A 72,089-nucleotide genomic window follows, 5' to 3' on the forward strand; every position below is an offset into this window, starting at 1 on the left:
ATTCCTGAAATCCTAGGCTAAAATCTGTGATCTTTGATCGTTGGTTTGACATGTTCACAGACAGCTGCTTACTGCTCGTTGTGATCAGATTTTTCCTCCAATTAAGTTCTGGCAGTGTCAGAAGATTTCAGACACATTCCTGCAGTGTGACAACAACTGCAATGAGCGCCGATCCAAGAACCAATAGGAGCACCAAATCTGATGCAATCCATGCGACAATTCAAATGACCATGGGGAAATGTCAAAACAGTTATTTTTTTTATCCTGATTTTATTATTGAGACACGCTATGTGCAAAATTGCCGCTACAGATTGTTTATGTTTGCTGTGAGGAATCATTTTAGAATGCAGCATAGTGAAAGTGTGAATTAACGACGTCAAACTCCGGGGGAGTTTTCATTCGTGTTTGGCGCGTCTTCATTGTCATTTAGTCTGACATTATGGCAGCTGAGATCTTACAGTGGACATGGGAGCTATGATCATGCAGTCTGACATGGTACAATTGTTCAGGATTAGGGCTGTGCGATTTGGGGAAAATATCTAATTGCCATTTAATTATTTTCTTTTACATATTGCAATTTCGATTTATTTATTTAATTTGTAGTCAAGCTTCAGCTCAATAATCAGTTTCATAGCTTCTTACTGCTAACTGTTAGTTAAAAACTGAAAAGAAATTACCTTAAACTTTTATTAAAATTTGTAAATATTCAGAAATTAATTTTCCCTAGAGCCAAAAATAAAATGACCGTACCTTTCTGTAAACAAGTTGAACTCAAATTAGGGTGATAGTTTAGCTCATTATAAAAACAAAAATAAACTTATAATAGTTATAAAAATACAGAACACTCAGCAAACTAACATGACTCTGTTGCTTGCTACCAGATTGAGTGTCACTGGCAATACTTTCAGTTGACTTTTTAGCAAGACACTCCTCTTACCATAGTGGTTCTTCTTACTGTGGTTGTTTGTATGCTGTGGCAACAATTCTTACAGATTACCTGTTTTTGTTGGTGTCTGTGATTTTGAAACCAAAATATTCCCATATTATTGATGTCTGCTTTTTCTTTGTTATTAATTAGTCGTTTAATGCTTCTGAAGCAGCAGACGCCATCATCCCACTTGTCCACGCTTTCTTGTTTGTTTGTTTTTTTTTACTGTGGGTGTTCCGCATAGTTCAGTTGCGCAATTCTGATTGGGCAGAACGAAAGTGTGCTCACTCAATTGACAAGTAAGAATATCACGCACAGACGCCAGTCACACATTTGCGAGCAGGGGAAATTAAATTATACAAATATATTTCATATCACAACCTCTTGCGATTAGCTAATCGCAACGCTTAAAATCACAATTCGATTTCGATTAATCGCCCAGCCCTATTCAGTATTATTAAAAAAGTCATACAGTGTGAGCTGGCCTTAACTGTTGCAGATCAAAGTGACTTAGATTCTGGAGTCTCTTACACTATTTTAAGAAGGACAGTTTGACCAAGATTAATTGTGCAATATGTATTTAAGTATTTGTTTGTTGCATTTTGTGATATATATATACTTATATCTATATATATATATATATCTATATATATATATATATCTATATATATATATATATATATATATATATATATATATATATATATATATATATATATATATATATATATATATATATATATATATATGTACTTATATATTTATTTATTTTTATATATATATATATATATATATATATATATATGTATATATATTTGTGTATAATATGTATTTAAGTATTTGTTGCATTTTGTGATATATATATATATATATATATATATATATATATATATATATATATATATATATATATATATATATATATATATATATATTTATTTATATATATATATATATATATATATATATATTTATTTATTTATATATATATATATATATATATATATATATATTTATATATATATATATATATATATATATATATATATATATATATTTATTTATATATATATATTTATTTATATATATATATATATATATATATATATATATATATATATATATATATATATATATATATACTGTGGCGGCAGGCCTTTTTTACACAGATCTACCAACTACCTGTGGCGTTATTTCAATGACAAATGTCGTGAGTGCAGAATTAGAAGTCGAGATCGCATTTATGTAATAGCCCATGAGCATGCAGATTTCTTTGCTTGCGCGCCGATTTTTTCTGCTCGTGCACAAAACTTCTTTCACGCCCCCCTCAAATACAAGCTGCTTTAAGAGCGCGCAGATCTTCTTGTGCGCTCTCTAATAAATGCTGCTGAGGTGCGATTTAGTGCATTTATGTAACGAGTATGTCTCCAGCGTTTATTAGATTTGCTAGGAATATTTATGATTGTCTCCGTTATTAATGCCTTCTGAAGTAAAGTGAAACAGCTTTACGTCGTGTTTGCTGGCCCCACGCATCCTGCACCTGTCACAGTCAGTCAGTCAGCACGTAGCCTTAAAGGGTTAAACAAATGACGCACAGCACTACTATGGTTACAGAAAAGTTCGCGCTGTTATAATTCACTTACCCTTTAATACGTTTTGGTGCGATTATCACCCGCAATTAAAAAAAATAGAATGTTTTGAATGAGAAGCTGTAATGTAGCCGTGGCGGGATAAATCTTGGCGTGGCGGCCCGCTATGGAAGAATGAATGTAGCGGAAACCATATGTAGATATATATTTATGAAAAGCTTATTTATTATGTTTTTATAGTGTTTTCTGAAGTTTTATTGTAACTTAATTTCGTTCTGCATTACATCTACTGACAAAATAAAGTACAATGGAACTGAACTATTTTTAATACGTTAATAAATGTTTTTATGATATCAGAATTACTGCTGTAACAGTTTCTCTGGTTGTATTAATCTGACCAATTGAGAGAAAGCAGCAGTAACGAGTTGTCTTGAGCGTTGATTTATTTTTATTTACTTATTATTTTTTAATAACACTGGAAATCTGCTTGTGTGTAGCGGAATCGGACAGCCGTGACCTGGCCAGCTGTTTTGCAGTCAAGCGATTAACATCGAATGTTTGGTTCGCCGAAACAGATGTGTGTCAGCGTTTTGGAAATCTGAAAGTAAATAACCTATGTGGTTGCATTAGAGATTCATGAACCCGAACATGGAGTCTGAGAGCAGCTTTTTAACCAGGAGCAAATGTGTGCGCTCACTGAAAATGAAGCCTTGTGTTACTTGAGCTGAAATGACTTGTGGTGATTTGTTGCAGCTGTGTCGAACAGCGGTGGTCGGGAGGAACGTGTGCTGGATTCTGAGTGACAAAAACGCGTCGACAAGCCAGTTGTCATGCGAATTCAGCTGTCCTCTCCTTGCCAGAGATACGTCCATAATCTCAAGATGTATTTTCTCTCTCTTCATTTTCAGAATATCGAAGGAATATTGTCTCAGGCCCCCTCCCCCATCTGCAGTATTAAGGTACTGGGATTATTTCTCTCTGATGAAAAATGCTCAAATAAATGCCCACTGTTAATAGATTAAATCAGTGGATAATGTATGTAGGTTTTACATAGTTATAAAGAATAATTGAGGTGTTTTAATTATTTGTAAAAACTTGTTTATAAAATACTGAAGGGCAATTCCATGCAAATGCCAACCTTGCCATGAAAAGAAATAAGTTTTCACCAAAATAGCGAAACTGTTTCAAAATGTTTTGTGTAAGCAAGTATTTTACAGTACAGTAAATATTCAAAAATGTCTCTGTCAATGTTTTCAAACAGTTATATTTGATTTACTAAAGTCACACAAGTGGCAATTTCACATCTGTCACATATATAACTGAGAGATGTCACATCCATAATAGGGCTGCACGATTCTGGCTAAAATGAGAATCACAATTTTTTTATTTCGTTTATTTCTTAAAATCAAGATCACGATTTTCTCACTATTCTGTAGAAGTAAAATAAAGGTTAACATGAGTAGGCTATTATTATTGTTAATTCTCAAACATAGTATAACAACAATAATAATATTAGGCCTATATGCAGTTTTTGGAAATTACATTTTTGGGTGAATTAAACCTTATAAATACAGTATATGACACTTTTAATACCATTTTGGGTTGTCCACTTTGCTGAGCAATGTATATAAAACAACGTAAAGACTTGTGCGACTGCCTTGATGCTTCTTTCGAACTTGAAACTATAATCGACTGAGTCATAGAGATGCTCAATTAAGATTGTGTGGGGGGTCAAATTGAGATCACAGTCTTTTTTTCGATTAATTGTGCCGCCCTATTCCATAAATATTTTTTTTCATAAATGCAAAAATGTCAAATAAAATGAAATCAATCACTTTTGTTCTATATTGAGCCAACTCTTATCCTTTTGATGAACATTATTTCTTTTGGTTTGTGCAGTTTAATTCAAAGAATTTCTACAAAGTATGTTGTATACTGTAAACTCGCTAACTTTTTGGTCATATCCGTAACGCATGTTTATTTTCCTCATTTAAAATCTAAAAAATGTTTACAGATTGATATTTTTTCTGGTCCCCTAACTCTGTGGTTAGTTGTTTATGAAAATATAAAGAGATGTTTCAATATAATGTCAACGTATACTTTCTCTGTGAATTTATGTTTTGAATTTTTACTGCAAATGTCACATAATGTCACATAATGCTAAAATTGCTCTGTACTATTCAAACATTTGTTTGCGGACAAAAGATTTGTTATTAAGATTTTGGATGAAGCATTTATAATGTTACAATTATTTTCTGTCTTTGCACTTTTTGCTATTTTTAAATTATTTTGATAATATGAAATGCTTAAACCCCAAAGCAACATGGTAAGATGATCTGAATTTTATACATGTAAAAGGAATGGCTGCTGGATTTCAGCTTCTTCATCATTCAAATTACTCGAATAAAATTTTTATTGCAATTGCACAGCATCTCAAATTAAATCAGAGCTGATAAAATGTAACTATTTCTTTGTTGTTGTTTTTTTATCATATGAATGCCATTGGCTAAGTGTAGGAAACTTGTTTTCCCCTCAATTATTAGAAACATCTTTCTATGTATTAAAGTAAAAATTAATTAAGGTTGAAAAAATTCTTTGTTCGCATTGCTTCTCATTTAATCAGTTTGGCAAGAACTAATTATTATATTTAGAAAATGAATGAATAATTATGGATGTGTTTCTGACCTTAAATGGCTTGTAAAAGCAAAACTATTGATGATTTTATGTCATGTTTTTTTTATTTTATTTTCAAGATTATTAAAAATATGAACATGCATTCTTTATTAAATCACAAATTTTCACTTGGTGTCTTGTCTCAAATCAAATCATTTTTATTGTCACATCACCAGCAACAAGTGCGCAATAATGTGTGTAAAAGCTTAGAAGCAAAATACAGTGACATACATTTAAGTACACAAAATACATTTAAGACACTACACAGGATACAAATATACACAATACAGTGCAAAATACATTGGCATTCCTTTAACACAATATACATTTATATACATTCTGTACAAAAATAAACAATAAATATGTAAAAATACACTCGTTACACGCAGATAAAGACACAATATTTCTGTCTATGACCAATTCATCTTTTTTGTTTAGTTTTATTTATGAATTATTTATAATTTATTTTAGTTTTAGTATTTTTTGTGTAGTTTTGTAGAGTTTGTTTTAAAGCACTAAATCGTAGTTCTTTTTGTGATTGAATAATTAAAAGTGGAAGAACATAATGGCCACACTTTACAGTAAGGTTCCATAAATGTTAGCCAATTTGTATTTCCTAACATGAACTAAAATTAAACAATACTTGTACAGCATTTATTTAATATAGTTTATTTATATTTACTAATGCATTATTAAAATCCCAAAGTGTGCTTGTTAATACCAGTTAATGCAAAGCTAGTTTATTCTTATTAATATTAACAAAGATGCACTCAAAAAATTACTTTTGCAGCTTATTTGTTCAAACTAATTTAAAATGACTTGAAAAGACACAATACTTAAGGTTTTTGGGACAATTTCAGTGTTTTATGTTCAATCCAACTAAATTTGTAAAAATTATTAACTTAATTGATTTTTGTTAAAACAACAAAGGAATTGTGTGGGACCCAGCATTTTCTACTGTGTGAATAAATACTGTGATGTATTGTTAATTGTTTGTTCATGTAAGTAAATACAATGGTAAAGTGTTACCAACATAATAGTCTAATATCTGTGTGTCCTATATATAAAGTGTTTCTTTTTGTCTTGCATTGGTGCAGGTTCTAAATGTGTCTGTTTTTCCTAGCAGAGTAACTCAAGGGGAGAAAAGAATGAGCTGATTTTAAGAGCTCAGATAATGACGCCCAGAATAAGTGCGGCCTGGTCACAGAGCAAAGTGGGGAACGCACATGCTGTGAGTAAACATTCTCATCTATAATCAGTAACCCGCCTGATCCTGATGGCCCCTAACCAGCATTGAATATCGCATCGCTCAATATACCTCAGGACACAATAGCATCGTGACACGCTTGTTGATTTCACTCACATTCTACTGATCTGATGTTACGTGGTCTGTCTCCGGCAGTGAGCATTAGAAGGCCATGATGCAATGAGATAAACACTGGATGACTGGAGGTCTCCTGCTTATCAGTCTCTAAGCATGGCTGGCCTACAGCTGGTGACCCCTGCCTCCTCACCCATGGGGCCCTTCTTTGGTCTCCCGTGGCAACAGGAAGCTATCCATGACAACATATACACACCAAGGAAATATCAGGCAAGTCATTTGAAATGGGTCGGGAGATTAACTATGCGTGCTTGAGAAAAATTGCATTACTATATGTTACTCTTGAATCTTTAACGGCAGTTTCTACATGAAAGTGATTCTAAAAGTGTTCTTTTTTTTTTAAGTAACAGAAATCGAATAGCTCACAAGAGATTAAAGGCTTTATAAAAAAATAACATATAATAATTATAGTGAGTACTAAATATTACTCAGTCTGATAAAAAATGTACAATAAAAGTGCTACCAGATGAGCTACAGAGCAAGTTTACAACATTAATATGGACATGATATATTGAGCAGAAAGTAAAATATAGAAGTTTACAGATCAGACAGAAACTTATTTTATTCAGTTCACTCTTTTAAAGATATTTTTTTAACACTGTTAATACTCTAATTGGCAGATGAGGCAGCAAAACAGGCTAATTTCCCCTCTCCTCACAATCTAAAACCTACAATTAATTTGTATATAAAGGAAACATGGCAAATGGAATAGGACAGCTGCTTAAATAATAAGCTACGTGAAATCAACCCGAAAATACATGAAAGACACAATTTTACATAAAATACATGAAAGCAGAAAACATTTGGAAATGTTTGTAGAACAGGCCTTTTGTACAATGCACTGATATCGTTAATAGGCATGCAATGATTAGTTGATTTCACTATTAACAGTGTTAAAAATTCATTAGGGTTAATTAATTGTAATGGCTTCTCAATCCTGTGTGTCTGTTGCACAGAACAAAACTGCTAAAACTAAACAAAGTTATGCTAACTGTGTGCTAGTTTAAAGTTCCGAGCTTATACCGAGGCTAATACGCATGCAAATTAACTAAAAAGCAGAAAAAAGTTACCATTAAGCTATGAAATAAGGAGAATGAGCACTTGCAAGCCACACAAAAAATAAGTACCTCAAGCTTCTTTCAAACTCTGAGGTAAATTATCCATTGTTGTTCTCATAGTGGCTATTAAAGTCCTGCAAAACAATATTCAAGCTAAAACTATTTTGATATTAATAAATAATAAACAGTAAAAGTGAAAAATGTGAATTTAGTCTTAGTGGGATCGCTTTTAATACCATGGTATATAATAATGGTATTGAAAGTGGTACATTGCATTTTACTGGGAATTTTCAACCAATTGTATTTTCCCAACAGGTTGAACTTCTTGAAGCAGCTCTTGAACATAATACTATAGTCTGCTTAAATACTGGCTCAGGGAAGACCTTTATTGCAGTGCTCCTAATCAAAGAACTCTCCCACCAAATTCGTGGAGAGAATGGGAAGAGGACCGTTTTCCTGGTGAATGCAGGTGAGGAAAAATCTAGTCTGCCATGTACACAGTTTAAGCATTATTAAACTCTTCTGAATACAGAAGTCATTTTCAAACCCTGTTTTTTTCTGTTTTTCTCAAGCATCTTCTGTGGCTCAGCAAGCATCTACTGTAAGAACACACTCTGATCTCCAAGTAGGCGACTATATGTCAGAGGACATGACATCATGGCCCGGGGAGATGTGGAACAGAGAGATGATGGAGAATCAGGTGTGATTTTTAACATGCCAGTGAATTCATATAATTGTCTTGATGAGGTGTCATCATGCAATATCTCTTTTGTGAAAAATTTCAGCCCTCTTCATACATCTCTTTTCCGTAATTTCAGGTGCTTGTGATGACGTGCCACATCTTCCTGCATGTTTTAAAGAATGGAGTCTTGCCACTATCAAAGATCAACCTGCTGGTTTTTGACGAATGCCACCTTGCAATCACCGGCCATCCTTATCGGGAAATAATGAAGGTGAAATTGCAGTGCATTGAACGTATGCTGTCAGTGTTAAGAGAGGGATGATAGAGGTCTCATCTAACTGTCACTCCACAGAAATGCTAAACTGATGGCAATTCATTATTATTAATGTGAATGTGTTTAGTCCTTCAGATTGAACATAGGCACTCTGATAAGCTTTCTTAACTGAATGTTGAGAGATAAGAGCCCGCCTCCCGAATTAAGAATTAAAATGATACTTCACACACAATTCATTATGAGATATGGGTCTTACTTTAGTCTTTTCGTGCAATGCAAAAAAGTGCAAGCTTCATTCAACTGGCATCAGAGTATTTATGTTAGAATAATCAGTTATAATGTTAGCTGTGATTAACTGTATTTAGTAACATTGAATACTGAAGTATTCGTTGACTCAAAAACGCTGTTCCAAACCTTTGAGAGCTTCGTTTATCTTTGGAACACATACAGAGTAAGTCAGAATTATTAGCCCCCCTCTTTATTCCCCTTCCCCAGTTTCTGTTTAATGGAGAATTTTTTTTCCAACACATTTCTAAACATAATAGTTTTAATAACTCATTTCTAATCAATCAAAGGGGGGCTAATAATTCTGACTTCAACTGTGTATTTGAGCTATTTTACGTGAAATCTGAGATCTCTCTCGTCCTCCCTAGACAGCATGGTTTTGGACTCGTTCAAAGTCCAGACAAATACCAAAAGCATCCTCAAAACAGACCATATGCCTTTAGCGATTTATTCAGAATATTATCAAACTACGCAAATACATTTTTGTGCACATGAAACAAAATGACGACTTTGTTTAACAGTATCTTCTATACAGACGTAATACCTCGGAGCCTGTGCTTTGTTTCAAACAAAAACAGTTGTATACGGGCATCTGAGATGGTACTACATACGTCACTGCGCAGTGTTCATGAATGCGTGCCCTAAACTGACACTGAGAGGAAGAAACTGTTGAATTCATTATTTTAGTTTTATGTGCGTACAAAAGTATTTTAGTAGCTTTATAATTTCCTGGTTGAATTACTGAATGCATATGTTTTGTTTTGAGGTTTTTTTGGTACCTTTCTGGACTTTTGTGTATAACCTTGCTTTCTATGGAGAATGAGGGAGCTCTCAGATTTCACCTGAAATATGTTTGAGTTCTTAAGATCTAGGGGTCTTGGAATGACACTAGGGTGAGTAATTATTAAAGAGCCCCTATAATGCATTTAAAAAAATGTAATATTTTGGTTTTGGGGTCTCCAACAACAGGCTGATATGTATGCAAGGTCAAAAAACACTTTCATTATCTTATAATATTCATTTATTTTTATCTAATTATCCCAACAACTCCCATATGATTCGTTCATCAATTAATTTGTTCCCAAACCCATCCTTAGCTCAATGCTAATCTGTGCTGATTGGTCCGATGACTCAGTCTGTTGTGATTGGTCGACTGGGTTCAGCGCGAGACAGAGAGAAATGCCCAGCGAGGCTTATCAACAAGTAGTCAGAGTGCAGAGTATATGTGTGAGCCCAATGCAGGAGTGCATTAAAGCAATGCAGTTTAACACCAGCATATTGCTCTATTCTTAATCATAAGTAAAAACAGTGACACACATTTAGTATTAATCCACACAGCGGCAAAAGCTGAACTATTTTGAAACTTCACCACCGCATGTGTGTAGGAACAGTTGACGGTGGCCATAGAAACGACAAACGGCAGTGGATCTCGAGTTCACAAACGCATTTAAATCCGTAAGCAAAGCGGCATGTGTTGCGTTTTCAACGTGGTTTAAGACATGATATGAGAATATAAAGAGTTAGCCAGATACAGTACAAGCGGTTACAAGTAACAAAACACAATTAAATACATTATTAGCAAGCTAAAGAAAACAAGGAGGCAACCCTTTAAATCATGCTTACTTACACTTGTGAAATGGAGGAAGAAACCGATCCATGAACTGTGTACTGGAAAGTTCCTGTATTTAACAAACAGCTGATGAATGCCCTGTTGTGTGTAGATTGCTAAAGCACTCGTCAGAAAAATGACGGGAACACAGCACAAGGCTGGGACAATAATGCTGAGGTCTTTTTGCAAAAATAAACTTCAACCACTGACTCTTCATAGCCTCTTCTTTGGGTAGAGAAAATAATACTAACTTTCCCTCACACTTCAGACCATAGCGTCTTCGCAACATGATTCAGCCAGGATCTGTTACAGTGTTTGTCGTCGTCGTCTTATTTTTCTACGGTGTTTGTGGGCAGGGGTTTAAATTTTCCTGGGTTTGGCCGTGCAACAAATGTGCGGGGCTTGAGTTCCACATCAATGTCATGCCTACACAGCTAAACACTCGTTACAGCGGTGATTCACAGAGTTGACTCTTTAATAGATGAATCAATAGTTTTAAACGGCGCACTTTCAGATTTAAGCCTTAGCTGGATATTTCACTTAAATTAGAGCTGTGTTACACACTGCATGGAAGGTCCTTTTCAAAAACCCATAATAGGGGCTCTTTAACAGAATAGTAGGGCGACCAGATTTTGCTAAGTAGAACTTGAGGTGGAGAACACCCACCACCCTGCTACCAACCACTGATTTAAGTTTTTAATTGTATGATTGTGTCTACTCCAATTCACACTTGAAATAGAACATTTGAAATGCTGGCTATAGCCAAAATATTTTTATCATTCACCTGTATTTTAAGGATTTTAAGGTGATCCTCTTTATAAGATTTTCCTCTATAATGCTGTTTTAAAGGGATGGTTCATCCATTTAAAAAAAACTCACAAAAAACAAGATATTGTGAAGAATGTACGCCATTGACATGCGTATTAAGAACAAAAAATACTATGAAAGTCAATGGCAATGTTTTTTCATCATTCTTTGTATTCAACAGAAGAAAGAAACTTAAACAGGTTTCAAAACAAGTAGAGGATGAGTAAAAATAAATACATTTTCATTTTTTTTTTCTGTGTGTGTGTGAACCCATGTTTTTTTGCTCAAAGGTGAAGACCCCACTCAATGTTTGTGTTGCAAAACTCACCTTATTGTAAAACACATTTTACTGGACTGTCCTGCTTTTAATGATTCTAGAAGACTTTTATGAAATGAACTCTCTTAAGGACATTTTTAACAAAGTGACACCAGAAAAGATTTTAGAATTCCTATCATATATTAACACTAAACATCTTATTTAACTTGTGTATTCATTTGTTTGTTGTTCTTAATTGTTTATTTAATATTGAAATATTCTTGCCATGAAAATAGCCTTGGTTGCTGTGTGTGTGTGTGTGAACTCTCCCTTTAAATGGTGTTAATCACCTGTGCAGATTTGTGAAGGTTGCCCTGGCTGTCCTCGCATTTTGGGTCTGACTGCTTCCATTTTAAATGGCAAATGTGACCCTTGTGATTTGGAGGAGAAGATTCAGAACCTGGAGAAGATTCTTCAGAGCAATGCAGAAACTGCCACTGATCTTGTGGTGCTGGATAGGTGCGCTGCTTCTGCTTTCCTTATTCATGAATAACTGCTTTTATTGCAGCTTGCAGAACTCAAATGTTTCCTTGTAATGTACACAATAGGATTGTGAAAAATGTTGATTGTCACCTGCTATAAATGCATATTATTGTATGTTTGTTGTCCAGGTATGCGTCACAGCCACGTGAGGAGGTGCTAGACTGTGGACTGTACCAGGATCAGAGTGGGCTCTCTGAGAGGCTTTTAAATGAGCTGGACGAAGCCCTTAGTTTTCTAAATGATTGCAACTTGTCTGTACATAGAGAAGATAGAGACCCCACGTTCATCTCCAAACAGGTTAGCTTTCATCTTTTTAAAGCAGCTACACTCTTGAGTCAAACTACAGTAGTTTTTGAATGTGTTTTTTTTCCCTAAGGTGCTGAATGACTGTCGTGCCGTGTTGACTGTGCTGGGCCCTTGGTGTGCGGATAAAGCTGCTGGAATCATGGTCCGGGAGCTGCAGAAATATATTAAACATGAACAGGAAGAGCTGAACCGCAAGTTCCTGTTGTTCACCGACACCATCCTGAGGAAAATCCATGCCTTATGTGAGGAGCATTTTTCCCCAGCTTCCCTGGACCTGAAGTTTGTCACTCCCAAGGTCATCAGACTCCTGGAGATTCTCCACGAGTACAAGCCTTTCGAACGGCAGCAGTTTGAGAGTGTGGAGTGGTACAACAATCGCAATCAGGACAATTACGTTTCTTGGAGCGATTCTGAAGATGATGATGAGGACGAAGAGGCGGAGGCAAAGGAAAAGCCCGAAGCTAATTTTCCCTCGCCGTTCACCAATATCCTCTGTGGAATCATCTTTGTGGAAAGGCGATATACAGCGGTTGTTTTAAACAGGTTAGTCTTTTTTCAGAAAACAGTACATAATTTAAAACGTGTTAAATTATACAATAAATACATATCTTTAAATATATGCAATTTGCATTGGAAACACCACTCAAATCTAGTTTTCTGAAAAGATTTTTAGTAAGGCTGCATTTATTTCATAAAAAGAAATACAGTAGAAATAGTCAATTTATTAAATATAATTTTAATAAAAAAACTTGGAATATTTTAAAATATAAGTCAAGCTTAATTTTCAGCAGCCATGATTGCAGTCTTCTCATAGTTCTTGCTTATTTTATCCTTCTACTAGGGTTGTTACGATACTGAAATTCGGTACCATCAGTACTGAAATTTTTTGAGTTTTTAAACGGCGCCGATTTGCCATGGTGTTTACATGCTCAACAGAAATGACTGTGATTGGACGTAAAGGTAAACAGTTCACCAAACTCACCTCTGTTTACTGTGTGTTACCACAGATAAAGGGACACTGGAGTGTTTTAATGTTGTGATTCATCAGCGGATCGCTTGATTGTCAGCTTATGGACGTTACCAGCTGATTGACGTGACTTTGAAACAATCCACTGTCCTATCATCTGTGTTTACACTCAGTAAACAGTGGTGGGTTCGGTGAACCGGTGACCTTTACGACCCATCACAGTCACTTCTGTTGAGCACATGAACACAATTGAAAATCAGTGCTGTTTAAGAGTTGTAGTTCATCAATAGTTATGTTATTTAAAATGTAAATATATATCTAAAATTCAGACTCCCTAGTTTTTGCGATTGCTGCAAACTCTTTTAATCATGCAATTCTTAATTGAAACGCAAAATTATCACAAAAAAATATAAATAATCTCGTAAAAAAATTCAATTCCAAACCATATAACCAAATTAGATTTATTTCAGTTTGCAATTAATTGTTTTACATGACTTATAGACGTTGCATACGCAGCGCACGTGATGTATTTGAGTGTCTCTCGAAAAATGACGTCTCACCTGCGACCCCACAATCCTTACATTACATGGAAATGCTAAGAAATTGTTTTTCAGCCTGTGCAGTAAGCAGACGCAGATGATGCAAGAGTAATTAACGTGAAGTCATAGCAGAGATGCGATTACATATCTTGTGGCGCAAATCGAGTTACTAGTACAGAACGAATTGGGCGTTTTGTGTGTTTGACGTGCTTCAAACTACAAAAGAAAGTGTGAGCAAACATCCAAACAGAGCAGTGGAACAGACAGAAAAGCAAGCAGCTCACAGTGGAGATTGGATAAAGGATGACCACCATTGGATGTAACCTAATTGAAGGACATTATTTGTGCTTTACATGTATGGCTGGTATTATGATTGTGAAATCGTTAAATGATTTTGCTTAACTCTTTCCCTGTCATTGACGAGAGAAACCACTTTCCTGCCATTGGTGAGTTTTACGGCAATCTGTGTTTTAGGTGCGTTACGGTAGGGGAAGCCAGAACGCATGTCCTGAGTGAGGTACATTGTGTCAGATGCTCCGGGGAGTGAAATCTGAGAAAGAGAAAATAAGATCGTGGAACCTCACACAACCTTCCATTGGCTTTAGCCCTACCGTTTTATATTTTGTCTTGACAAGAAACCAAAATAAAGAAGCTTTATTTTATGATTTGTGTCGTTGTCGTTGTGTCAGATTGTGCACCTAACATAGTAGGCTACCTAATAAGATATATAGAGATAAGATATATAGGCTACCTATATATATATATATATATATATATATATATATATATATATATATATATATATATATATACTTTTCTATATATATATATATATATATATATATATATATATATATATATATATATACACACTTTTCTATATATATATATATATATATATAATTTTTTATATTTATATATTTTTTATCGCAAAATTGTCTGCAGATTTTGGCATATACCACCTCTAAGTCATTTTTATCGGTCTGAAATATATATGAACAATTCCATGCAAACGTCAACCTTGCCATGAAAAAAAATTAAGTTTTCAACAAAATACCGAAACCATTTCTATGTTTTTTTGTGTAAGCAAGTATTTTACAGTTTTTTAGACATACTCAAAAATGTCTCTGTCAATGTTTTTAAACAGTTATATTTGATTTACTAAAGTCACACAAGTGGCAATTTCACATCAGTCACATCCATAACGCAGAGGTGTCACATCCATAACAAAGCTTTTTCCTCATAAATGCAAATATATAAAATAAAAATAAAATCAGTCATTTTTGATCTATAGAGAGCCAACTCGTATGCTTATGATTAGCATCATTTTGGGGGTTGGCAGTTTAATTCACAGAATTTCTACAAAGTATGTTGTAGAACACATACATACATACATACATACATACATACATACATACATACATACATACATACATAAATTTTTTATATTAGAAATATATCTTCTGTATTTTATAAATTTGTGTCCTTCCTGAAAAACTGTATTATTTTTCTTAACTATATTAAGTATTAAACAAAATCTTGCAGACCTGAAACTGTTTAAATGCAACATTTTTAATATGATTGTATTATTTGTGGTGTTTCAGGCTTATTAAGGAGGCTGGAAAGCAAGACCCAGAGCTGGCTTACATCAGTAGCAACTTCATCACAGGGCACAGCATCGGCAAGAACCAGCCTCGCAACAAGCAGATGGAGGTGGAGTTCAGAAAACAAGAGGAAGTGAGTGAAAAAAGGCAATCTTAGGCCTTATTTCTAACTGAAACCTCATAAGATGTCTTTTCATCAATCCATTCACAGGCAGAGGACACTAAATACTGGTGTAAAGGGGATCTAAAATGTTAGAGCTTCCACTTTCCCCACTTTCATAGGTTGACAGAAATGCATTTGATTGGATTTTCTTTTGTTGTGTAAATACTTGTGATCAGAAGCTTTCAAACAACCTCAAAAGACAACCTACTTTCTTTAAAAAAAAAATTAAATGTGTTGTCTGACACATCAGATCACTGAAAATGCGTTTTAAAACCAAAAAGGTCAATGTCCACTTTATTAGCTTGTGCTGATTCTAACTGTTTTCTCTTATTCACATTACTCACCAGGTCTTGAGGAAGTTCAGAGCCCATGAAACCAACTTGCTCATTGCAACCAGCATTGTGGAGGAAGGAGTTGATATCCCAAAGTGCAATTTGGTCGTTCGGTTTGACCTGCCGACAGAGTACCGGTCGTACGTGCAATCCAAAGGTCGAGCCCGTGCTCCAGTCTCCAACTACATCATGCTAGCAGACAGCGAACGGACTAAAACCTTCCAAGAAGACCTCAAGACCTACAAGGCCATAGAGAAGGTCAGTAGGCGCAATGAGAACTATTTTCAGAAAGAGGACGTACGTATATTAAAACGTGTCATTCTAAGAGTTGTACATCTTTCAGATCCTTCGAAATAAGTGCTCGAAGTCAGCTGAATGCAGTGAGCTGGAGCCTGAGACCGATGACGACAATGTTCTCCCACCGTACGTCCTGCGCTCTGAGGACGGCGGGCCTCGTGTCACCATTAACACAGCCATCGGCCACGTCAACCGGTCAGTGTGTTTTCCTTATTCAATGACAACAGTGTTGTCATATCATATGGTTAAATGTATTTGTGTGTTGTGCAGCTATTGTGCGCGCTTGCCCAGTGATCCGTTCACTCATCTTGCTCCGAAGTGTAAAACTGTAGAGATGAACACCGGAGGGTATCGATCCACACTCTTCCTACCCATCAACTCACCACTCAGAGTTCCTGTCACCGTAAGTTCTGGACAAAATATTGATTTATTTATTTATGTATTGGACTAGAGCCTGTGAACGATAATGAAAATGTTCTCCCACTGTGTGTTATGCTCTCAGAGGATGCAGCCCTCATGTCACCGTTAACACAGCCATTGGGCTATATTTATTAATTTATTTACTTAATATTACTTAATACGACATAGAAACTGGTTTGCAAGTAGTTAAAGGAATAGTTTAAAGGGGATTCAAAATTAATTGTTTCTTCGATTCACCATGATGCACAAGCAATTCGGTATGGGTTCAGTAATAATCATATCCAGTTATTACTGACATCATTTATCACATATGTGTTTTATGGCGGTAGCTTACTATGGCGAGGGAGGAGACCACAAGTAATTAACTCTGCAACTACATTAAAAACAGATAAATGTGCACATCCCACTGCTTGTGAGTTTGCTGGATAGTCTTTCACTGACAGAGAAGTACATCAGAACCCAGCTAGGAAAAAAGAAAGTAAACTCTCGCTCTTTTGCTCACTCTCTGTGGCCCCTTTGACCTGCTGGCATGTTCGTGAGCCAGTGCACCTCTCAAAAAAAGTGACTACACGTCGCAACGACACAGTGCAAGCTCTGTGATTGGTCGGCCTGGTAGCGCTGACGAGTGTGGGCGGGACTGAGAGCCGCGCAAACCCGTTGGAGCGAGTATTTACAAGTGTCGAGTTCCATGAAGAAGCTCCAGGTGGAAAGTTTTGTTTTGTGTTTAACTTATGATTTAAGTTGTTGCACATCTGCCGGCTCCTGCCTCTGAATGAGCGAGTTTGAGCCACTTGTACATTACGGTAGCGTTCGGAAAAAACAAAACACCAGCGAAGAAACTCTACACAAAGTCTAGCGTTTTCGAAAGTGTTGTTGCAGAGCAACACAAACATTACACCTTCTGCAAAATGCACAGCAGCGCTCAAGGCATGCACCGTGGGTCACGCCGATCACTCGATGCAGAAGTACAAACCAGGCTTTACTGTTACTTTACCAGCTCAAGACACGTTAACAAAAGTACCAATCTCATAGGTCAGCAAGTTTTAAATGTGGCGCGTCAAATAAAAAACGAGCCTGACATGCTTTTTTTGTTAAATGATGCTTTTATGCTTGGTGTTTTGTGCGTTGTTGCTCACATTGACACCCTTTGTTTATTCATGAGGCGTTAAACATCGGCGAAAAGCGTGAGTAAAAATCCCCCTATGTGCGCAAGCCTTTAGACTGATGTTCTTATATTGAACACAAAAACAGTAAAAAATGAATGGAGATCATGAGCTTTCAAAGCATAATAAAAATTGTCCATCTAACTGATGGAGCTGACATTTGTAACATGAATTTTGGGCATCCTTAGTTCAAGTCCTGGCTCAGGTATCTTTCTTCATCCCATTCTCTTCTGTCTCTCTCACTTCACTTACTGTCATTAATATTCTATCCTTTCCCAATGAAGTCAAAATGTCATTCACTTCCATTGTATGAAACAGAATAGCTTGAACATTTTAAAATATAAATTCTGTTAACTATCCCATTAAATGCAAAAGTGTGTCTTTTTATTGCAAGTTAAGAAGTGGCTTCTAATTGTTTCTTCATTTCTTTAGGGGCCAGTAATGATATGTGCAAGACTGGCTGAGAAAGCTGTCGCACTTCTCTGTTGTGAAAAACTCCACAAAATTGGTGAGCAAGAAGAAGTCTAATTATTCAAGATAATTTCTGAGACTGAGAGTGTCTGACTAGTGCATATTGTTCTTGTCTAGGTGAACTGGATGATCATCTGATGCCTGTGGGAAAGGAAACTGTGAAGTATGAGGAGGAGCTGGACTTGCATGATGAAGAGGAGACAAGCGTGCCAGGAAGGCCAGGCTCCACCAAACGGAGACAGTGTTACCCAAAAGCCGTGAGTGTCGTCACATTTTTAGTCATTTAGAGTGATTTTTCAGAAGTGTCATATTCTGATTTGGTGCTCAAGAAATGTTTTTTTCATCATGTTGATAATAGTTACTAATAGTTAGTACTGCTTAATGTTTTTGTGTTAACTTTAGTGTTAAAAATACAGATTAAGTCTTGTAATATTTTACTTTTGTTTTGCGGTCGTCTTCACCAACTAAAATTGCAATTTCTTCAAAAAGTGCATCTTGTTTGATGTTTTGTAGATACCAGAGTGTCTGCGAGGTTGTTACCCTGTGCCAGAGCAGCCTTGCTACCTTTACGTCATCGGGATGGTCCTCACCACCCCTCTACCTGACGAACTCAACTTCCGGCGGAGGAAGCTGTATCCACCAGAGGACACAACCCGATGTTTTGGCATTCTGACAGCTAAACCAATACCTCGGGTAATCACCTTTAACTTATCTTCACCTTTGGAGAAGACATTGTGAAGATTTGAAATTTGAATAAATCTAAATCTTTCATTATCCTGGGATCGTTCACACCCCAAAAATATTTGCTCACCATTTAATAACCCGCAAGTGGTTCCTAACCGTAATAATTATATTTCTGTTGAACACAAATTAATATATCATTGCTAAACAGTAACCATTGGCATAAATAGTAGGAAATAAATGAGTTGAGTTGTACTTTATTGTGCTTTTTCAGGAAATTTATGTTTGGCTCAAACAGCGCATTTGACTTAGACTCTGTACACATACAAAAAAAGATGACATGTAACATTAATCAACACCAATAAGATTTAAAAAGCAATCAAGTTGATTTGCCATTTAAAATGGTAATGGACACTGGTATAAATGACTTGTAATAATTACTTTTACACAAAGGAACTGTCTATCGCTTCCCCGATGCCAGTACTTCATACATTGGAAATAAAACATGAATTGGATCATATGCTATTACTTGTGCATTCCTAAAAACCAACAACTCCAGGGTTCAACGCCAAGGATTTTTTCTACAGGCCTGATCAGGCCAGTGGTTCAGATTTTTACTTGCCCTGCCAAAATTTTCACTGGCCCCACCAAACAAAAGTAGTTAATAGCTGTTTCTTAGCCATATATTTTAAATAATGTATTAAAAGCCAAACAAATTTTATACATACACTTTTTAATTATTCATTCATTTATTCTATTGAATTAATCTATTAAAAAAAACGTTGGCTAGAGTAATGCATTATAGGCTTAAATTAAGCAGAGAAATAACAGATGAACCGGTTTTGTGCCAAGAAACGCACCCTGCTGTAAATTACATCCCATCTGAAATGTGCATATATTAACTTAAAATGATTTTTGAAAATTAATAATAGAGTTATGACAACTAATGACAGAGACTGAGGTGAGTTCCTATATATATATATATCTATAGATAGATAGATTTAATTTAAATGCAATACTGATTAGATTAATTAAAGTGAATTGTTTAATGTGTAGTTTAGTTGAAAACTACAACAATTTTATGTTTTTCATTTGTTTAAAACCCACCAAAATGCCTAGTTTCAGGAACAGGCTCATTACATGCAGTCAATATTTTTATTTTTCATTTATTTGTAAACCTAGTTTTAAAATGCATTTCACTTCTTGTTTTTAGTTGATCCATCAAAATAATCATATTAGCCTCTGTTTTAATCTATTATGGCCTTTGTTTTTTTTATGTAGACTGAGAATGCTAATAAAAGTCTATGAAGGGGTGCATGCATTTTATTGCAGGGGTGCATTTCTCTGCACAACACTAGGACTGCAGTTAGATTTTGAAGCAGATCAATGAGGATCTTTCAAAATATTCAAGATTATCAAAATATTCAAAAATATTTTAAGATTAAAATATGGATTATCAGATGGTAATTTTGCTCATTTTCCTAACAGATAAACAGCTCTCGATAATATTTCAGCATGCCTTCATTTTCGTATTCCACATGGGACGCACATTTACCGCTAAGAATGATGACATCCCACCCTACTCATAATTCTCTCTTCATATGGCTATTATACAACCATAATACACTGTGATATAGCCTGGTTCGTCAGTTCGTTAGATCATTTTGTTTTTTCACCACAATCGATCCGCTTAAGTTCGCTTCAATCGAGGCAAGACCAGCTCATCCTGGTGATCTCGGACCGATTGATTTGGTGCGGATCCGAGCACGATTGCGGGATTTACAAATGCCAGGCGAACCGCGCTTACTGGGCAAACCAGACAGGTTTCGAAACAAACGTCTGGACGTGAAAGCGCCCTGTATTTGCACACAATTGACAGTTGCAGCCAAATTAAACATTTAAACAACCATACTGTTTACTGTACTGAGTGTCTTGCACGCTGGCCCCAGGCCATCAGGCAGGTCCTAATTGTCGAGCTCTGAACTCACATGTTGACTTTAGTGATGTATACTATACATATACCAACAAAGTCATTGGCTGTCAGTTTCCAGCTTTCTTCTGAAAATCAGATTTTGTGTTCAACTGAAGAAAATAAATTCAAATATGATGACAGTATTTTTTATTCCTGGGAAGTCTTTCATTTTAACTTTGAAGATGATAAATAAATAAAAGTTATGCTCTTCTTTTTCCCCCCCTCAGATCCCTCACTTCCCTGTGTACACTCGTTCTGGTGAGGTGACCATCTCCATTGAGCTGCAGAAGTCAGGCTTCAGTCTGAGCGCGGAGCAGCTGGAGCTGATCACGCGTCTGCATCAGTACATCTTCTCCCACATCCTCCGTCTGGAAAAGCCAGCACTAGAGTTTAAGCCTGTAGAGGCAGATTCTGCCTACTGTGTTCTACCTCTCAACATCGGTTAGTGTCGCAGTCCTGTTAGAGATTACAGTTAATCCTTAGTTTATCATATTTTTCTTTTTTTTTAGGATTAACTAGACCTGCAACAAATCTGTCAAATATTTGTTGTATTATTTGGACAAAAAGCCAGTGTTTTTGTTCTGGCATTTATTGAGCAAGCATGTGCGTTCCAGATCGTATCTGTTGTTTCCATTCAAAAATGTTGGACATTTTCCATTCAGCAATACAGACTAGTTAATAATACAAATGATCTGTTTATTTTGATTTGTTTCATTATTTATAGCAACTAGTGATGGCAATGCTCTGTCTTTTATTTTGAGATTTGACTATTATTAGTGTTGTAGTGTTATTAGTGTTGAACAATTGAATTGTTCAAATAAACTATATTTTAATACTTAAAATCAGGGTATCCACAGGGTCTTAAAGTCCTAAAATGTCTTAAATCTCAAAAACTAAATTTTAAGCCTTAAAAGTCCTAAATCTTCTGAAATATTGTGTTGTAGGTCTTAAATCTTTTTTTAACTGGTCTTAATTTTCCTTTGTTCATGTATAGCTACCCAATCTGGCTATTAACACCAATACCATCACTAGGAGTGCATCTGAGTAAAACTTAATAAAAAAGTTTTTATTTAAAAATAGCATTACAGTAACATTTGTTTAATAGTTCTTCATTTATTTACTGCTGAGGGGACTGACCTGACCTAAATTTTTATTATTAAATTATTATTATTATTGTAGACTGAAGTAATTGGCAGCTATGTTTTGTTCTGTTCTTGAGAAGGGTTATTGGGTTTGTGAATGGACATATTTAAAAATAATTTAAAAATAAAATTCTAACATTATTATTATTGTTGTTGTATTATTAATTGAAAATCTTCTCTAACTAGGATATTGGAAAATAATCCTTAGCAATTAGCCCTGTATAAGTAAAATTTTCTTCATAATGGTCTTTAAAATGTCTTAAAGTCTTAAATTTATCTTGATGAAACCTGCAGAAACCCTGATAATACAAAAAATATTTTTTATGTGACAAAAAAAAAGTTTAAATTGTTGTTTCTGTCTCCAAGACCAATTATTCAAATATGCTTACCATTAAATATAAAAACTAAAAAAAACATTTTATCTGATTTTTAAACCGTTAAAATCCTTAAAATGAATGTCGATGTCAGTGAAAGCAGAACATTTTTATGTTTACTTAAATGTAAATGTACTTAAAATGTTTAACAGATCATTTTTGTTATTTTTTATTAACATATTTATTAATATTATTTGTTATTAACAGATAATTTTGTCTGACTTTAAACTTGCACACAAGGGTTAAAATATTTTAAAATTATATATATCAGCCATCGGCCAACCTACTTCGTAATACACTTGGCTGTATAATCTGTTCTCAACTATTTGTTTCAGTGATATTCCAATTTTTTTAACTGGCGTTCTTTTCAGTTGAGGATTCCAATACTTTGGATCTGGATTTCAAGTTCATGGAGGATATTGAAAAGTCTGAAGCACGCATTGGCATTCCAAACACTCAGTACACCAAGCAAAACCCATTTATCTTCAAATTGGAGGACTACCAGGATGCTGTCATCATTCCAAGGTACAAAACATACTCGAGTCCTATTGCTGTTGTAATTAAGCAGTCATTGATGATTTATACTGTGCTTTTGTTTTCGCTCAAGTTGAACCATGGCCTTCTTTCTCATTTTCTTCCTCTCAGGTATCGTAATTTTGACCAGCCGCATCGGTTCTATGTGGCTGACGTTTACACAGACCTCACCCCGCTCAGTAAATTCCCCTCTCCTGAGTACGAGACTTTTGCTGAATACTATAAAACCAAGTACAACCTGGACCTGTCAAATGTTAATCAGCCCCTACTGGATGTGGACCACACATCTTCAAGGTAGAAAGGAAAAATTTAAAAAATACATTATGGTATTTGTTTTTTTTAAATCCCCAAAAATTCATTACATGTCCATGGTGGTCTTTTCCTGTAGATTGAATCTATTAACTCCCCGGCACCTTAATCAAAAGGGGAAAGCCCTTCCTCTCAGCAGTGCGGAGAAAAGAAAGGCCAAGTGGGAAAGCCTACAAAACAAACAGGTATTAACTGTCGGAAAGAATTTGCGGTGATAATTATGAGCCATCATACCTGAATTAAGTGTAATCACGCTGAATGAACGAGTGCTTCCTCCCAGTGAGAGTGGTAATGGTCGAACAAAGCTTTGATTCATATCAGATAAGTTTTTTTTGGTTTGTATTTCTGCTCTATCTTCTTAGATTTTAGTTCCGGAGCTCTGTGCCATTCACCCCATCCCAGCCTCTTTGTGGAGGAAAGCCGTCTGCCTTCCCAGCATTCTCTACAGACTTCACTGCCTTCTGACGGCCGAAGAGCTGCGGTCTCAGACAGCCATCGATGCTGGCGTAGGGGCTCAGACCTTGCCTCCTGATTTCAGGTCAATTTAAAAAGCATTACACTTATTCCTGCTTTCAAAACCTAATATACTTGTGGCCCGTTTCCACTGAGGGGTACAGTGCGGGTCACTTTTATCAGGTTTGCATTTCCACTGCCAAAAGGGTACCATTGGTGTACGTTTTGGTAGGCGTGGTGTACGACAGAAAAAGTTTCAGTCGATGTCATTCTCGCTCGAGGAAATGTCAAAGTAAAGCTGTACGAGTCATTTACATATCATATGAGAAGAACTTTTCACAAAAGAGATGCTTTATACACATATTTACTTGTGTATAAATGTTCATTGCTAACCTTTCTATGAACATAATTTGATTATAACTGCAGATTAATGATGACTGCAACGTCTGCAATTTAATGAAATATATAAATAAATGTGACGTATATGAAGACATACAGACCCTCACACTCTCCGATATATTACCAATTACAGAAAAAACTACACACAACATGCATTTAGTCCTTATTTGGGTTCAAAAACAACACGCAACATCCAGTCAGTGCAAACCTCTCATCTTTATCTTTAATCTTCAGCAGCACATGTAACCTCTTGTTAGAAAGTATTTACGTCATTCCAAGTTCATAATAGTCCAAAAGGTGATGATAATAGTTTAACATGGCAGTTTGTTCATCTTTTTGGTTGCTGAAAAAATCATTTGCTCTTTTGGGCTCCTTTTGGGCTTCTCCTGTGTTTTTTCATGCATCACTCTTGCGTTTGTCCATTTCTGAAAGGATCGGATGTCAGAAGCACTTCAATAATCACACGCATGTTTTTATCATCAGCTCTTGTCCTTGGTTTGAGCTCGGGTCGACCATGGCTCGTTATTATATGTATATATTATTACAGTGTAATGTCTCGGCTGTGTATTTAAAAATGGCGCTTCCTTTGTTTTCATTCTCCTGCTTGTGTATGCGCTGGTGATGTTTCTCTGTGTTCAGCTGCGCGTCTAACTCCGCCTTTTGGTACTCTTTTGTCATGTTAGGTACCCTTTCAAAAGGGTACCCAAAAAGTGGTATGGTACAGTTCGCTTTTTGGTACCTTTGGCAGTGGAAACAGCCATAAAAGTGTACCATACCGTACCACTCAGTGGAAACGGGCCATTGGTGAAGTTTCTGTTTGGCCAATAACTATTAGAGGGAGGCACTTCTAATTTGGCAGTTCTGAATATTGTTAATTTAGTATGATTGAGTAACTATTATAGTTTTTTTAAGTGTTTATTTATTTTATTAGATTTGAGATTTTCTGTTTTTAATGAAAATTTGTGAAACAATTTCTGTAGTAGAGCTACAGTTGTGCTTTGTAAATATTTTCATTAGCATTCCAGAATTCATCAGAAATGATGAATGAAAAGATGAACACTGACAATTTTGTGGCAAACATGTAGTTTTATATAGTTGTTTTTGTTTATTGATAAAGCCTCTTTTAATGTTTGTGCCGGCACTAGGCATGGGCTGGTATAAGATTCTGACGGTATGATAACCTTGGATAAAAATATCATGGTGTGATTACTGCTCCAAATAAAGTTCCTTTTAAATGTCTAGGTAAAAAACAACATTTAAAATATTTTGGACCAGCAGCTTTTGATGTAGAGGTAAATTTTCTGCTTGAGACACTGTTTTCCTTAAAAACTAAATAAAATAGTTGCTTAATATATAATATATTATAATATATAATAGTAGATGCTTAAAAAATTAATATATCTTAGGAAATGTATAACAGAATACGTTGGTGGTTTTAATACCTTGGCTTTACCAAACCGTGGTAAACCTTGAAATCGGTTATCGTCCCATGCCTAGCTGACACAAATGTGTTTAAATGTCATATACACCATTACTTACTGTACTACATCACTGACGATTCTTCAATTAAAAAAAAACAGTCGCAGACCTCAGTATTGCAATATTACTGTGGCACCGGTAAACGTACAACCCCACTCATATGATTAACTTAATTACATTTACATTTAGTCATTTAGCAGACTCTTTTGTTCAAAGCCAAAGACTTACAATTCAACGATTTAACAAAAAGAGGCAATGCACACAAGAAATGCTAATTATACAAAGGAACTGTTTGTGCTCAGAAAATTTAAGGAGGGTTTTTTGTAAAAAAAAATTCACACTTAATAAATGCACAATGTTTTTTTGTGCAATGTTGTTTTTTTGTTGTTATGGAATGATTGTAAAAGTGATGGTGCAAATGTGCAAAAACTGGTTCAAATATTGGTTAAAGTGTCAGAGAGATGGAAGTAGGGATTCTCCATTGAGATCTCGCCTTACCTAAAATAAGGATGTAGCATTCATGTAATAATCAGAAGCAGCTTTACAAAAAAATACATGAAGCAGATAAAAAATGGTAAGAAAAATGACTAACAGTGCCATTTAGGAACATTGCTCATGTGTTGTTGCGCTGCTGATGCATAACCTGGGCATCTTTCTCTGCTTGTAAACACATAAACAAACACTTGTGATTGGTTCATGGGATCAGCCAGATCAACGAGTATCGATCGAGTTGTGAAATGTGATTATCAGCCTATACCGATCTCCGTCTGATCGATCTGAGCATTCCTAGATAAAAGTGTGTTTTCTACAGGTCGTTTGTTAAGTCCCTGTTTGAGGCACACTCAGAATTAGTAATATTTAAGGGTTGGTGTGTGGTGAGGTGGGTGAGAGAAGAGGGGTTCAGGTGATTTCGCTATAGAAGGGATTTTAGTTTTCGTTTGAATGATGTCTGTGTGGACTGCATATAACACCTACATGTAACATCTACATAAAGTCAGGTGTTGGATTTGGTTTCAAGTTAATATAAATGATTAAGAGTTACAGCCTTTAAAGTGTTACTATTCAGTCAAAGTGCTAATTATAATCTCATTGAATGTTGACCCAGGTATCCTAATTTGGATTTCGGATGGAAGAAATCCATCGACAGCAAGTCTTTCATCTCCTGCCCCAGTGCATGTATGGAAGAAGACGACGATCACTGTAAACTCGGCACAAGCTCCGATTCAGACCACACTGCCCCAGAGAGCTGCAGTATGGAGGTCTCCCAGCCTCCAGAGGGCGCTCTCAACACACCAGATGAAAAGCTAGAAACCCTCGCTCTCCCTGTGACGGATCTGAACAAAGACTGTTTCCCAAACCTCCCAAACGGCACTCAGGCCGACAGCGACGACCTCCCTCACAGACATGACATTTGCCAATGCTCTCAGCTGGGCCCTCTGGAGAGAGACCTATCAACACAAACCACTACCTCAGTTTCAGTGCGGCCCTCTCCAGCTGGAGAACCACAGCCGCGGCCCAGCGATGAATGTACAGGCAGGAGCTCGGATCTCTGTGACCCTGATGTGAAGAAACCTACCTCAAAACGTTGCCCCAAACCAGAGACAGCGGTCGGCACTGCAGCACCTTCAGAAGTGTCATCAGTAGACTGTAGATCAGCCTGTGCTGGTCCAGCCTGGGATTCGCCCAAAACCCTGGGTCCAAACCCCGGACTCATCTTGCAGGCTCTGACTCTCTCCAACGCCAGTGACGGCTTCAATCTGGAGCGCCTGGAGATGCTGGGCGACTCTTTCCTGAAACACGCCATCACCACATACCTGTTCTGCACTTACCCTGATGCCCACGAGGGCAGACTGTCCTACATGAGAAGCAAAAAGGTGAGATTTGGTCAAAGTTAAAGGAATAGTTCAGCCAGAGAAGAAAATTAGCCCTTAATTTACTCACCCCCAAGCCATTATCCGTTTTGTTTATTTTTTTCTGACACAGGTGTAGTGTTTCTACATTTTACCTTCGCTCTTCCATCATGCATAATGGTGTAAGATAGATACCTTGAATTTGAAATCTCCAAAAGCACATAAATGGATTATTAAACAAATTAAAGCAGATTGATGTGTCTTGAAAGCAAAAATATTTCACATGTTCGAATTATAACGTTCAATCACTGACTTCGGGTGGAGGCCGAATGCTTGTTATGCATGACTGACATGTACAATGTGACTTGATTTATAAATTTAATATATATTTAGGTATATAAATACCGTTCACGACTTAATATGTGTGTGCATATATATATTATTAATTTCATTAAATTACTTTTAGAGCTTTAGTTACCCAAGACTATGTGTTGTGTGCTCTTGTGTTATGTTAAAGGGATGGTTCACCTATTATTTACTCTATAGCCTATACTATATTTACTATAGCCTTCACTTGTCAAAAAAAAAAAACTGTTTTAATAAAATGTTTCTGTTGAACACAAAATAAGTTAATTTGAGAGATGTTGGAGATCTGTAACCATCAACTTTCGTAGTATGTATTTCCTACTATGAAAGATAATGGTTACCGGTTTCTAACATCAAAAAATCTCCTCTTGTGTTCAAAAGAAAAAGGAAACTCTTTAAGGTTTGAAACCACTTGAGGGTGAGTAAATATAGTAGAGCTGCAACTAATGATTATTTTAATAATAGATTAATCTGACAATTATTTTTTCGATTAATCGATGAATCGGATTAAAAAAAATTTAACCAACCAATTCATGTGACTATTTCAACATCCCTGAGTTGTAACTAACTTAGTAGTTTTGTCCTGTTTTCAATCCAAATATCTAAAAAAAAAAATTAAATCAAGATACATACAAGACACATGAAATAGCATAAAAATTTATGTTTTGTTTTCTGAAAAAACACCTCAAAATTAAGTGATTGCTTATAACAAGCAAAAATATGTGCCAATGGGGTAAGAAAAAAAATCTTAATGAGATATAATCTCAAACCGAAGTTTTAAGCATCACTTAATTTTCTCATCCCATTTTTTTTTTTTTACATCAACTACCTGATATTTCAGTTAAAATTTTTTTAAAAACATGCAAGTGTATTTTGATGTTTAAAAGACGGTATAAGTGATCTTGATGGTGATCTATAACGTGAGTTGGGCCTCGCCATGTTTACTTGTGGCTGCATATATGCCTCATTCATAAAAGCGGAACACGCAGGATTCAGCGCGTAAATTCATCGGTTACTCCCAAAATACATGCAAGTGTGTTCACTCCACTCTGCACTCAACTTAAGTTTATTTATTTATTTTTTAATAATCAAACATCCCCACGTTGTGCGACACAATGAATCGATTATGAAATTCGTTGCCAGCTCATTTAGTAATCAATTTTTTCCGATTCAAACGATTAGTTGTTGCAGCGCTAAAATATAGTGAGTAAATTTTGACTTTTGGGGTGAATTTTGACTTTTGGGGTGACTTTTGGGGTGAATTATCACAGCCCTGTAAATTGAGAACTTTATTCAGTCGTAAGTGTGCTTTAAAATACTTTCCCTCTTCCTCGCCCTGACCTATATTGCTTATTTGAAGCTTAACTGATTACTTTATTTTATGACTAACTGATGACTTTAATGATGTGCGTCCTAAACTGTGTTTGGTTTTCATCACACGTCACTTTACAATTTTTTTTGTGTTTTACTTAGAAGATTATAATTGAACTTAATTCACTGTGACCATTTAAAGAGTTCAATGTTACTTGATTAATGATTCATAAATAATTATTCATCACATAAAGCAAATGTGCCTCTTCTAAATGTTTTGAAACTATTTAATGCATATGGATATATATGTCTTTAAGTACATTTTGGGTGAATAGACTTTCAATAGAGTGAAAAAAATAGATTTGATCTAAAAAAAATCTTTATTTGGGTTGCAAAGAGGAACCTTTCTTACTAGGTTGGGTGAGTAAATTATCACTAAATCTTAATGATGTTGTTAACTACACTGTAAAAATGCTGGGTTCCATACAATTGCATCATGTTGTCCCAAAACAAATCGATTAAGCAAGTTTTACAAATTTAAGTAAATTGAACATAAAACAATTAAGTTGTCCCAAACAAAAACCTTAATAATTGTGTCTTTTCAACTCATTTTAAATTAGTTTAAATAAGCAGCAAAAGTCGTTTTTTTTTTTTTGAGTGTGTATAGTTGGTCGCATAATCATTACCAGTTGTTACCAACTTTACATTGTGTTTATTTAAAAACTGATTAACTACTTATGACTTAATGATTTGTCAGAAAAAGATCTTGTTTTTCTCTCTCTGATATTTCCAGGTCAGCAACTGTAACCTGTATCGGCTGGGGAAGAAGAAGGGTCTTCCGAGTCGAATGGTGGTGTCCATCTTTGACCCGCCGGTAAACTGGCTTCCTCCAGGCTACGTCGTGAATCAGGACAAAAGCAGCACAGACAAGTGGGACTCAGATGAGGTATGAGTCAGAGACCATCTCCGCTTGTTTACCCAAACGCTCCAGTCCAGCTTAACCCAATATCAACATGCATCTTCATGCACAATTACAAATCTGTTTACATGGCTCTGTGCCTTCAGCTGAGGAGCATATTGGCAGCATAGAAATGCAGCTGTTTTTATCTCCACCACTAGGGGGCAGGTGCATGCTTTCTGGGTGAATCTGGCTAGCAGAGCAGAGTAGAATGGTTTTATGCTGTTATTTATTTTCCATTGAAAATGTTAGAATAATCAGCTCAACAGGGTGTGCGTTCAGAGGGATATATATATATATATATATATATATATATATATATATATATATATATATATATATATATATATATATAGTGTCTCTTGGGTAGTTCCTTACAAACTTGGTTACAAAAAATAACTGCTGGAATTAACAGTAATGCAAGAAACATGGGTGTGAATTAGGCATGGGAAGATAACCGGTTTCAAAGTATATTGTGGTTTGAAAAAGGCAAGGTTTTAATACCAGTAAAATTTTCTGTTATACTGTTCCTAAAGTATTTGTAAGGGTTTTTTATGTATTTTAGTAAAGAAATCTGTGTTTTTGAAACTATTTAAGAGAGAGCAGAAGTCAATGATTTTTTTTAGCCTGATGTTTACTGTTCCATAATATTATAAATGTTTCCTAAAATAAAATGTATTTTGTTTAATGAGGGAAAAAGGTTATTTTATTTTGTTTTTTTTTACCTTGTCAATTAAAAATAAGTTATTTCAGATTATTTCAGTAATCACAATAACGTGAAACCGTGGTTTTTTTTTTATCCAAGGTTATCATACCGTCAGAACTTATACTGGCACATGCCTCGTGTAAATATGTTATTTAAATATTTTTCTTTAACCGAGTAGTTAAAACATTTTGCAGTAATGGTCCCAGTGCTCCTGTTTAAACAATGTGAAAACTAAAAAAGAAAGATTAATACATGACATCTGTCATGTAAAACATAAACCAAAAAAATTATATAAGTTATTATGAATAATAATTAGTATGAAGTATTAATAAAAGTATTTTAAAAAAGTATGAATTAAATATTCATGATTAAGAGAAGCTTACAGGTTATTTTTTAAGAAATTAATGTTATCAAAAAAATAATGCTGAAAAATGCATTACAAAAAATTCAATTTATTAATGTATTTACATTTTTACTTAAGAACAATATCAGCATAAGAATAGTTTCTGAAGCAATATATTATTGATTTTTTAAAATTATAATAATAATACTACACAATAGGGCTGCACAATATATCATTTCAGCATCGATATTGCAGTGTGCACATCCAGAATAGTCACATCGCAGAATATGCAATGTTGAGTCTGAATTAGACATGGGCCGGTATAAGTTTGTGACGGTATGATAACCTTGGATAAAAATATCACGGTATTGTGTCTAAAATAAGTTGTTTTTAAATGTCTCACTAAAAAAAAAAAACACTTTCCCCCTATTGAACACAATGTACAGTATTTAATTTTACAATTTTTCAGTCTACAATTCACATTTATAATATTTTGGAACAGTAAACATGTCAGGCTGAATAATTAAAATAAATCATTGACTTTTGCTACGTTAATTAGTTTGCAAAGCACAGATTTCTTTACAAATAAAAAAACCTTTTACCGGTTTTAAAACCTTAAGATTTTCAAACCGCAGTATACCTTGAAACCGGTTAAAGTTATTGTTCAGGCACATATAGTATTCCTTAATAAAGTATACTTTTATTGAATTATTTATACAGTAAAGACTTTTGTAGTGTTATTTTACATAGATTATTCAAATTCTGTACTTGAATACTATGTGACTGGCCTGAAAACCATAAAACACTACTATTATCACACTTCTCTCTTTGCTCTTTTGTATTTATATGCTTGTAATGTGTTTATTACATTTCATACATTAACTTCTCCACAGATTTATCCCAATCAATCTAATTTCATAAATTCTTTCCAAATAGCAGCGGTCAAGTCATCTGGTGAAATTGTACACAGTAAATCGCAATGTTTATCACAATAGTCTTGATTTATTTATTTATTTTTATTAATATCGTGTCATTCTAATATATATGTAATTTATTTATAATTTAAATGCATCCTTAATGAACGTTGTCATCACAGTATAACAACAAAAACAATATCTGTCTGTAACTTCTGATAGGTTGTGTAAAAATCCCATAATCCAATATATCGTGCTATTTAAAATATCTCCAGCCCTTAAGCAAAGACACATTTCAAAGGAGCCTAAAATATGTAATATCTTTTAATAAATATAAGCCGCCGCTTTTCCATCTGTGTTGACGCATGTGTGTTGTATTAGGACATGTGCAAATAAGAGTCAGAGAAATGGAAAGAGCTCTGCTTCTGGTTTCTAGCAGGTTCTGGATGGTCTGGCTCTGTGTGTTTTGGGTCGCTCTGTGTGGTACGAGGTGTGTTTGTATGGTCTGACTGTACTGAATTTGCCGTGGGTGCTGTAATTTTAGGTGTCACTTCCATGTATTATTACAGTATTAGGTGTCAAGGGTATTAACATTTGAATGAATATGTAATAGACGTTTTCTCATATGCTCAGAGTTATGGCATATGAATGATTAAAAAAAAGATTTTCAGCTTGCGAATCACATTAGATTGGATGAGTCATTGAGTTGGACTGAGTCTCGCCTCTCTAGAGCAAACATAATACTGTGGTTGAACTAAAACACTTTTAATTTGTAATCTTTGCAAATCTGTTGTAGATACTGAGCCTTGGCTTTTACGTGGCTCTTGGACTCGGTGTTCTTTTTGTGATGTTGTTTGTTTGGTTTGTGTTTGTGAGCTGTTAGACACTGGGGGAAATCTGTTTTTGTTTCTCAGAATAAAAAATTGGCCAATGGAAAAGCCAGAAGAGATGTGAAGTCTAGAAATGTGGCACTTTTACATGAGCACAGCAAATGGAATTTAATTAAATATAATATAAATATAACATATAAATATAAACATATAAATATAACACAAATCTAGTTATACCTTTTCAAGTACATATTTGTTTATTTAAATTTATTGTACATTTATTTAAATCTTATACTAGTGCATTATTTCAATATTTAAATAATTGTTCTTATTTTAAGTAATGCATATAGAAATAATACCTTTGAAATCATAATCGTAATATTTAATACATATTTTAATATTTATTTCATGATGATGTTTTTTTGAGTTGAGTTTTTCTTTTCTGCATTATTTGGCCAGCAGAAAACCACTTTAATATTGTAGTAGATTTACCTCAGCAAATAAATAACATTTGCTAACCTCTCTGTATAAATTTTTTTTTAATGTTAAAATACTTAAAAAAAATGAGTGCAGATTTATTTTAAATGTACTTTAGCATAAATGTAAGCATTGTTTTAATTTTTATCAACAAACATTTGTCTTAAGAAAGAAATTAGGAATGCATAAAGAATGATCAATATGTAATAAAATTATGGAGTCTTGGAATGGAATGGAATTTGGCTAATAATTTTGACCTTAATGTTTTTTTTTTTTTAAATTAAAAACTCCTAGACGAAGTAAAACAAATAAGACTTTCTCCAGAAGAAAAAATATTATTAGACTGTGAAAATTTCCTTCCTCTGTTTAACATCATTTGTAAAATATTTAAAAAAGAAAAAAAAAGTTCAAAGGGGGTTTAATAATTCTAATTCCAACTGTAATAAATATAAATGTTATCGATTATTTAAAAATATATATATTTGACAATGTATAATTTATTGTAGTAACAATAATAGTTGTTTAAAAATTATAAATATTGGAAAAATATTAATTATTTTGGATTTTAAAAAAAACTACGTCATTCTTAAATATTATTTGTGACATTATATAATGCATAGTTAAAAAATTCTTTAAAAATTATGAATATTATAAAATGTTTAATTGTATAAAAAGTATTCATTTGGAATCAAAACAGTTATTCTTAAATTATAATACATAACAGTAAATTTGGAATAGTAGTTGTGGTAATAATATTGATTGTTTAAAATGTTTAAATATTATAACATGTTTAATTTTATAAATATTATTAATTATTTTGGAAAAAAAAATGTCAGTCTAAAATTATAATGCATAAGTAAAATATGTATAGTAGTAGTAATAATAAAGATTGTTTAAAAAATGTAAATATTAAATTTTAAATTTTATAAATATTATTAATTATTTTGGAAAAAAAATTAAAAATCTTAGATTATAATATTTAGCAGTATATAATCCTTGGAAGTAATATTTATAGTTGTTTAAAAAGTATAAATATTGTAATGTTTAATTTTATAAATAATATTAATTATTTTGGGAAAAAAATTATTCATAACAGTCAATTATGTATATTAGTAGTAATAATAATGGTTGTTTAAAATGTTTAAATATTATAAAATGTTTAATTTTATAAATATTAATTATTTTGAAAATAATTTGTCAGTCTTAAATTATAATATTTAACAGTATATAATGTAAAGTGGTAATAATAGTAGAAACATTTATTAATAAAAAATATTAAAAAAATAATAGTTTAAAAATTATAAGTATTATAAAATGTATGAATAATATAAATATTAATAATTTTTTAGGTGAAAAATCATCAGTCTTAAATTATAATATATAACAGTTTATAATGTATTGTAGTGACAATAATGGTTGTTTAAAAATTATAAATTTATAAATATAAATGTGTGTATATATATATATATATATATATATATATATATATATATATATATATATATATATATATATATATATATATATATATATATATATATATATATATATATATATATATGTGTGTATATATATATATATATATATATATATATATATATATATGTGTATATATATATATGTGTATATATATATATATATATATATATATGTATATATATGTATATATATATATATATATGTATATATATATAGTCAGTAAATCTTAGTAAATAATGTATAATAGTAATAATAATAATAGTTGTTTAAAAATTATAATTATTACAAAATGTTTATAAATATTATTAATTATTTTGGGGAAAAAATTGCCAGTGTAAAATTATAATATATAACAGTTTTTAAAGTATAGTAGTAACAATAATGGTTGTTTAAAAATGTTAATCTTATAAATATTAGGGCTGCTTGATTATGGGAATAATCATAATCACAATTATTTTGGTCATAATTGTAATCACAATTATTCAAAACGATTATCAGTTGAAGTCAAAATTATTCGTCCTCCTGTGAATTTTTTTTTGTATATATAAATATTTGCTAAATGATGTTTAACAGAGCAATTTTTTACAGTATTTCCTCCTATAATATTTTTTCTTCTGGAGAAAGGATTATTTGTTTAATTTCAGCCGGAATAAAAGCAGTTTTAAATATTTTGAAACTTATTTTAATAGCTCAATATTATTAGCCCCTTTAAGCAATATATATTTTTGATTGTCTGCAGAAGAAACTACTGTTATACAATGACTTGCCTAATTACACTAATTAAGCCTTTGAATGTCACTTTAAGCTGAATACTAGTATTTTGAAAAATGTCTAGTAAAATATTATTTACTGTCATCGTAGCAAAGATAAAAGAAATCAGTTATTAAAAATGAGTTATTAAATTTATTATGTTTAAAAATGAGCTGAAAATAAATCTTCTTTCCATTAAACAGACATTGGGGGAAAAGGGTCGCTCGTAATTCAGGAGGGCTAATAATTCTGTATACATAGTTATTTTCATCCCTGTAAATAAGGAAAGGGAAATAAATACATTAGAATAATGATATGACGCAAACTGTGCTTTAAGCATCTTCACTGTAAGAATTTTTTTTAAATTATAGTCCTTCAGTCAAGAGCAGTGAGTGATTTTGTCCTTTTGTTCTTTGATTAATGATAAAAAGAGTCGGCAGTAGGAATATCGTGTGCTGTCACTTTAAGAGAAGTGCGGTTCAGATATGGTCTCTCTTTCACATGTCTTTTGATTCTCAACTTGTTTGTTTATTATACAAATGAGGGTTAATATGAATAATCACTAAACACCACGCTCTGACACAGATGTGCATGTAATTGACCATTAAAGTGCTCACATTAAGATGGCATTAGATGTGTGTGCTTGTCTCCGAGGCTAAGTGCGCACACACACAACAGCATACGCTATTTCGCACCTTTAAAAACATAAATGACTCGAATGTATGTCAATGAATGATGTGCATCCAGTGCTGTAAAAGTTACGTTACAGTACATGCTTTTAGTCATTTTTACGTGAATCTGAGCTTTGCAGAGCAACAAATGTGTACAACTAGAAGGGGGCGGTATATGATGTAATAATCGTTTTATCTCGATTAATGTTTTTTCATAATCGTTAAAAGCCAAAATTGAAACCGAATTTTCTAATAATTGCACAGCCCTAATAAATATTATTAATTATTTTGGGAAACAAATGTCAGTATAAATTAGAAATATAGTATAGTAGTAACAATAATGGTTGTTTTAAAAATTAATAAAAAATATTCGATACTCTTACATTATAATATATAACAATATATAATAACAATAATGACTGTTTTGGTGATGATTGAAACATCTCCTTTCATAGTTTAGTATCGCTTTGTTTTCCAGCTTTTAACATATGCCTAATTCTATTGTTATTTTTTTTAGAATAAAGATTTAGCGAACGGAAAAGCCAGCGACGACGAAGACGAGGATGACGACGATGAGCCGGAAGACACGGAGGTCGAGCCGTCTAAAGAAGATGTGAATGTTGAAGACGACCTGGAGTATTATTACGAACACATCCGCTTCATTGACAGCATGTTAATCGGCTCCGGCGCTTTCGGCAAGAAGATCTCGCTCCAGCCCACAGAGCCCGGCTACGAATGGAAAGCTCCCAAAAAACCCCACAACTCCCACTTCTCGCCAGACGGGGGCCCTGATGAGTTCGATTACAGCTCCTGGGATGCCATGTGTTACCTGGACCCCAGTAAAGCAGGCGAGGAGGACGATTTCGTGGTGGGCTTCTGGAATCCCTCCGAGGAAAACTGCGGCACGGACATTGGGAAACAGTCCATCTCATATGACCTTCACACGGAGCAGTGCATCGCAGATAAGAGCATAGCAGACTGTGTGGAGGCTCTGCTGGGCTGCTATCTGACCAGCTGTGGAGAGCGAGCGGCTCAGCTGTTCCTCTGCTCTCTGGGCCTGAAGGTGCTGCCACCGGAGAAGCAGAGTTCGGGAGGCTCTGCCGAGCTCCAGTACGGCTGGCTGAAGATCCCGCCACGCTGCATGTTCGAGCATCCGGACGCTGAACGCACGCTCAACCACCTCATCTCCGGCTTCCTAAACTTCGAGAGCAAGATCAACTACACGTTTAAGAACAAGGCGTACCTGCTGCAGGCCTTCACACACGCCTCGTATCATTACAACACCATTACAGGTCTGTGGATTCACACAGCACGTTGTTTTTTTTTTGTCATTTATTCATTAATGATAATACTATAATATTGGATTATGTAATGTTCAAACTAAAATAAATTGCTTCGATTAAACAGTAGTACAATAATAAAATGGCAAATTTACAATACTAATAATTTAAATAATAATTTTAAATACTATAAATATTTTTCACTTTTTATTAGATTCATAATTTTAAATACTATAAATATTTTTCAGTTTTTATTAGATTATTAATTTTAAATAATATAAATATTTTTGAGTTTTTATTAGATTTAAATAATTGATTATAAATCATTTAAATGATCATTATAAAATGTATTATTATAAATGTTTCAAATATGATTTTTTTTGTTAATTTGTATTATATAATTTAATGCAATGAATTAATATGAAATGATATTTTCTAATAAGCAATAAATCTTGTAAAAATTGTAAATTAACTCAATAAATAATTAATCATTGTTAAAGTATATAAGATGTCAAAATAAGCTTGTTTAAATTACCACAAATTTCCACTTTACGATACTATACACTGTACAATTTTCTATACAAACTATAAACAATTTTCATAAATTGTATAGTTTATATAGCAAAATATATTTACAATGTACAATAATACAATTTGTATTTATTTACTGTGTTATTTATTACTACCCATTTTTGTAGTAATCACCTCAAAACTCACCAAAAAATTTTACTACTGTGTATTATATGTAGTATATACTATAAAATGTTATGCTAATATAATATACTATCACGTCAGATGTATTGTCAGCTACTGAACTTTGGAAGAAGGAATAAAAAAAGGGCTAGTAGGCCAAACAATATCAATTGTGAGATGAAAATTTTAAATAGCGTTACCATTTTAAGGCCTGTCACTATAATCAATATATTGACTTATCGCAGAACACATGGACATGACCTCAATCATTTTTGGTGATGCAGTGTATATCGCCCTTACATTAAAACCAATTCTAGCAACTTTTTAGCTGATTGTGTAACATCTTTATCTCTAGTGGAGGTGTCAGTGTCAGTATGGTCAAAAACACTATAGTATTTACTATAAATTACTTTAGTATATTTTCATGTGGGTGTCTGACAACTGAAAATAGATCTGGAAGCAGATTTCCAGCCTTATTTTTACCTTGCACTTTTAAAAAAAAAAATTATTATTTATTTAGGAAATGCGTTTTCACATTCTGAGTCCAATGCCTAATTATTAAATAGTTATATTGATTATTATTATTATTAGTGTAACGGATCATAAATCTCATGGTTTGGATAATTAATAAAATGAAGCAATAATAAAATAAATTGTAAAATATCCAGTACTATGAAAATTTCACTGTTACTACTACTGTTGCTGATAACACTAAATGTAGAAATCTAACATTATCAGTTGTACAAGCCATATTAATTTTTAGTCTCGTTTTTAATAAATGAATCAGGTATTCACTCATAAAACTTCCATGTTTCTTTGCTAGATAGATCATTTGTGATCAATTATTCAGTGGCATACTTTTGATGGCTGGTTGTCACCACCTTTTAATTAAATAATGTAATTGCTGCCTACAATTTTTATTTTTGAGCGTCAAGTTAAACGCATATGACAGTGATTTTAATCTTGACCATAAATATCAGTGGTTTTATCTAAATTATAAACTATTATCCCGGTACTGTTGTGTTATTTGAATGTTTGTAACTTCATAACTAACTCAAAAGACTAAAAACTGAATCTCTTTCTTGATTTTTGCGTTTTTCAAACACAGATTTGAATGCAGCATTTCGAAGGATTAATAAACATATGCAAATCATCACCATTTATAATTTATGTTGCGTGGGTGATGAGATGCTAATCTTTTAAGGATTAACAGGAAAGCCTAAATGCTTTCATACATGGGATTTGACTGATGCGAAAGGTGATCTCTCTGTGATCGTTACGAATTTAGAATTACTCTACAAGTTAAAAAATATTTGAATCCATGGGTCACGTGTTTCGAACCGTGGGTTTTGATCTGTTTGAAGTACTATAATTAAATGAAATATTCTTAAGAATAAAATATTATGTGTACTTGCATTGTGTTGCTATTATATTGTCATTCTCATTAAATAATGAGTGGCATAAAATGGTCTTAAAATGACAATAATATTGTGTATCGCAATATATTTTGGTCTAATATATCGTACAACAAAAACAGGCCTAACCATTTTAGGTTGTCCTATTTATTTATTAATGAATTTATTTTTATTTTAAAATGTAATACTTGAACTACATAAAAGAAAAGAAAAACTCTTGACAGCTGATGTACAGTTGTTGCGTTTGATCCAAGCCAAAAACTCATTCTAAAGATGCAGCTGGAAAGAATCATTTGTTTGTCAATTAGCATACACTCCTCATATTATCATGCACGCTGCATGCACTTTTCAAGAACGACTCTACAGAACAATATACAGTATTTTCCGTCATATTTTTCCACCCGCACTTCATATTTTTCTTGTGCTGTGTCACCGTTATATTAATGATCTGTGATATTAACAGTCTGATTTGAACCTTTTTTTCTACCGGACAGATTGTTATCAGCGGTTGGAGTTTCTTGGTGATGCAATTCTAGACTACCTCATAACCAAGCACCTTTATGAAGACCCCCGGCAGCACTCACCCGGCGTGCTGACCGACCTGCGCTCTGCACTTGTCAACAACACCATATTCGCTTCCCTGGCTGTCAAGTATGATTACCACAAGTACTTCAAAGCTGTCTCGCCAGAACTCTTCCACGTGATCGACGATTTTGTGCAATTTCAACTGGAGAAGAATGAAATGCAAGGAATGGATTCGGAGGTGAGCTGTTATCTGTGAAAGATATTAGGCCTTGGAAATCCTCCTTTAATTTATATGCTATCGTCAGCGCGGATGGATAATATTTCATCAAGATTTAGTAGCGTGACATCCTATCACTGGCGGTCATCGTCAATCTGGTCTGTGTTTGTATTTGTTTTCGTTTTTTGGGGATCGTAAAAATGCAGTTGGATTGAATTTATTTGGAAATGGTTATCTTGGCTCGGAACCTGGTCTTGTTTGACTGGAAAGCATTTTATGCCTAGGGGAAACAACTGGATACCGAAAGAGGAAAGACAAATTGAATAAAATAAGTAATGTTCTCCTTAATTACATAGCTGGATAATGTTGTCCCCGATATTGGACATTTAGGTCTTTTCAGCGTAATGCTAAAAGTAATTGATCGCAGTTCATTTCGAGAGGGAATGCCATTACAGTACTGCACATCTGTCAGTTCACATTTTTAAGCGAAAGTTCAACAAGAAATGAAAATTTGTTCTTTAATTTACTCGACTTCAGGCAATTTAAGATGTGGGTGACCTCTTTTCTTTGGTAGAACATTAAAGAAGATATTTAGCTCAAACTTTGATAGTCAAAAAAATATACAGGCAAAACTAAATTAATACCCTTGGCTCCACACGATACATTAAGGTCTCGTGAAGGAAAATGATCGGTCTGTGCAGGAAACAATATTATGGGACAGCAATACTACTATTAATACGCTGCCTCAGCAAAAGAAGATGTCTGGTTCTTTTTCTCAAACCGGATCTTTCAGACAGTCCATTTCTGGATATAAAAGACTGATTAGCCAGTTTCTTTATTCAGTCACCTAATAAGCATGCAATTTTTTTGTGGTAATCTTTAAATTCAATAATATATGACTGCTTAATCAGGCGAAGAATCAAATATGATAAGATTCATAAGTCTTACCCTTCAGTAACACTTCAATGAGTATTTCAATGAGTGTCTTCTAAAGGTATAAATGTTTAAAGTATAAGTAAACACAAATATTTCTATGATGAAATTACAAAACAACACATTTAAATTAACTGTGAATACACAATAAACGCATAATAAAAACCAAAATAACATTACTGGCACTACAGCAGTCCAGTTTGGCACTGATATGTAGACAAACTTAGTAGTGGGAAAAAAAAAATTGTAGGCGCATATATGAGCTGGTCATACATTGTATGTATTTCCAGTCAGAGTATCTTTGGTTTGAGATGGATCATAATTTTAAAGATCATGTATGTAGTAGGAATGGGCCCGTATAAGATTCTGACGGTATGATAACCTTGGATAAAAAATATCACGGTATTGTGATTACAGCTTTAAAATAAGTTCTTTTTAAATGTCTGGGTAAAAAAACAATAGCCTTTCCCCCCTTTGAACACAATATATTTTATTTTGAGAAACATTTAGGCCCAATCTTAATTCTATTTTTGTACCCCTACCCCTTCCCCTTATCCCTTAAAACCGAGGGTGAAGGGAAAATGCTTTAAAATTTGCCCCTAAGAATTGGGACAGCACTACAGCACCTGTACACGTCATCATGATCTCTTGCTTCATATGAGATCAGACGATCACGACTGCTGTAGTTATTCCAGTTGTGCTATTTTTAGGAAATCACTGAAGGCATATAATGTTATCATAACGATATAATGAGGCAATAAGATTGTAATACTGTGCATTTAACACAGTGGCCATATTCATCTATGCAAACACACCAAAAACAACAACAACACATTAAAGCAGACACTGTAAAAAGCTCATTCCCAGCCACTAGACTTTTCTGACAGGGTAATTGAGTGTCAGAATGTTGTGGACTGCTATACAGGAGTTTTGATTATAGATTATAGATAGCGAAATTTAGCGGTTTTTATTTTTAGTGTTTTTTTTTAAAGCATGACGGTAAAACACGAACGCATTTATGAATATATTAAAACGTGCTTATTTGTTGTAAAAATTCGTAATAATGACAAAAAATACTAATTTGTGGATCTCCTTACTTCCAAGTGCTGTGATCCTGTTGTTGTGGCTGGTTTATTCTAGGAAATTTTCTTACCCCTTGGTTTCAAGTGTGGTCCTGAAAAATCTCCGTTCAAAGGGCTATTCACCCCTTCCCCTTAGCCCTACACCTACAAACTAAAGAGAAATGGGATACCCCTACCCTATCACGGGAACGCGCAAAACGAGGGGTAGGGGTAAGGGGTAGAATTGGGATTGTTTGGAACAGTAAACATATCAGGATAATTAAAATCAGTCATTGACTTCTGTTGTCTTCATAAACACTGATTTCTTAACAATTTAAAACGGCATCTTTTCTGCTGGAGATACTGTTGTCCTGAAAAACAAAAAGAAAGTAAACAAAAAATCTTACATATACAGTTGAAATCAGAATTATTAGCCCCCCTTTTAAATTTTATTTTATTTTTTTTATTTCCCGAATGATGTTCAGCAGAGGAAGGAAATTTTTTAAATATCACCTTAAGCTGAATAGAAGTGTCTTGAAAAATATCTAGTGAAATATTATTTACTGTCATCATGACAAAGATTACATTTACATTTAGTCATTTAGCAGACGCTTTTATCCAAAGCGACTTACAAATGAGGACAAGGAAGCAATTCACACAACTATAAGAGCAGCAGTGAACAAGTGCTATAGACAAGTTTCAGGTGTGATAAAATAAATCCGTTATTAGACATGAGTTATTAAAACTATTATGTTTAGAAATGTGCTGAAAAAAATCTTCTCTCCGGGGCTAATATTTCAGGGGGGTTAATAATTCTGACTTCAACTGTACCTTAGGAACGGTATAGCAGAAAAGTTTGCCAATTTTAAAACCTTGAATTTTCCAAACTGCGGTATACCTTGAAATCGATTATTGTCCCATGCCTAGTATGTAGTTAAACATGCCTAGCATGCTATTTATTTATTTTTTTCTCAAAAAACCGGTCAGATATTCTGCCACAGAATAAGGGCTCATTAATTCTGAAAACTATGATTATTTTTGCTAATTATAATGTCATTATTACTTTGCATTTATTATGATTTTACTTATTTTTTTTTTTAAACCAAAATGTTTTTTGATAAATAGTTTTAGTCTTAGTTTTCGTTTCCATTTGCTAAAATAACCTTGCCTACGACCACAGATATTTTTTCAGGAAACTATTTTCTGCTGTTTGTTGTGTGTGATTAGTTTGAGAAATGTGAATTTGACATGGAAAAACACCATTTTCTGTCCTGAGAGAAAACACTTATTTTCTGCGAATGGAAGAGGGAAAAAAAAAGAAAGAACTGGAATTGTTTTTGCTCTCTCATAGCTTCGCCGATCGGAGGAAGATGAAGAGAAGGAGGAAGACATTGAAGTCCCCAAAGCAATGGGAGACATCTTTGAATCGCTAGCTGGTGCAATTTACATGGATAGCGGGATGTCACTTGAGACCGTTTGGCAAGTGTATTATCCAATGATGAGGCCGCTCATAGGTAAGAGCCAAAGACAAACTGACGAGTAAATCACTTCTACATTTCTATTCCATCTGATTGTGTGCCGGCTCATGTGGCGGAGACCACAAGTTCAGTCATTTTCAGATGTCGTGCCATTTTTATGCGTGATGAAATGTCAGATTGAAATGCTCTGCTTTTGTTTTTGTCTCGTTTTCTAGAAAAATTCTCTGCTAATGTCCCTCGATCCCCAGTGCGTGAACTCCTGGAGATGGAGCCGGAGACGGCTAAGTTCAGGTGGGAATGTTTTTTCCTCATACGCAAGCAAGCTCTTAACATAATCATCTGCAAAATACACTCATGGTAGCAATCATTTGAATGTTCAAAACTTGATACGCCGTAAAAGTTTGTGTATCAGTGTGTGGTTCAGAGTAAATATGATGTCATCTGAAATATTATGAAGTCTTTAGTTTCTGAGTCTCTACAAACCCCTCCATTGAGGTTGGAAGTTGTAGTGTGACTGTGAGAGAGTTTAAAGCATTCAGGCACAAGAAATTGTACTGTTTGTGACTTTAATAAAAATTTATTTTATATATATATATATATATATATATATATATATATATATATATATATATATATAGTCATTTAAGCAATGAACACTATGCAGGTTATTTTACATTTGATTGTTCAGTTTCTGCTTTCTGCAAAATGGTTTGATCCACCACAACCCCATAAAGCAGTTTATATATACACTCATTGGCCACTTTATTAGGTACACCTTACTAGTACCGGGTTGGACCCCCTTTTGCCGTCAGAACTGCCTTAATCCTTCATGGCATAGATTCAACTAAGTATTAGAAATATTCCTCAGAGATTTTGGTCCATATTGGCATGATAGCATCACGCAGTTGCTGCAGATTTGTCAGCTGCACATCCATGATGCGAATCCCCCGTTCCACTACAGCCCATATGTGCTCTATTGGATTGATCTGGTGACTGTGGAGGCCATTTGAGTACAGTGAGCTCATTGTCATGTTCAAGAAACCAGTCTAATGATTCCTACTTTGACATGGCGTGTTATCCTGCTGTAAGTAGCCATCAGAAAATGGGGACACTGTCGTCATAAAAGGATGGACATGATCAGCAACAATACTTAGGTAGGCTGTGGTGTTGACACAATGCTCAATTGGTACTAATGAGCCCAAAGTGTGCCAAGAAAATATGCCCCCACACCATTACACAACTAGCTAAACCATTGATACAAGGCAGGATGGATCCATGCTTTCATGCTGTTGATGCCAAATTTTGACCCTACCATTCGAATGTTGCATCAGAAATCAAGACTCATCAGACCAGGCAACATTTTTCCAATCTTCTATTGTGCATTTTTGGTAAACCTGTGTGAATTGTAGCCTCAGTTTCCTGTTCTTAGCTGACAGGAGTGGTACCCAGTGTGGTCTTCTGCTGCTATAGCCCAATTGCCTCAAGGTTGGACGTGCTGTGTGCTCAGAGATGCTCTTCTGCATACCTCTGTTGTAATGAGTGGTCATTTGAGTTACTGTTGCTTTTCAGCTCGAATCAGTCTGGCCATTCTCCTCTGACCTCTGGCATCAACAAGGCATTTGCACCCACAGAACTGCCTCTTACTGGATATTTTCTTTTTTCGGACCATTCTCTGTAAATCCTAGTGATGGTTGTTCGTGAAAATCCCAGCAGATCAGCAGTTTCTGAAATACTCAGACCAGCCCGTCTGGCACCAACAACCATGCCTCATTCAAAGTCACTTAAATCAGCTTTCTTCCCTATTCTGATGCTCGGTTTGAACTGCAGCAGATCATATTGACCATGTCTACATGCCTAAATGCATTGAGTTGCTGCCATGTGATTGGCTGATTAGAAATTTGCGTTAACAAGCAGTTGGACAGGTGTACCTAATAAAGTGACTGGTTAGTGTAAATAAAAGATACATTTATTGTTGTTAATAATAATATTAAATATGAATATGTTATCATGTTAAATATTAATGTTAATATTGAATAATGTTAAAATTACATTTCAATTAACGGCGTTTAATCTGAAATATTTTAATAAAATATTCGTTTTGCAGCCCAAGTATAAATTATATTAAATTTCCTCATAAAAGCATCACTTTTGTTTTTATGTATCATTAGTTTGAGCTTCATCTCATACATTTTCCTTAATGTTATTAAAATCCTAATAATTTAAATTATGTCGGATGTAATATTTGTACCACTTGAGTTTATTATGCAGTATGAACTATTCTTGATTGCTTGAACTTAAAAAATAAGCTTGCAATTATTTTTATAAGATTTTTTTTTTATTCTTATGGTTTTTATTGTGTTTTATCTCATTTTTTACATTTAAAATTAAGTATCTTTTTCTCTCTTTCCGACAGCCCTGCGGAAAGAACCTATGATGGAAAAGTACGGGTGACGGTGGAAGTCGTGGGCAAAGGCAAATTCAAAGGCGTGGGACGCAGCTACCGGATAGCCAAGTCAGCAGCCGCCCGCCGAGCCCTGCGCAGTCTCAAAGCCAACCAACCTCAGGTCCAAAACAACTGAGACACCCGGTCAAAAACGCCGCAATGAACCAATCCAGTCACGGGATTTCAGCTCAATTCACATGGGGTTCATATTTCATGTTATTCTTTACGTGCGCAAACACAATCTTTTTTTCTCCCCAGCTTTGTTGGATCACGAGTGCTTTTTATGTATCGCAAGTGTTAAGAAAAAGGTCAGGTCTTCTTACGCCCACACTTTCCCTATTTTTATTAACATAAAAAAAGAAAGATATATGCTCTGCTTCGTAGTAGTGGTTAAAATAGCTAAAGCTTATAGGTAGTATTACAGTGTACATAGTTCATAACTCCAAGGTATCAACTAAGTAAGAGAAATAAAAAAAAAAGTGACATACAAACACAAAATTCCTCAATCTGTGCACTAGTGCCAGGAAGGGCACGTGGAATAGAAAGATGGTGTTGGTATTGGAAGTGTTTTTATCTTGAGATGACTTTACTCTCAATCAAACTTGCACTTCTGTAGGGTCCGTTTTATTAGTTTGTTTGTATTGTTTTTTTCCGTCAGATCACAGCGGAATCATTTTAGATCTATATTGTATTGAAAGTGAAAGGCCCTTGCATCCTTGAGACAGATAGGAATTTGACATTCCCGATTACTGTAATCAGCATAGTTGTGAACGGCACTTGAGGATGCATGTTCGTGTAGCCAACCTGATGGGTTGTATAGACGTCATAAAGCTACGTTATATTAAAAACAAAAAAGAATTACGCTATTAAATGTTTATTACGACATATATATGTTGATACTTGGGTTTCAGTAATGTCTTTTGATATTGATGATATTTAGTTGACAGTCTTTATGAACATTAGATGTCTTCATAGACTGACTTAGTTTTGATATAACGACACGAACGATAAACAGGAGGACATATCACCTGGGAAAATATGCTGCAGATTTTATATTTAAAAAAAGAAAAAACAACAACGGAAAGAGAAAAATAGCATCGGATAATTCTGTAAGACACAAAGCACCTTTACGTACGTCTTTAGGATATTTCGCTAGATGACTTCACGCGCATCGCTTACCAAAGTCGATATTGATGCAGCGTCGTGAGGTCGCACCTGTAAAAAATCGATCCCTCAACATTCACACGTTTGGAGATGTGGTAACCAGCCTTTATTTTAGCGTAATTGTGTTGTAGCCTCTTGTCTAGCCTAAATGTTTTCATATTAATAGGCATTCTTCACTTGAATACCTCAGTTAATTGCATGCATGTTTTTTTTTTTTGGTGCTATGTTTAAGCTTGAATTTCTCATCTTTTTTGCACTGTAACTGTATTACCTCTTAATTTTATCTTTTTGAAATCTGTTGGGTTGGTTTTTCTGTTCTGTCAGCTCGTCAGGCTGTAGAAATCATTTCCCTGTTGTGTATTCTTTTGGTTTTTATGCTTGAAGGGGAAATGCTGAGGAAAAAAACTGTTCTCCGCACATAAGCTTGATGCATCTCTGATGAGCTCGGATTTTCCTTCACGTGAAAACTGTTGTGTATCCTATAAGATGGGGTTGCTTGACACTTGAAAAAATCGATAGATTGCACTCTTATAAGCCATGTGTCTCACTTTTTATTCTCTTTCAGTCTTACCAAGTCTAATCTGTTAATTAACTAATCATTGATACCCCATATATGAGGGTGCAAATTTTAATATAAAATGTGTGAAATTGAATTTTTTACATCTTAAAGGCTACCTAACTTCCCCCCCTTCCTCATTTTCTTTAGTTATTATGTTAATGACAAACTATTCATGAAGTTACATAATCCCAGCCATTGCTACCTCAGAAGATCCTTGCGAATAGTTTGGCCTTATCATAAGATCTTTGTGCGGATATGCTTTCTTACAAATCTGAATGGCATTGAGGCACAGTATTGCTTGAAAAAGCAAAAAAAAAAAAAAAACATACGCTTATCAGCACCTTAACAGGGGGATAAATATATATACTCACGACTATTTGCACTAAAATACATTCCCACTGACATTAAGTTTGCATCTTTTTAATGGAGTATGCTAAAAAGCGGTGCCTTTCAACTCTGTAACATCGAAACTCTCGTCTTATGCTACTGTAGCAAGTTTTCACATTTTGGTGCCATGCTTTATACTGGATATTGCCTTCCAATTGATGGTTTCCTGCTACTTGTAAGCAGTTTTATTGCAATTTGTTGGTCATTTCGTAACCCATCTAAAATTTGACGTTGGTCCCGTCTTGAGAATGAGTGCAATCTGTTTCCATTTTGGCAAGAGTTGAGCGACCCTCTTTACATGATCTCAGTCGCAACCCCAGAATTTAGTATTGATAGTCATTGGAAATGAGCGGGATTCTCATATTCGCTCAGCCAATGGTGTGAATTTGTGCATCAGGGTCAATGTGCGCCAGCCCTGCAATATGACACTGTTTCTGTAACCCTTAACCCTCAGACTATTGCAACTTTATTTTGTTTGTTCGTGTGTGTTCATATTTTTCTAGCTTGTTACGTATCCCCCCTCCCTCCCCCCTCAAGCCTCTAAAAGGCACACACTTATTTACCCTTCACAAGCTTTCCTCTCACTGTTGGTTTTGAACTTTCAGAGAATGTGAAATCACACATATGGTGCCACCGCATGGATATGAACTGTTTTTCTTTTTTTTCCCGGACATATTTTTTGCAACCTAATAATCAATGATCAATTCCCACAGAACCGATAACACCTTAAAAAAAGGAAAGAATTGGAGTCTTTTATCATCTGTGGGAGTGTTTTGTTAAAGTGGTCCTCCATCGTATCATATGCTGCAGATTGTATTTTCCTTCATGGTGGAGAATAATTTTTGTGTGTTGTTTATTTTTACTTTCTTTTCTTTTTAAACATGTAGCACAAATAAGCATTGCACTCGGGCGCCATACTTTACCTCATGTCAGAACGATAAAAAAAATTAAATAAAATACAAAACGTGTATATATAATGCCGTAACGTTTAAAGGAATAACTTGTGGTTTCGGCCTTGCTGCTGTTTGCATCGCTGGTATTGTACCAATGTATTTAAAAAAAAAGTGATCGGAGAGATACAATGTGCCTGCAGGATATCATCAGAGAAAATACACTGTAGAAAAATAGTTTCCAATCTCTACAATCTGGGGCTAAATATGTGTCCTATGTGTACATTCATGTCCTGCCTTAATGTAATTCTTTGAATATGGAATTGTAATGTAACCCGTCAAGTCTTTGGACTGGCATGATTTTAATATGTTGGGGCCATCGTCCCTTTCCCCATCATCCCTTTTCTCCCATATTAGTTGGAGTATATAAATCCTGATGTATTAGTGCATGTCAGTGAAGACTTTCCCTTCTCACCAACTTGTATTTCCTTTTTAGACTAAATACATTGTATAGATCTGATTACGTCAGCCCTAGATTTATTTACAAGGGCTTTATTTCATAACAAAGTGTCATATTTTTTTTAAAGACAAAAAAAATATTGTAATTGCCTGATTTAAAAGTCAAATGCACTCTTAGCAGCAGCAAGGTGTTTAAAGACAACATAACAGGACTGGAATGTGTGGCGAGCTCCTTTTGGGGGGGGGGGTTTATGGGATTGTTGAGCACCGTGGAGCACTAAAAGTTTTGAACGGGAATTATGGGCCACAAACTGCAGCTCAATTTCTGTGTTTTTAAGGGACGTGTATTTAAATGACTTTTTCTCATTCATACTGTATCAGTGCTGCAGTGGTATGCATTCTGCACCTTATGGATCACAAAAACCTTTACAAAGTCTGCCCCCCTCCCCCCTCTTTTTTAAGTAATTGTAGCTGAGTATATCTACAATAAAGTTATGGTATGGTCGTTCAGTTGTGGGGTATTTGTGTTCTTTTTGTCACCTATGCTGTTTTCAATAGGTATACCTTGTGAGTAGCAGGTTAGGCATCAAGAACTCCGTTTGGAAACATTTAACAGAATTTGGTCCATATGGCGTCGTATTTACCACTGGCATTGATGATGCGAATCTCCATTTCCAATAAATGCCAATCGTGCTCTACTGGATTAAGATGTGTCTGTGGAGACATTTAGAGTGTATTGAACTAAGAATGTTCAAGAAGTAATTTGGAGATTACTGTCACCATCACAATATTTGCACACTGTGGTCGTAAAAGAATGAACAAGGTCTACAACAGTACGCATCTTGACTGTAGCATTTAAAACAATACTCTGCTGATATTAAGGGGCCCAAAGTGTCAAGAAAACATCCAACACCATTAGCACCAGCAGCCTAAACTGTTGATGGATCTATGCCTTCATGTTGTTTACACCAATTTCTGACCCTACCATTTAAATGTTGCAGTTGAAAGTGATTTACCAGAACAGGCAACTATTTTCCACTCTTCTATTGTATTGGAGAACCCATGCAATTTGTAGTTTTGTTTTTAGTTCACCAGTGTGCTCTGTTGTAGCTCATTTTGATAAGTTGTCCATCCAGAAATGCTCTTCTGCTGAATTCAGCTGTTAGAAGTGGGTACTTTAGTTGTCTTTTCAATCTCTGGCTATTATCCTTTAATCTCTGGCTTTAGCAATGCATTTTCAACCATAGAACTGGCACACTGTAAAAAATGCTGGGTTCCAAACAATCTAATTTGTGTTAGAACAACATGAAGGAATTAAGTTAACATAGTTTTTACAAATTTGAGTGGAAAACATAAAAGAATCAAGTTGTCCTGAAAAAACTTCAACTAATTTTAAATGAGTTTGACCAAGGAGCAAAAGGTTTTGTTTATTTGAGTGTGCACTCACAGGATTCTTTGTTTTGTTTTTCTGACCATTCTCTGGAATTCCTAGAGATGGTTGCATGTACTGAAGGGATGTTCAGATTCGATCACGTGATGGGAAATCCGGCCCAATCACGCAGTTTCAGACTCTATGGGAATCTGAAGTTACCCCCAAATCAGGACTCATATATGTATATATACTCATTATTTTTAACACATCTATAGTTATGTGGTGGCACAGAGTTAGACCTATTTCTTGACTTCACACAGAAACAGCAACGCGTGTGGCATGACATCGCTTTGTTGCAGAGACGCTATTGGTTAAATGCCGGCAAAGTAGAACACTGAAGCAACTTGAAGCGGAAAGCACAAGTATGTCTGCGGTCTGGAGGTATTATAAAGTTGATGACGACAACATTGCTATTGCCAACATTGTGAGATATGTAAACTCTGCATTGGAAGAGGTGGAAAGGAAACGGCTACATTTAACACAACAAACCTGATAAGACACCTCAAAAACAAACATAAAACCTTGATTTGAAATGCCGTGCTTGTTATAAGAAGTACCCCATGTTTCGTTCACCACAGACATATGAAGTTTGTCCATAGCTCCTATGTCTCCACTAAGCCTTTATGTATTATAGAAGTATCGGATCAGGTTTCGGTATCGGTAGATACTCTAAATCAAATGACTCGGACTCGAGGGCAAAAAAAACCTGATCAGGACATCACTAGTTGCATGTGAAAATCCCAGAAGATCAGCAGTTTTGTAAATACTTAGATTGAGCCGTTTTTGGCCCTGAACCATGCTGCATCAAAGGCTACAGATTACAGAAGACGTGCCACTCATACAGTTTTCAATGGGGAATAACGTAACTGTCAATATGGCCACTCTAGTGCAAGAAGCCCAATCTTCTGCTAAAGGAGCCAGTCATCAGTCGCTATAGACTGCCTATTCTTCAGGGGAAGAGCTTGATCCAAACAGTTTCTGCAGTATCATTGTTATGAACCCTCTGTGGTCAACAAACACACTGAACTCTCAGTGAATACTTGTCTCAAGCTGCGGTCACACTGGATTTTCTCCCCATAGATTTCCATTCATACGCACGCGAATGCGTCAGACCGGACACGCAAGCTTGAACAACAAGTTTTGCAGTTTGCTGCGTTGCACAGTTTAAGCTTGGTGAACTCTGACCTGCAAAATCGCATCACGTGACTGCGTGAGACCAACCGAAGATCAAAACATGACCTCACTGGACAGAAATTTAAAATATGGACCAATCTCTCACTTTTTTTATGTCTAATCATCTTGTTTAATCCTGCCTTTTTTCACAGCACCGTACGACAGAATTTCTCAAACTCTAGTGTGACGGCGGCATTACAAACAAACAAAACATATCTACACGTCTACTTGAAATCTCTGCTTTTAAACAAACCAATTACACTTGAAAACAAATGTTCTCTGGTTTTGTAATCTGTATGAAACCTCATGAATTCCCGCCATTCAAACGCAAATGACACTGAAGTCACGGCCATTTTGGGAAGAGTTATGCCATCAGGAATAAAATGGCCAAAAAACATGTCATTTGGATGCAGAATTGAAGACACAGATGAAGTTAAATTCCATTGGTTATTTTAAATATGACATTTAATTGTATACTTTGAAAACCATTGTGGAGGATTTGACGTTTTCCCATTCAAAGAGATAGACTCTTGCATGCCCACTTGCATAAAGAGACTTTGGCCACATTCGGTGTCACTGAAATCACCTATCTTCTTCATTCTTGGTTTAAAATTGTGCAGATCTTCAGGACCACATCTACATCCTGGGATGCACTGAGTTACTTCAGGCTGATATACACTTGCATTAACAAACAGTTGAACGGGTGTACCTAATAAAATGGCCAGTGAGTATATGTGCATTTCCAGATCCTGACTGAAAAGGAGAAATGATGTATTAGATAGTTTTATGAGCTGCACGGCTGTGGCTACTAATACTGTGTGAAAAGCCCGGTCACAGGCCACAGTGTAAGCGTGGGCTTCGTCGTTCAAGCGCATGCTGATGACCTCAGTATTTTCCTAACCCAAGCAGTGCTCCTGCTTCCCGTTTACAAGTGTTTGGAGGCCGTTCCAGTTTAGATGGACTCAGCAACCATGACCGATGTTTTAATCACATTTGCACAGAGTCTTATGTAATAGATGAAGTAGGTATGAACTGTGTTTGCGAGTATACCTTTTCACTCTCTACGGGCCTTTTTATGGTCTTGTTGTATCCATTTCGCCACTTACACATTTTGTATGGCTGCATCGATGTTTGCCAAGAAGTAAAAAATAGTGAGTTGGAACGTTCGCTCTTGGTAGGTGAGAAATGACCTCACATCAGCTGTGCAAGCATTGGAGCATATATTCTGATAGGAGAGTTTTGCCATGGTATACATGGTGTAATTAAAATGTGGGTTCGAAAGAGACCTACTGTACGCTCAGCAGTATTTCATGAATTATGATTGCTAATGTTTGTTGATTTGGGACGGTTTGAGACTTATAATGCCAGCATGATGCTCAAGAGTGTTCTTACAGTAAGGTCCAGACCACAGTGAAAATCTGAAAGGATTTCAGATTCTCAAAAAGTTATTGAAAATAAACAATGAAAAGGAAAACACATTAATATCAATAAATGATAAATAAGTAAAATAGTGTATTTAATATTATATGTGTTTAAACAGACAATATTAATCACCAAGACTATTAAAAGCTTGTGTTGAAAGAGACCCATGCGCACAGAAAGTCATAAATCAAGCACCTCAAACCATTTCATATGTAATATTTTAAGTGTATTTATTGTGAATTTAATAAATCTAAATGTGCAGCTTTCAAAATGTTTCCATTTAGAAAAATGTAACAGAAAAGTATTTTCTTTACCTACACAACAAAAAGCTAGGTTCCACAATCGATTTGTGTTAGGAGAACATGAATTAAGTTAAAGAGCCCCTATTATGGGTTTTTGAAAATGACCTTCTATGCAGTGTGTAAGTTAGTAAAATATCCAGCTAAGGCTTCAATCTGAAAGTACACTGTTTAAAACTATTGATTCATCTAGGAAAGAGTCGACTCAGAGTGGTTCAAATGAATCTTTGGGGTAACAAATTTTTAGCCGTGGCGGTGTGACGTCGATATGGAACTCAAGCCCCGCCCATTTGTTGTGTGCACAGACCCTATAAAATTGAAACCCTGCCCACAAACACTGTAGAAAGAAAAAGAAGACAAACACTGTAGCAGATCCCGGTTGAAGCAAGTCGCAAAGACTTATTTTTGCAAAAATACCTCAGCATTATAGCCCCAGCCTTGTGCTGTGTTTTCGTCATTTTTCTGACGAGTGCTTCAGGAATCAACACGCTTACAATGGGGAATTCATCAGCCGTTTGTTAAAAGAAGGAACAGAAAATACTATTGATGTATGGGACTTTGTCAGAGCTCGACAGGAACTTTACAGTACACAGTTCATGGATCAATTACTTCCTCTATTTCACAAGTGTAAGTAAATTAAGTGCGATTAAAATGGTTGTCGCCTCGTTTTCTCTGGCTTGCAAATTATGTATTTAATTGTGTTTTGTTACTTGTAACCACTCGCGTGGCTTGTACTGTATCTGGTTAACTCTTAATATTCTGATATCGCGTCTTAAACCACTTATGTTTTTACTTATGGTTAACTGCATGCCTTTAATGCACTTCTGGATTGGGCTCACACATATACTCTGCACTCTGACTACTTCAAATTTGTTAATAAGCCGTGGTGGACGTTTCTCTCTGTCTCACGCTGAATGCAGTCAAAGTCCCTTTTAAGCAAGTCATTTCACTTGGCAGCCATCTTTAAAACACCTCTCGGGCTTATTAATAAAATTCATATTGGGAATCACCAATAAAATTAAACTACAACTGTGTCTTTAATTTCATATCTAAACGTCCGAATCACGCAAAATCTGCAGAAACTCACGTCTGGTCCAAGCCCCTCCCCCAGAGAATCGTCAGTCTATAGCGACTGATGATTGGCTCCTGTACTAGAAGTCTGGTATTTGTCACCATATAGCGATCGATGATTGGCACCTGTACTAGTAGGCGTGGCTTTATTGACCATATTGACAGTTACATTTTTGTAACTGACATGTCTTGTGTATTCTTTAGACTTTGATGCAGTCAACTAATTGCAACAGACTGGGTCATCAGACCAATCAGTGTAGATCAGCATCACGCTAAGGGGTTTGGGAACAAATAAATTGCTAATCAAATCATACACTGAAAAAAATTATTCAAAGATGATTCCTTGGATTTACTCATTTTTTTACGTTAAGTGGTTGTAAACAATTTATTTGGGCCGAATTTAAACAAACAAATTAAGTTGAACATTGCTCAATTTAATTTGTTTGTTGAAATTCAACACAAATAAATTGTTTGCAACAGTTTTGCATGCAACACTTTTTTCAGTGTATGGGAGTCGTTGGGATAATTAGATAAAAATAAATGCATTTTAGAAGTTTGTGAAAGAGTTGGTTTTTGACCTTGCATGTATATCTGTATATTACTGTTGTTGGAGACCCCCTAAACCAAAATATGACCATTTATAATGCATAATAGGGGCTCCTTAAATAAAGATGTGTTAAAATATGGTCATAATACACTTATTACAAAGTTTTGTTCTTTTACCAAACTCTAGAGCTTTTAGGAAACTTTGTATCTGGTAAGAATTGAGGCCCATTCTAGCCTGAAATATTTTCCTCCCTGATTAAAAAAAAAAGATTCATTCAATGATTCATTGCTTATGGTGCAGTTACATCATCCACCAGCAGGGGCTAACCTACCAACCTTGACCTTTTGATCCAAACAATCGAGGTCATAGAGATTTCTTCATTCAAGGAATTAGATTTTGTGTCCCTGAAATGTCCATCCTAGCCTTCAAGGCTCTGTTCTGAACTTAATCTTGTGACAGGGAGACTTGATTAAACAGCTTTACGTCATTTTAAAATCCAAAAAATGTTCTCAACGTGATTTTTATCTTCGACTACAGCACTCCTGATGAAGTGCTTGAGCAGATACCTGGGAAACTCTTAAGAGGGAAAAGTTGAACAAGCCTTTGTTCATCAGAATGCAGATAAAGGGGGAAAAGAAATATCTCAAGCTGTTGAAAAGACGTACGTATGCTTTTCTGGGTCATATATATGTATGTATGTGGAATGCAAATGGCGTCCAGTGCGCTGAAGCGGGATCAGGCGGGGTTGATATGCTGAGTGTGGGAATGAGCGGCTAATGGTGACTTATTACCTGTGTTGACAATGTGCAGGCTTGTGCCGTGTCATTTGAGCCATTTATTCTCCGCGCTATAAAAACAAAGAGATGACGAATAAATATGCAGAGGGGGGCTCATTGTTTTCCGCTTGCTTGGTTGCCAAAACTTTTTACTGACCTTTCGAACGCAGGTCCCAAACCAGCGCTAAACCGTCTGTCACTCAGCGCGCGAGTCGCCCTTTCGACCTCAGCATCTTGCTTTTCTCTCTTTCAAGCTCCAGAAGCAGGCGACAATCGAAATCGAGCATATAGCAAGGCATTCCGGTCAGCGCGGTCATTTGTTTTCCTCTTTTGTGTATGAGGATTACAGTGCGCTTCAGTCAGGCCTTTACAATGCGCAGAACTCCTACGGGTTATTAATGCAGTGGTTTACTGATGGCCCTTCAGCTTCAGGAGCGGGCCTGCGCTTCCTCATGGGTAATTAGATCCAGCTCTCTGCACCCTGACTTAAGGGCAGGCCGTAGAATAACCCCGGCATCGGGAGAGATAAGGATCGCACGCGCTTCCACATATACGGCCCCAAATCAGCAATCACATTTAGCATCACTCTATCAGTCAAATCTCCTTTTCTTCATCGGGCTGTGGGTTTTTTTTTTTTTTTTTTTTTTTTGGTGATGGAGTGTTCTTTCTAAGAATTGCTAGGTGGGCGCTGTGGTCCGCAGAGTTGCTTTGCATCATCGGTTTGAGAGTCTACTTATTTGTTTAGCAGATGCTGAGATCTGGAGAGGCTTGTAAATGAGGGATACTACAACAAAATTGTGATTCATCCAAGGGAGAGACAGAATAAGAATAAGACAGTAGAATTATGTTTAAACAATATACTGAATTATTTTTGGAAAAGTTGGCGTGCTTTGTATTTCACGTACAGATATCATCGTTGTCAAAATGATCCGTGCTACTGCGGAAATGACTACAATGTTGTGCCTTTTGCACATTTCAGTTAAAGTCCACGTGAAATCAAAATGTACAACACTTTTTTTGCCAGCTGTAGGGATAATTCACAGTTTAAATCCAAAGAAGTTTGTCAGATGCAGAAGAGCCGAAGTCAGAGATTCTAATAAATAACGTTTACTGAAGATAGTTTGCCGCTTCATCAACAGAAGCCAGCTTCAACACTCGCAATGAGTTCCTAGGCCGCTCTGCTTACAATCACAGAACAACAATTATATCTTCAGATAACGTCATTAACTGCGTCATACATATAGGTGTTTTAACCAAGGGTGCGTTTCCCAAACTACAACGTAACTGAACTATCATAGTACGATGCATTGTTTGGGAAAAGAATGATTTAGGGACGAGGGTTTCCCAAAACATGTAGTTTCTGTATCAGATCCATCATTTGAACCACGTTAGTTATAATGTAAATGTCAGTGTCTTGGTTTGTTGCCTCCTGTAAAGGGCTTTGTGTTATTTTAATTCCACTACACAGCATACAACTGCTAAATTTGTTTGATTAGACTGATCAGTTTTTTAACTGATCTTAAGTTGCATTTGCTGGTCAGATACGTTTGCATCACATTGAGGACATCTGCTAGTAACAAGAGGGTAATGCTGAATGTGAAGCATAAACTAAAAGATATTGATCGTTCTTTAAAAATGAAGAGTTTAGATGCAAAAACCTATAAGTGCCGTCTGAAATTTCCATCAAAAATGAATATTTTTCTCAGCCTCATTTGTTTATGTTGGGACATTTCACTTTAAAGACCAGGAAAAGGACTTATTCTTTGCCATAAAAGTGATATTACTGAACATACACACAGGAGCCTGATAAAAATGTTCATCTTAGAGGAAAATTTGAGACTGCATTTAGAGGTTTTTGCATCTGAACTCTTCATAGATTTATTCAACTCAGTTATTATGCTTGGTGTAAACAAGCTTTAAGTTATTTTAAATGTAGAGACACAAGCATGTTCACCATATACGCAATTTTTTTTTTGTAATAACACTGTAATCTCAGCCAGAAATGCCTCTGTGTTATCAACACAGCATGTGGAGGAACTTTTTCACAGTTCCTAGAACTATTGGTAAAAGTACATGCTTATTTTTATTTACTTATAATTTTTTTCCCATTTTTTTTGTTTGCATGTTTGCACCACAGGAACTGGGAATGATTTTAGTTTTAGGCATGCAATCAATATAGATGATCTAAATCAGCTTTTACATCAGATCATGGTCTAATCCAGCAAATGCATGTCATAGGAAACATACATGGAGAAAGCTAATGTTAACATCTTTTACCTGATGCCGTTGTTTTGTTCTTTTCTTCAGCCTCTGAAACATATAGCATTACAAGTTGTCACAGCTGGTACAGTCCTTTTATTTTGCCGTTTCACTCGCATAACTTATGTCTACATCCTATCACTGTTATCACAAAACATGACACATAATGAAAAAACAGCTTTGTTTACAGCCTCCAGTTGTTGATCTCGTTGAATCTTCTGGAGGTGGTGCAAATGTAATCAGGAAAGTGGCTCTGAGAGAAATTAGTTCTCAGGAATACTGGGCCTGGTTGCAAGTTCCTATAACTGAATTACTGTAATTACCCAGTATATAAGCACCCAAGACTGAATAACTAGCTGTTACTAATGTATTTTAATGCACGTTAGAGATGTGCAACGTAAGTATTTTACATTTCGTCAGTTTAGCGGCAATTTCAATTGTACAAAAATGTACGATTTTAAAAAGGAGGCGTGACACCAAACCCCAACCCCTAAACCCAACCGCCATTGGTGGATGAGCAGATCATACTAAATTGTACGAATGAAATCACACGATTTCATAAGAATGATCCACTAAATCTAAAAGTTTTACAAATTGCCATGAGATTGTGTTGGATTTGTTCACATACTGATCCAAAATTTTGAGCATGTATTTGCATGTTTAAATGCATTTTGCAGAACATACTGTCCACTTACATCAGACGTTGACTGTAAATAAGTAGTTTTGAAACTACATGAAAGAAGCATCACTGCATATTTTGCAAATAGATTTTTGCTACTTCAAACTAATTTAAAATGAGTTGAGTTTTTTGGGACAACTTTTATTTTTATTATTTTTTGAACAATCTTTTTATTGAGATGTAATAAAAATACATCACAAAATAACATCACAATCATATTTACATCTTTGTTTTCAATTAAGAGGAAAAAACAAAAATAATGATAATGGGGGAAAAAGATAAAAAGGGGGCGGGTAATCATCTATATAAGGCATGCACCAGACCATCAATATGATAATGGCTTGTTTAAATAAATCTTTGGAAATAGGGGGAATATGTAGATAGGCTAAATCAACGTCAGTTTATTTAGTCTGTTCCTGTTTCATTAAATAAATTGCTGAAATTTGAATTTGAAATGGAATATATAAAGGGTGTTTTACTTAATTGTTTCATGTTCAATCCACTTAAATTTGTAAAAACAATTAAGTTAACTTAATCGATTTGTGCTGGGACAACATGAAGGAATTTTGTGGAACCCAGCATGTTTTACATTGTATTGAAATGTATTTATTAGCTTCCTTCTATGAAATAACCAGACAATTTTGTGAAATATTTTTAAAGGCCGGATTAGATACATATTAAAATGTGGCCCACAACAATGTTTTTTTTTATTTCTTTTTTAAAAAAACTTACTTTAAACATAGTTAATTTCTGTAAACATGAAATTTGTTTACATATGCTTATTACATTACATGATATTATTCTCTGTTAGCTAAAACATGTATACGCAATTTATATTTTCAGAGGTGTTAAAATAAAGCTTTCAATAATTAAATATAATTTTTTTATAATCATGAAAAAAAAACTTGCAAAATTTGTAGTATTTCAGCTGATGTTGCAAATTGTTTTGAGGTCTAGAGAATCTCTGCTCTAATGCCGTCTCGTTCCTCTTAATGCAGCTCATTAGTGGGGTAAACAGCGAAGGTCCGGGGCCCCTTTAAAGCATATGCATGTCTGTGCGCTGCATCTGAAAGCTCTGTCTCATGGGAGGATTATCTCTCGGGGGCTCAGGTGTTAATGAAGTGTCAGAATAAACACACTCTTAATCCCCACTATCTTTTGACTTGTACAATTAGGAAGTCAGTTGTTAGCTGGCTAATACGCCACCACAACCATTGTCTCCCTATTTAGGATGATTTGGCTCATGCTAATTGCTTCATCTCATTATGCATGGAGAGCTTTGTATGAGCTTTGCAACTGGAGAGTCTCCATGCTCTGTTAACACTGCCGGTTTTGTTTAGGAACATCGTGGATGTGTAATGCAAGTGGAGATGCATTTGCACTGCTATTAATAGATTGAATGTTTAGTTTGTCTTCTTTTTGCTTTAGTAACGGCAGAAGGAAAGCTGCAGGAACTCCATATGTATAGGATTTGAGATGGAAGCAAAAGGATTTGACTTTCTAACATCGTATTAGTGTTCAGTGAACTCGTTTTTTTGTTCTAAATATAAAATCAGTTTGATTTTGTGACACTGAGTCATGGGTGTCGCTAGGCCTATTTTAGGGGGGCTGTAGCACCCCAATATTTCTACTCAGCCCCTCTAAAGCTTTTGCAATTAGTTTATAAACTGTAGACTGAATTATTGCCTCAGTCTTCTTTAAATTTAATATGATAATGGTGGTGCAGTGGGTAACGCTGTCGCCTCACAGCAAGAAGGTTGTTGCTTCGAGCCTCGGCTGGGTCAGTTTACATGTTCTCCCCGTGCTCGCATGGGTTTCCTCCGGGTGCTCCAGTTACCCCCACAAGTCCAAAGACATATAGGCAGTGGTGGAAAGAGTACAGAAAATTCATACTCTAGTAAAAGTACCATTACCTGCCTAAAAATGTAGTGCAAGTGGAGTAAAAGTATCTGTTGTAGATATTACTCAAATTATGAGTTAAAAAGTAGACCTTTCCGAAGTACTCAATAGTAATGAGTGGTGAGTATTACGCTGTTAAAGGCAGATGCGCTTACATGTAATTTGTACATGTGTGTGTAAACGTAACATTCTGTAGTGCATCTAGTTATTGCCCAGCAGGCACACAATGTCATAAGATGTTAAAATTAGGCTAGATTTAGGTCGTGCGTCAGGTGACCAAAATTTAACATCTAGCCAGCGCCTAATGACAACGTTATTTTGACGTTCAATAATGACGTCAAATGACATTGCTATTTGATCGATTTTAGGTTGTTAGAAAGTGACCAAAATCCATCGTGAAGGCAACATCTTAAACCAACGTGATATTGATGTCATATGGGGACATTTATTCATCAGGTATGGCAAACAAAATCTAACGTCTGATAGACGTCATAGTGGTAACTATATATATATATATATATATATATATATATATATATATATATATATATATATATACATATATATATATATACATATATATACATATATATATATATATATATATATATATATATACATATATATATATACATATATATATATATACATATATATATATCTTGCAAAATAACTAGTTACAATTAAATGTCATATGTACATATAATTGTAACTTGTAATTTTGCAAGATACTAGTATCCAGCTTAAAGTGCAATTTAAAGGCTTAATTAGGTTAACTAGGCTAGTTAGGTTAAGTTATTGGATAACAGTGTTTTGTTCAGCAGGTAATCAAAAATATATAATATTAACCATATTCATTTTTTTACTGCATGCTTTTATTCCAGCCAAACTTAAAAATAGCTCTTGGGAAAAATTAGAAAAAGAATAAAGTCACAGAATGACGAATAAATTTCACTTATATATCGACACATATACCGTATGTATGTATGTATGTATGTATGTGTGTGTCTCTCTGCTTCCTCTCAGTTTTAAGTGTCAGATTTCCAACATGGTCACAGACTTTTGCGTCCCACTGCGTATGTGTACATTGGGCCATTACGATTTATAGATGATGACCAATATATAGGTTAATGTTCTGATAAATCGCTGCTTGTGTTTTCCATTTGGACAAAATCATCGAATAAACACATAACCAAAATGCACAAGAGGGGGGTAAATGCAGCGAGACAGCTATTTTTCATCATCAGCTTGAACGTAATTTCACCATCCTATTAATCTGCAGCAAAGACGTGTTTTTTGCCAACACATTAGAACAACAATGCAGGTGGGCATACGTGTAATCTCTCGTTTTGCCGTTCTTAAATGCCGGCCAGAAATGGAATATGAATATTTCTGAAAGCAAATCCCCAAAGAGCCCAGGTTATAATGTCCCCAGTTAGCAGTAATGAGAGCGGGATGAAAGCCATGATCAGATGGTAATTACTGTACGCAGCTCCTCTGATGAGCCACTGCGTATGTTTGATTTGTCATCATCACCTGTCGTCAGTTCAGACAATCTTGCCTCCTTCTCCTCTTCGCTCCTGGCCTCGCACCCATTTTCTCCTCTCATGAACCACAAAAGCAATCTGGGGAATATTGAAATGAAGTCTGAGCAGGGGGCTTGCGAACAGCATGACACCTCGGGCTGGTGAGATGCAGAAATAATTAACAGAATCATTTGGGTCCCAGGGCCTATTTCCATTTGCAATAACAGTGTTTTAGTCTTGAGTGGTGTCTGTAAATTGCCCCCACTGTTTGCAGAGGAGAGTAATGAGAGTTTAGTCTAACGGTCATGTTCCCCTCGTTTAGCTCGAATGAGAAATGTCATCCGGCTGAAATGCAATCAGGGGGCCGTCAGAATGGCATGTGCCAGTCCAGAAAGCAGCCTTTGGAGGAAGACATGAAAGTGCTAACTTTTTGGGTTTTTAGCCTGTGTGATGATAGCCTATGTCAAATATTATCAGCTATTTATGTGCATATTGATAAAGATTGTTGTATTCCTCATTATGCATTCAAAATATGTATACTATACAGGCCTGTAGCCAGCCTGGTAAAAAGGTTGACAGAAATCTTGGCCTGGTCTCCTTCTGCTCTGGACTCAACCATCTGCATTTTACCAGTTGCATAATGTAATGTGATACTGGACAAAGGAGTGCGGATCCAAATGCAGGTTTATTAAACAGAATGGTCAGGCAGCAACAGTCAACACAGGAGCAAACAGATGTATGTGGGCAATCCAGAGTCATAGTCAAAAGGCAGGCAGCGAGGGTTAAAAACACAACAATGCAAGGTAATGTTCATAGGCATAGGCCGGTAAAGGATTCTGACGGTATGATAACCCTGGATAAAAATTTCACGCTATTGTGGGTACTGCTCTATATACTGTATGCTTTTTAGATGTCTGTGTAGAAAACAAAAACTTGTTTCTCCTTTGAAAACAATATGGTTTATTTCTTGAAAGATTTATAATATTTTGGAGCAGTAAACATATCAGGCTAAATAATTCATATGAATCATTGACTTCTGCTGTCTTCATTAGTTTCAAAAACACAGATTTCTTTACAATTTAAAATGGCATCTTTGGATATCTTTTCTGCTGAAGACACTGTTGTCCTTAAAAAAACATTGAAATTGAAATAAAAAATCTTACCCATACCTTAGGAACGGTAAAGCATAATATTTTGGCGGTTTTTAAAACCTTGACTTTTCCAAACCGCGGGATACCTTTAAAACGGTTATCATCCCATGCCTAGTTCACAGTGACTGTATAACAAGACTCAGCAATGTGTATGTGTTTGAGAGGTGTATATTTAGTGTCATTAATCCTCAACAGCTTCATCTGTGTCTGTTAGCTATCATGGGGATCTAGGCCAGGTGTGTGAGTGGTGCATGACTGGATATGTAGTTATTTTGCTGGCAGATTTGTAGTTGTCCAGCGATCTGCATGGGCTATATCATTGGTGACTGTGACACATTAAATGTCAAAAAAATATATTTTTACATTGACTTTAAAACTTTGATAAAAATTCTGAATTAATTAATTGATTAATACATGAATTAATGTGACTAAAAATGACTAAACTTACGTTCAATGACTAAAAATACATTTTATTGAGAAAAAGAAAATATTGGAAATAAAAGGAAATAAACTGCATATACCTGTGTTGTTAAATATATAACCCGTGTTATATATATATATTCTGACTTACAGTTGAAGTCAGAATTATTAGCCCCCCTGTTTATTTTTTCCCCAACTTCTGTTTAACGTAGAGATTTTTTCAACACATTTCTGAACATAATAGCTTTAATAACTCATTTCTAATAACTGATTTATTTAATCTTTGCATTGATGACAGTAAAAATATTTGACTAGATATTTTTCAAGACACTTCTATACAGCTTAACTAGGTTAATTAGGTTAACTAGACAGGTTAGGGTAATTAGGCAATGCATTGTATAAAGATAGTTTGTTCTGTAGACTATCGGATAAAAAAATATTTTTAAAGAGGCTAATAATTTTGACCTTAAAATGGATTTAAAAAAATTTAAAACTGCTTTTATTCTAGCCGACATAAAAAAATAAGACTTTCTCCAGAAGAAAAAATATTATCAGACATACTGTGAAAATGTCCTTGCTCTGTTAAACATAATTTGGTAAATATTTAAAAAAGAAAAAAACAATTCAAAGGGGCTAATAATTCTGACTTCAACTGTGTGTATATGTGTTTGTATATGTGTGTGTGTGTATATATATATATATATATATATATATATATATATATATATATATATGTTAAAAATATTTTTATTTTGTCTTTAAATCTTTAATTGCAAAAATTCTGGATTAATTTATTTGTGAATTAATACATTTATGAATGGATGAATGAGTGAACAAACGAATGCACAAATAAATGAATGTGTATTGTAACCTGAATACATGACGAATGTTAAGCTATGCGGTTATTCTAGACAAATGAAATGACTAAAAATACATTTTATTGATCAAAATAAAATCTTGGTCTGGTCTCCAAGACTGACACCTGCTGTTCTCAGCTTAACCATCTGCATTTTTCCCCTTTCCTATCTGTTTTTATGGACATGGATTACGGTATTTTATATTTCACGGCCCGCACGCTTGCGTTCAGTGAAGTGGTTCAGCCTCTAATGCCTAACATCAGGTTTGTGGTCAGTCATGTTCTCTTTCATCTGAAGGTAATTACCATCATACGCTGAGTCTCCTGAGCAGAAAGCCAGTGTTTGCAGAGACGTGATAGAAAGCAGTCGTGTGTCTTCACAAGAAGGCCTGCAAAGATGGACAAGTCCACCCAGTCCATCGGCACCTTTCGCTTTTCTCCCACCCACATCATTGCTGGATAAACGCATACAGATTGTCTCACTACAACGTGAGTGTGTTCTCTTGTTTCCAATTAAATAACATAGCCATTTTAATATTTGTGGATAAGATATTGGAGAGTATTGGCCCTTAACACATTTTAGATTGCTTTAAAAATCCACAATAGTAAGTAATAATTGCATATAGTTATGATTGTGAGGAGAGAGAGATGATTATTTATTCCAGATGGTGAGAGGTGAGAAGACGAGAGTGGAAGATTTGTTTTCGTTGAACATAAGACTGTTTGATCCTTCCTGTCCGAGAGAGCAGCCAATGTCACAGATAGACTGCCTCTTAAAATTGAGGTTTTTCTATACAGAAATATACAGCATGGTTTGTTTTTACACTTTTGATGTATTGCTGTTTGACATTAAAGGAGTAGTTCACTCAAAAAGGAAAATTCTGTCATCTTCTCACCCTTATATCGTTTTTACGACTCTTTTGATGATATATTCTTGTGTATGTTAGATGTGGATCTCTAATAAAGTGCATGCTCAGTGTCACAATGTATAATTCAGAGGAGAATCAATGATGTTGGATGATATTGATATCCACTCGGAGTCACAGAAGATTACATTAAATTTCATTCATTCATTCTCCAGCTTGGTCCCTTTATTCATCAGGGGTTGTCACAGTGGACTGAATTGCCAACTTACACAGCATAGGTTTTATACAGCAGATGCCCTTCCAGCTGCAACCCAGTACTGGGAAACACCCGTACAGACTCATTCACACACACTTATATACTACCGCCAATTTAGTTTATTCAATTCACCTATACTGCATGTATTTGGACTGTGGGGTGGGGGTGGGGGTGGGTTGGGGAGCCAGGGGCGGACTTAGTGATTTGGGGGCCCTAAGCAAGTTTTGCACCCCGATGTACAGTTCATTAGCCATTTTTTTTGTGATTAGATTTTAATAGTAATACTATTAAAAAACATTTAAACAAATGTAATTCACAATCCATCAAACTAATCTTTTCCCCATTTTTCATTGATTAATTGCTGTTTTGAATCGGCGGCCGTTTCTTTTCACTGGACATTGTTTTTTGAACAGATAGACAGGCTTTTTTCTGTGGTCATTGGTTATTCATAATCTGCCAGTAAACTGCTGCAGATAGGCCTACTTTGAGAGTAAGATGGCTCCAACACTGAGGTAATATGAAGTGAAACATTGATTACGTTTACATGGACATCACCAGTAAACAAATTATTTGCATTAATCTAAATAAGACAATAATAAGATTAAGGTGTTTATATGAGTTGCTTTTTGAATGTTCCTTTCATGATAACATTTTACATGTTATAGCATATAATTCGATTAATGTCATCGTGTCACCACGCTATCCGCATTTCCTCCTGAGTTTCATGTAATTTCAGGTGTTTCATTTTGAATTTGTCAACTTCAACTGCAGTTCGGCATTTTCACTTTCATTCGGGAACATTTCATGCATGCCCCCATGAACTGCTGGTAGAGTGTTGTTTTAATAGAAGTTAATACCACTTGCTGAATGATAAAAACAAAAAAACTCTGCATTTCACGATGCAGGTGTCTGTAGTCTGCACTGACTTGGTAGGTGCAAAAAGTGTCAAACAGCCGTGTGTGCGGACTATTCTGTTGCTAAAAAAAGTCCTACATGACGGTAATAGTTTGATTAAGGTGTTTACATGTCTATACTGCACTTCAATAATGCGACTAAAGTCAGCATACTCCACATGTCTTATTTCCATTTCTCTTTAGTTTGATTATGACCTTAATCGGATCAAATTAATAAAAAATCGCTGATTACATGGTAGACTCTTAATCAGAGTGTTGTCTTAATCGCATTAAAATTGAATTATTGGTGTCCATGTAAACGTACTCATTGTTTACAATAGTTTTACAACATCTCTGGGATGATAACACTGCTCACTTGCATTTTCCAAATAACTAAAGAGCAGTTTCAGGTAGAAATAATTTTGTTCTACTGAAAATTATCCCTTTACAATAACTTTTCAATTCAATTTCTTTGTTTTTCATAAAAAAAACTGTTCTTTTAACAGGAAGTGGAAAATATTCTTTTGTCAGTAGTGATCTCAAGACCTTGTTGTTACATTTAATATCCAGAAATGAATAATCACTAATAAACAAATCCATCAGTGTAGGTATTACAGAAGAGTATCGCACTATACCTTTAACTAAATTCATCAAAGCTACAGGAATAGTTTTGCCAACCAAAGAGTATTCTCTATATGAACAATTAAAATTAAATTTTAACTTAAAATGATCATTACTCAACAAATTACCATCATCATCCATTAAATGAATTATATTCCAAACTCCTTTGTGAAACGAGTCTTCAAAAAAATAAAGATTTCCTCTTATGTAAAATACACCTGTTATTCCAAATGCTAACATTATGTGGAGTAAAATTGTGCTTGTACAACATTTTCCAATATAGTAACAGTTGCGCATGAAAATCAGATCATTTAAATGGCAGTTTTAGTAAGTCAAAATCACATTTTAGAAGAAAAGAAATTCCTCCCATCTTTTGAAAAATATGAAAAGGGATGCTAAACCATAAAGATAGTCTTTAACAAAGCTTTGTAACCATTTTAACCTAATTACTCCGTTTATTACGCCAAAATCAATAACATTCAACCCCCCTTCCTGTGTTGACTTTACTTTCCGCTTATATATCGTATCATCGACAGAGGGAACCGTTTAAACCAATCAGCTTTCAGTATGTGACTGACTGCGTCATCAAACGCGCTTGAAAAATCACAGCCATTAACATGAGAAACTTTGATAATATTCCAAACGCAAGTAAGTATCATTTTGATTTCCCTTAACCAATGAGTTATGGATGGAAGCCATAACTGAAGATATTTATACGTAACTGAATGTTACATTAACGTTAGGCGGAGGCCATTCATATTTAAATGATAATGTGTAAATGCCGTTGTTTGTTTACATCCGCTAATTTACTTACGGTTATAGTGCTCGGAAACATTATACGTTAGCGTAATATATTCAATATCAAACCGTTTGTAATATATCAGACAGAGGTTCGTTTAAATATGATGCTTTAAGATTAACCTCATACAGCTTCCTTTCAGAGCTTGACAGCCATCACAGGTAGGCTAACTGTCACTGTTTAAATTGTCATACGTGTGGAAAAAATATGACAATTTGTAGGCCTCATACAATTATAGATGTAAAATATATAATAGACAACTTTTCTGATTGGTCCCTTTTAGAAATAAAGATGTTACTATATAAAGATATAATTTACTGTGGTCATACCAATACTTTGACACTGTATGGATACACTAAGTTGTTGTACTGATGTATTACTTTAGTATTTTTGTGTGCATGTGCACAGTATGTTAATTATTAGCTTCATGATGCTTATAGCAGCATATGCGCTTTAATGTGAAATTTAAACAAATAAATACATTGCCATTTTACATATTGCATTGACGTTTTGCATATTACATTTTCAAAATGAATTTTGCTGCTTAGATGCTTCCATAAATGCAATAAGGTCATGTTCTTTAAATGTATTGACATATGGTGTCTCGTATGCTCTAAATACATCCAAAAAGAAATTGTTCGAAATATATTAAAAACTTATGTATGGTCTTATCCCTCCCAGGCTTTCATGGGAGCCCACATAGTGTGATTAGACAGACCAGCCTTCAAACCCTGGTTATTTAGTCCTCTTTTTACTCTTAGTCATGAGTAACTTGATACAAATCCGTGAGCTTGATTATACCGAGAGAACACGCAGCCATCAGGCATGCATTATTAAATGGGATGAATTCAAATAATTGTTGTATGCTTGAGGAATTAAACCGCTGCAATTTATGTGTCCATTTGAATTAGGAATTGATAACGTCAAGTATTTTGTTTGGCGTATCATGTTTACGCCACAAATTGTGACTCGCCGCAAGACTGACAAGAGCGTGAGGAGACTGATGACTGACGTGCCAGCTGGGAAATACTAGGAAAATTACTTCCATTGGAAACTCATGAGTGGCCATAATATCTGCACTCCAATGGAGAAGGTAAAACTCTTTTTTTTTTCTAGTACCAGCATGTTTTGTGTGCGGCAATCAAATTGTTAATGGAGACAACCCTATTTAGGCATGTTTTCATTGCAGAACTTGATTTTGAACAGGCCAATAAGCCTCAAAAGTGGTATCTCAATCATGCACGCCCGAAGTGACATCAATATCTGTAAGATAAGCCACAATATTCCACCCATTCCCTAAAAAGTAACCACAGCTCACTATGTATAGATGCTGTGATTGCTAATACAATGCAGCTGTGACCATGAAATCAGGACTTAGTGTAATGAGCTACTTTGAAGTAGAGACTTGATACTAAAATCTGCTACAAAATACAGGGGGAACTGGTGCTACTTGATGATAATCTGATATCCAAGCCCTTCATCTATATATTTTTCCTTTTAAGAAGGCCAGATTTTCACCAAGAGGCAACCTGGGATAGATTTGGAGTGTCTATTTTCTGTCTAGGCGCACATACGCAGTGAAATTCCTGCCGGGTGAACTTAACACAACGCATGTATTATTTAGGAAAAGAAAAATAAGCCAATATATAAAATTACAGTATTATTAGAGCGCATATTCTCTTACTGTACGTAAAGTGCTCCATGCGGGCATGTCTGAGGACGGGGCTTGAATTGATTTTGTATGCTCGCAACGCTTGAGAATGTAAAGCTGGTATGTAGCTTAAATAAACCAACAGGCTGACAATTAGGCAGATCTGTCATGGGGCGAGTATAATCGATGTGTTTTGCGGATGATGGAATCAGAAGAACTGTGACATGTACTTCAGGAATATAGACTAGACAAAAAACACATATTTTTGGCTTTCCCATGCTGAGTTAAAACCTTTTTTTTTTTGCTTAAAAGTGTTTTGCTAAATGTAATGTGTGCCACTATTAATAAACGTCAAAATGGTTTTAGAGAAAAATTCTAGGTTCAGTAGAAGTTACGCTCAATCGACAGCACTTATAGCATAATGCAAAAATTAATTTCCATTTGTCCTTTTTCTTTTAGGAAAATATATTTTTCTTTTCTTTTTCTTTAATGAAAATGAGTTATAGTGAGGCATTTACAATGAAAGTGAATGGGCACAATGTATTACTCATTATTTCAAAAGGATTGTCACAAGATGTATGTGCTAAAATGGTTTTGCAACCAAATTTTAACATAAAAATATGGTATAAATGGCTTCTGCAACTTTCACAGATTATTTTTATGCAGTGATAAACATAATGCCACAAATTAGAACATAGTTGCAGTTTTTAGATGTTAAGACTTTGCATCTGTCTTAAAATTGTGACTGTATACAATAGAAGTTGCAGGTATTTGACATAATTCTGATAAAAGGGATAGTAATGTGTATGTTTATATAACCATACACTATTATATGGCTTATATGTATTATTTGTATATGCCCATGCACCCAAAGTGTTTCACAATCATGAGGGGGGTCCCTCCACACCACCACTAGTGTGCAGCATCCACTTGGATGATGCGATGGCAGCCACAGGACAATGGCATCAGTGTGCTCACCACACACCAGCTATAGCTGGAGTGGAGAGACAGTGATAGAGCCAATTCAGTGGATGGGTATGATTGGGAGGCCAAGATAGGTAAGGGCCGATAGAGGGAATTTTGGCCAGGACACTGGGGCTACACCCCTTACTCTTAACGAGATTTGCCATGGGATTTTTAACAACCACAGAGAGTCAGGAGTTCAGTTTAACGTCTCATCTGAAACATGGCGCTCACTGACATTATAGTGTCCCTTTCACTTCACTGGGACATTATAGGATTCACAAAGTCTGACCTCACTCCTCTGACCTCTAAAGGTGCTCTAGCGACAGACGCTGGAGGCCATGGTCTTTAGTCTTCATGGCAAAGCCACCGACTCCCATGCGCAAGGTCGCCGGTTTGATCCAAGCTCAGAGCGGGTTGGGTGGTGTAGGACCAGTGGGGTTACATTGGTGCCATGACCTGGATGGGAGTGAGGTTTAGGGGAGTGAGTGTAGCAGAGGCCAGCTAGTGAAGTGCTGTGCAGGTAAACCTCACTCTGACCTCTAAAGGTGCTCTAGTGACAGACACTAGAGGCCATGGTCTTTAGCCTCCTTGATAGAGCAACCGACTCCCGTCCCATGCGCAAGGTTGCCGGTTTTGATCCCAGCTCAGAGCGTGTTGGGTGGGAGTCTTGGGCAGCAG

At 35.1% G+C, this 72,089-nt stretch overlaps 1 protein-coding gene across 1 annotated transcript; it reads left to right on the forward strand.

Moving 5' to 3' along the window:
• Nucleotides 1-6,632: 6,632 nt before the first annotated feature.
• Nucleotides 6,633-50,359, forward strand: dicer1 (dicer 1, ribonuclease type III). The gene is made up of 26 exons (XM_056477681.1): nucleotides 6,633-6,781; nucleotides 7,945-8,098; nucleotides 8,202-8,329; nucleotides 8,448-8,582; nucleotides 11,901-12,061; nucleotides 12,214-12,382; nucleotides 12,462-12,934; nucleotides 15,502-15,634; nucleotides 16,012-16,254; nucleotides 16,340-16,488; nucleotides 16,564-16,696; nucleotides 18,309-18,384; nucleotides 18,465-18,604; nucleotides 18,861-19,040; nucleotides 21,228-21,441; nucleotides 22,888-23,041; nucleotides 23,162-23,344; nucleotides 23,439-23,544; nucleotides 23,722-23,897; nucleotides 26,796-27,564; nucleotides 30,011-30,163; nucleotides 36,863-37,637; nucleotides 40,228-40,496; nucleotides 43,821-43,983; nucleotides 44,163-44,238; nucleotides 46,361-50,359. The coding sequence occupies exons 1-26, from the start codon at nucleotides 6,668-6,670 to the stop codon at nucleotides 46,524-46,526; spliced, it is 5,592 nt and encodes a 1,863-aa protein (XP_056333656.1). The 5' UTR covers nucleotides 6,633-6,667; the 3' UTR covers nucleotides 46,527-50,359.
• The last annotated feature ends 21,730 nt before the right edge of the window (nucleotides 50,360-72,089 follow it).

This window comes from Danio aesculapii, chromosome 17 (genome assembly GCF_903798145.1).
Source record: "Danio aesculapii chromosome 17, fDanAes4.1, whole genome shotgun sequence".
In the NCBI taxonomy this organism is placed as follows: Eukaryota; Metazoa; Chordata; class Actinopteri; order Cypriniformes; family Danionidae; genus Danio; species Danio aesculapii.

Excerpts from the sequence above, each read along its gene's own strand:
- dicer1 (XM_056477681.1), top strand. The coding sequence starts at position 6,668 with ATGGCTGGCCTACAGCTGGTGACCCCTGCCTCCTCACCCATGGGGCCC. Across the intron at positions 23,545-23,721 it reads AAAGCCTACAAAACAAACAG|ATTTTAGTTCCGGAGCTCTG; the intron begins GTATTAACTGTC and ends CTATCTTCTTAG. Across the intron at positions 27,565-30,010 it reads CCTACATGAGAAGCAAAAAG|GTCAGCAACTGTAACCTGTA; the intron begins GTGAGATTTGGT and ends TGATATTTCCAG.